This window comes from Ooceraea biroi, chromosome 2 (assembly GCF_003672135.1).
Source record: "Ooceraea biroi isolate clonal line C1 chromosome 2, Obir_v5.4, whole genome shotgun sequence".
Classification (NCBI taxonomy): Eukaryota; Metazoa; Arthropoda; class Insecta; order Hymenoptera; family Formicidae; genus Ooceraea; species Ooceraea biroi.
The window spans coordinates 7,400,881-7,472,969 of NC_039507.1; the positions used below are offsets into that span (position 1 = coordinate 7,400,881).

The 72,089-nt window shown below is 46.4% G+C and overlaps 1 protein-coding gene across 1 annotated transcript; it reads left to right on the forward strand.

Moving 5' to 3' along the window:
- The first annotated feature begins 7,408 nt into the window (after nucleotides 1–7,408).
- Nucleotides 7,409–36,112, forward strand: LOC105283369 (homeobox protein B-H2). The gene is made up of 3 exons (XM_011346062.3): nucleotides 7,409–9,387; nucleotides 20,894–21,116; nucleotides 31,965–36,112. Exons 1-3 carry the CDS (start codon nucleotides 8,943–8,945, stop codon nucleotides 32,848–32,850), a joined length of 1,554 nt encoding a protein of 517 aa, XP_011344364.1. The 5' UTR covers nucleotides 7,409–8,942; the 3' UTR covers nucleotides 32,851–36,112.
- Nucleotides 36,113–72,089: the final 35,977 nt, after the last annotated feature.

The window sequence follows — 72,089 nt, forward strand, 5'->3', positions numbered from 1 at the left end:
TTCAGGAGGGAAACTCAGGATTCCTCGATTGGCTATTCGAGCACACCGCGCCGTTCCGTATATTTTGCCCGGGCGAGGAACGACGGCGCAGGGACAAAAGGAGTTACTCGGGCAATCCGTGAAACCATAGGAAATTGTACGATTGTGCATCGCGAATTGATCGTCGAATTCAGGGAATCTACGGGGTTGTACGGTTGATCGAGATGTCAGGAGAGAGTACCTAACATTCTTCTCTCTTCACCTATGTACATACCGATATACGTACACGTATATTGATCGGCGATCGAAGAAGCTACGTATTTTCCGCCTTCCGTTTCTTCCAGTTGAACCGAGCTATTAAAGGTCAACGGCAAATCATTGTGAGCGAATGCGCCAAGTATCTGCATGGGGCTTCGAAGATTGCATAAGTTCTCGGAACGTGAAAATTCAGATCGTTGATCGTTGAAAATAATGATATTTTAATGCAAAGGTGAGCAAGCTGATCCAGCAGTGAAACGTAAAATTGTGAAGCATTGACAACGGTGCGCCCGCAAAATGTGACGAACTTATCGATGAGTTTCGGCAGTGGTATCAGCCGGATGTGCGTGTTCCATGTCCCGCGGGATCAATGGATTTGCGGCGGAAGAACAAAGAGCCGGGAACGAGTGCGAGCAGGGTAAAGGCGGACGCGAGACGGAGACAAAGAGAGCGGGGCCGAGAAACGGGAGTAGATCCGGCATGGTGATAAGTGGACTGCGGTGGTCGGGGACCCATGAAAAATAACGAAAATTTAGCCGGGAGCCGGGCGCAAAGCGATTAAGTCCATTATACAGTTTTATCAGTATGAGAAAGATCTAATAGCGGCACCTCCATCCCTACCATCGCCCATTCCCCTCGCTCGGCTTTTCGCCGGACTAATTCTCACCCCTCGAGAGAGAGAAAGAGAGAGGAGAACACCCTTGTCGTGCGTGTATGTGCATAGAAACCCCCTCGATGTGTCATGCGTGCCGCTCGTACTCGCATGTCTTTCTGTGCCGAACGTTTCGTAATGCACGAAAAAGAGGACGGAGGGGAGCGTGTGCGAATGTGTGAACAGGGCTCATTGGCGTACGATCTTGGAATTACAAATAAACATAATCTGCTTTTCGTTAATCCGAGTTACATTGTGATTTTTACATTTGTATGCGTCAAGCATGGCACTGAATATTATCTAAGTAGATTCCAAGTAGATCGAAGTACATTATTAAAGTTTTATAATCTAACAAATTATTAATGTTAGTCTGTAACATTTTAGGAGTAAATTTAATATATTAAAAACATTGATATATATTATTTTCATACAAAATACGATTAATGCATTAATTATTGGAATTTGAAATTGAAGTCGCTGAACACAATATTATTTTATAAAGTCATGGATGTCATAGTTATAGAGATGCGTATTTGATCTACGCTTATGTAAAGCCTTAACAATCAGCACGAGAGAACATGCTAGTATATGTAACGGACGAGACACACGGTATATCTAACGAGGCTTGCAACCCTCAACGATCGAAACACCTGCAGGAAATCACAACCCTCGAATGCAAATATTATCTTAATTGCTACAGAAAACTGCCGCCATTACGTGGAAACGCTTTTTTCTACCACCTACATGCCACGTACGTTCTAACGAGTACAACGGCGTACGTCGTGATTGAGGCAGGGGTGAGAAACATTACCCTCGGTCTCTCGAAGAGGCTGGACATTGACGTTTGATAGTCGCTTGATTTAATAAACGATTGAAACAGAATATGCATGTCACATTTTACTAAACTTCACAAATCACGATCGAAAATACATTCAAAATTAATTATTTTAATTTAATTAAATTCATTTAATTATTTATATATTTATTGTGTGAAATTTATCAAACATGTTCTAAACAGAATAATTGCGTTTTTTAGTAGAATTGAAATCATCCAAAGTTATACAAAGTAGCAATTTTTAGTTTTACTACATACACTGTTATATACATAAACATTTTACTTAACATATGTCAGAAGGTACTTGCACGGCGGAATTCTATGGGAGTAGGTAAAGTTTCCGTCTGCGAAACTGAAGACGTAATATCGCAAAGTGGCCTTTAGCTAGGCTTCAAGGCACTTGCTCGCTATCAATGCAAATTGCCCGTAATGGAGGCTCTTAGATGAAATCCGATCTCTTCGGGAATGGATAATTCGTAAGTGTCACCTCGCAGTAACTGTTGCAAATCGCGTCGCGACGAATTGAGAGAGATATAATCCTTGAATACCGAAGACGACCACACGCATCGCAAATACGTAGACATTCAAATAAAACGTAATAATAATAATAATAATAATAATATAATTATAATATAATAATAATATAATTAGAAAAATTTTATAGTACATTTTCTCATACAGGAAAAATTATACCCGAACCATTTCTGAATTTTTAACTTTCATTATTTCTAACTTCAAGATTATTCCCACGTGCAGAAAATTTTTATTAATTGTTATACCAAAAAGTAATCGCGTTATTGTAGCAAAAAGTCTCAATGTAGACACGATGTTAGCAAATCCGTTTCATCAACCACAATTGTCGATTTAGAAATGTGCTTTGAGCAACGTCCGCTTTGGAAGTTCTTCCTACCATCTATCGTTTCTCCACGGCACTTAATTAATTTCTCATGCACGCCGCTTCATAGAAACTCGAATGTCTTGCGTGATTCCGTGCATAATGAGCTGACGCAAAAGATATTAACAAATCGACTAGCTACGGGCCCCTTAATTGGCCGTTGACTTTCCATTCGATAGCTCGTTACTCGTTGAATTGGCAATTACGGGATGTTATATAATCACCAAGTTTACATGAGAGATTGATATCGCCAAAGATCACGGACGATTCATTAAGAAAAAGGACACATTAAACATATGCGCGTTCCCTCAGATGCTGAAAACCTGATCTGAACTACTAACTTATTTTAATTACAAAACCACGTTCACATTATACTAATTCAACCACTTAAAAGCAAACTAGCAGAGTATCTTTAACATATCACAGATCGCATACGTCTCCATCGAGCGGAAGGAGAGGGGTAAATCCGACGAGGCGAGTTGGAGCGATGGGGAACCGAGCGGGAAGCGATCGCGCGCGTAGAGAGAAGCGCGCAGCTCTGGGTGTTTCGGCCGCGACTCGCATGCGAACGCCTCCCGACTTATGGAAGTTTAGCCGTTAACTTAACCGGCGTTTACCTTAATCTAAGATCAGCGCTACGGCCCGAGCCGTGCACCGCCGTGGTATAATGTATGGCCGTATGAATATGCAACGGACACGGTATGAGGTCTGCCGCGTGCGTGTGCCGAGCGTGTACGCTTGCGAGCGCGCCTCCTCGTTGACGTGTTTGCCCACGCTCACTTTGCCGGTATACACGTTTCACACACACGTACACACATCGACGACGATACGCGCCCGTGGTATCACGCGAGATTCGTCTGTGTGCACGCGCGATTTGATGGGGTTGCAGCCGATCCGCGACTGTGTGCACCAGAGAAGCTCGATACGCGTTACGTCACATTTGCTTAAGTTCACCCCGAAACGTAATAATTGCCGACGTGTTTGTGGGCGCGAGCGGGGATGTAGATTCCGCGAGGGGAAAACAGAGAAAATATAAGGGTCGTTAATTATCAATTCAATGCAGCAGGCGGCGATAATCATGCAGTGTTAATTGAGATACGTGCTATCAGACCATTTGCATCATTCTGCATTAATCTAGTGTTTACAGGCATTGCTGGAAAGTCTCGCGCATCTGTTTCTTATTGTTGAGCAACGCGCGAAATCGCGTTCTCCCTCCTCAAAAAATCGAATTCTTTTTCATTTCGTGAATATTGCTAGGGAATATTGTCACGTCCAGTGGATACATTTTTTCTACATTTGTTTCGCTGCGCTTATTTTAAAATCTGGTTTGTCTTGAATCGATAGGATTCTCGCTGATTCGATCGTACGGTCAATTCGATGATTACTGTTTGATAAGTGAAAAGAAAAAGCGAGACGTAGTGCATGGATAGTCTGGTTCGTGTCGGTTAGCGAACGAGAGCAGGCTGCTTTGCTTTTGCGGGTGCGTGTGGGAGCAATTTGTGAGCTGAGTATCGTTCCATGCGTAGCCGACGTCGGATACGGACGTCGGAGCGAGTAGAAGGTGGATTCTTATCTGGGCGAATTTTACGAGCGTTTTAAAGGATCGTTAATTTCAGGACTTTTATCGTATTCGCTCGGAGCCACGACCGTCCGACTGTCCACTCCCAACGGCAGCTGCTAAAAGTGGATTTTAACGAAAGTTGAGCATCGATGTTGCGGCGTTTCCTTGCGTTAGCGACTCTGTAAATCATCCGAGCGAATGTAGGACTGGTCCGGTTAAAGATCGCCGATAAACAAATTTATTCGTCGTACCGGACGTCTGTTAGCTACCAGGCTGTTTAATTAATTAACACGAAAAGATAATTAACTTTGCAAGACGTCTCACTCGTATTAATGAAGACATACGCACATAAAAAGCGCATTCATAATATCTAAGGTACAACATTTCTGAAGGAACCATATATCGGAGTCTTAATTGTATCACCGGTCCGCTCTGCCACTTTAGTGGCTGAACAAGCGCTAATTACGAATATCAATTTTAAAAGCGTGCAAGTAACCAGAAAAAGCAGATAATAAATAATGACATCGGTTCTTTGAAGGTAAGATTCTCCATAGAATTCATGAAGCCTTTATATCAAAAAGGTAGCGGGCAAGATTACGGAAAATTCTTCCTGAATATGTTGAGGCTTAAGTTTATACATTGTTTCAAAGTGACTGAAAAATGTCATTACGGTCTAGCCGAGCAGTCTGGGATTTATGAGGCTTAATTGGCACGTTGATGCAGTTTTAACGCTTTTAACTTTTCACTTCGTCTTTCTGACCGGGTCGCGGGACTCAAGTCACATCCTCATGTAAATTTAATGAAGTACACGTGGATACCACTTGTGTCCAGGTATTAGCACGATACATCCATATTAATATCTTCGGGCAGCGTTTCGCGTTAAAAAGTGCCAGAGCAGCCTCGAGGAAATTTTCCTCGAGATTTCCGACACCTTCTAATAGGCGAGAGTGGCGCGCTTTAACAACATTAACTCCTCGTTTCCATTAGACGATGTTATATACCATTCCGCGTAATCTATCCTATCACACGATCATTTTTCTCAATTACAGTTACCTTATTTCATCATTAAAGCGTAATTTCACGTAATTACTGTATGTTGTCAGTGAAAGAAACATTAATATTTTTCCTTCCAATGTAGAAATATAATGTACAACATATGGTATTAAATAAAATAAATCAAATGTTTATATTAAATTTTACAAAAAGATATATTTCTTTCATTCAACTGTTACGTTAAATCAAACTTTGTTCCAAGCCCCTGAAGAATAAACATGAATTCAGCGAATCTGCATCGCGCGCGACTGCATTTCGTAATACGCGTGATTCAGGATTGCGTAGATCCGAAGGATATTGGCATTTTCGTAGATTCTTTCAATCAAGATCGTCGCTAGTCGACCTCACTTTGTGCTGTCTTATTCATAAACTCGCGGGAATGTTTAGGCTGTCGTAAGATACGACTACGGCAATATAACTGGCGTTTCCTGGTAATTAGCGGCAAATACTTCTGCAATGTGCGAGTGTGAGTTGCACCGCGACTTTCTACGGTGATTTCAGGAAGCTAATTACCGAGTGATAAGTACGCTGTTTAACGATGCTAACTTTTCATTTCGCTCCCTCCCGCTGCTGCGACACTCCCGGCTAGTTCTCATGTTTAATTAATGAGATGCGCACGTACGAACGCATCACTTTCCAGGCGTGTCGGTGCAACACGAACGACATGCCCGCTTGCCATATCCGCGAAGGGGCGATGCGTACAAAAGTGCGTGTAAAATAAAAGGTGAGCAAAATTAGACGCGCGTTTTCTTACGAGTCACCGACTTTCGTGTCGAGTCACGCCTTGACGATCGCATTACAAGCTTCGTTGGTTCCCTTCACAGAAATGCTGTTCCATAAAGCGATTTTGCAGATGCAGTTTCTTAAATTTATATTTATGCGACGAGCGGTGGGATTGAAGGGACAGACTGATCGCAAACGCGCGCGAATGAGTCCACAAACCCTCGCGATTAAGTCTACGAATCCCCGACATGTATATGCTATTATGTATTATTATTCATGTTATAATCAAACTTCGATTATACTGTGTAATTAATTGAAAAATGTACATTACAAAACCTTAAGTAGTCTGCTATTTCGACATGATTACGTCCCCATGTGCTCGCATATGGGACTGTCCAAGCACTACGTACAAGCACAGCCCTCCACGTAATTAAATGATGTGTCTCACTACCCCTAATTTCTATACTTGTATCGTTCCTGCCAACTCCACCATACTTAATTCTATTTCGATTCGGTTCTGCTAATGTCAGAATAATTGTTCGTTTCGGCGTACACCATCGTGAACCGCATGTGTCACGTTCCTCATTGCGTTTTCAAATATATTTCTACCAAGATAGTCGCGTCTAAAATTTTCGGGGACACGTAGAGACATCGTTCAGTAATCGTGTAATCCACTATTACATTATCCGTTCAGATGTACTCCAGTATTACGGTTATTCCTGATCGACCTTATCATTGCACAATTTAACGCTCAACGTCACTCTGCGACAACATCGGTAACACATCCAAGTTAATCAACGTGCTCCTTTGATATGCTTAACGAGCCTTTTCTGCAGCCCCGACGACAGGGGGATGCAAAAAGAGTTCACGCGAGCAAAAAACATCGTGCTCGTTCGCTCGCTCGCTCGCTCGTCCTCGTGAATTCGTAAATTCGCGGAGTAACTTCGCGGAGCCGGGACCACCCTTCTCCGTTCCGATGGTACTTCACCCCTTCCAGGTGGTCTCGTCGGACCCTCTCTTGCCCCGCTCGCGGCGATACGCTTCGTCGTTCCATCTCGAAGAGAGCGAGCTGGAAGTGGGAGGCCAGTATCACCGTCCGCTCCTCCCCGCTTCACCCCCTCCCTGTCCCCTCGTGCCTATGCCCCCCGCCTCTATCCCTCCCACCACGGTCGTCTTTCGCGCGAGGAGCCCAGTCATCCCCTGCCCCCACCCGGACTATAATGAAAGATATTAACTACAATTTTATATCGAATTACCGCTGAAACACATTTCAAATTACTTGGGCGTAGCCGTGCCACATAGCGGAGGCGCCGAGGTTGCCTCCGTCAGGATTGGCGGGATGCTTAACTGCGACGCGTGGGATTGGGCGAAACCGACCGGTAGTGGGGTGATTGCGGGGCGTGTCGGAATCCCGATATGGCCGCCCAGGAACGAGTGAAGGCGACCAGTGTCCTCAGTACGGGCAGACCAGTCGAGGTTACTTGATGCACACGCACGTCTCACATCACGACTACGTCTTCAGCCCCTAGGCAGGCCGTTCGGAGCGGTTTCTTTTCCTCCGGTGAACGTCAAACGCATCAGCTTCGATCACCATTCCGGGGTCGCGCAATTGTCTGATCCGCGAATTGTTTATTTGCAATCGTCGAGGAGTCCTGCATCTAAACGCCCAGATTGGATGATAAAAACGTCTGTCCATATCTGGCAGTAGCTTACCGAGTGATCCGGATAATCTAACGCGACAACGTGAACGACGAACCAGGTGACAGTGCGACTTACACGAGAATAGTGTCGATAAACTGTAACGGTATTGCATCTTGCCGGTTCGAAACCGGCTGATGGGACGCTCACCATGAAAGTGATCAATTCTGGCACATGTGACAGGCGAACGCGATAAGCTGGCTAAACATAGACTGTCGAGGAGAAGGTGATCGAGATAGACTCATCGAGTGACGGTGACCGGACCGATCGGGTTCTGATAGATGTGATCGCCCGTGGTCATTCATCCGGCACGCACAATCGTGACTTGAGAGGATAATGCGGAGGCGTGTCAACGTCTAGGAATTCCACCCCCAAAGTTCCGTCACATCCGTTTCACGGTTAAACAACCGGTCAGTGAACAGTAGGCGGTCTCGCGGAATTGTTTCTGCACTCGCAGGCGAGAAACTTGTTCTGTCGACGCGTAATCGCACAAAAGTGAGAGGAACACGCGCGCGCTAACATTGTGCTCTTATATAAAATTAATTAATAATTGAACGGCCGAGGAAAAGGAGAAAAAGGAAAGCGGAAATGGCCGGCGGCTTCGCTCTTATGCGCGGCAATTATGTTAAGTGGCCAATTAGCAATTAACCGGGGAGCCGAGCCGAGCGGCCCCTTAATTGCGCCTGGGAAGAAGGCGGTGGCGGAGGTGGAGCGACCGAGCGAACGGGAGGAAGTGCAAGGTGCATACGCATCCCGACGCGGGTATCCATCTCACGCGTCATTTACTCCAGATTTCCTGCGGGAGATCCTGGCCAATCGGTGCCCTAAATCGTCCCCGGACTCTCGTCGCGATCAGGAGATCCCGATGCCGCGGCAAGCCGAATCCCTGAACCCCTGAAGTTGAGTCATCAGCCTCATTCTACCGCTGACGTCGGGCCTCTTCATGTCCACCACGCAATCGTTTACCGCGCAAGAGGTTTCCTGACCCTTTCGCTGGAGGACCAACGCACCCTCGCAAACTTTTCGGCCTCGGAGATCAGTGGAGTCGGGAATGTTGGATTACGCGCTCACCGCACGCGCAAGAGGGGAGGAGTGATCCGGAAACCGCGTCTACCGGGACTAGTACAGTGAAGTGAAGTTGAAACAGTGAGGGCACGACTTCCTGACGCACGGCTACGTCGTCACCGTCGGCAAGATTCTGTCTCCCAGGTATCGGGCGAGTCCTGGGGTGGCGACAGAGGCACCTGCAGGTGCCCGTAGCCCGAAGGAACCACCTGCGTCTACCGTGATGACGGTCCATCATCAGCAGAACCACCACGTGGCCGCTCTCAGTGGCGTCGCCGTGGCCAATAACGGTCTGAACCTCAGCAGAATGTCCGGTCTGGAGGCGCACCGGCTGGAGAACATCGTCGACCGTAACGGCGTGGCCATGGAACGTCTCTCGAACGGATTGGACTCGCGCAACAATCTCAACAACAATAACGGTCTAGAGAGAGGTGACGCCTCGACGACGATGCCACAGAGATCGAGGTTCATGATCACCGACATTCTGGGCGGCGCGTCCAGCAAGATGCACCAGTCCGGACTGCCTAGCCAGGAACCACCCGGAAGTCCACCCTCGACACCGCGGGACCTCAGTGTCAGGCATCAGTCCAGAACGTCCTTGAACAACAGTAATCTGGACGAGGACAGCGACGCCAGCCACCACGACGGCGCTTCCGTTACGTCCAATGGTAAATGATGCTTTATTACACACTTTCAAGATTGCTCGTCGTTCGATGTAACGACGCGATGAAATTGCGGAGAAGGCGATGCCAGAGAATATTTCGCGTGATTTTTAAAGCACGTAAAATATGCGTACAAATAAATACATAATGTCGAGCGAGTTAGGCTTTTATTTGTGCAATTTAAAAAGGCAATTGTTACGAGGGAAAAGATATGTTGTGTTTTCCAATTTCGTCCGCTCGTCTCACTCACTTTCACGAAGGTGTCAAGGACACCTCGGGTCCACCTCGACCGGATATTCCAATCGGCGAACTCGCGTCAACCGTCGCCGGTTGCACGCGTAGAATGCCTCTTTCGAGAATCAGATACATGTATCTTCGGATAAAGGTCTCTCCCTTCCATGTAGTTGTTCCGCGAGTAGTTGGGCCTGTTGAACCGACAACGTTTAGGAATTCTGATGGTTCCAAATTGGAGTTCGGCACTCGAGAGCTTTAATTATGTTACCCTCATTTGTTTCATTCATCTTTCTACCTGTGTCGCTGTCCTCCGTCGTTTAATCCCTCAGGGAACAGTGCCAAGCTATCGTTGTAGCTTCTTTGATCGGACTACGTCGAATTTCGGACACTCGTCTTACGCGAAGACTCGTGATCGAGAAGAAGATTCGCGACACGCGGTGAAAGTGCAACCAGGCCGAGCCGAAACCGTTTTTCTAGCAATAATATATTCCTCTCGCATTAATAATTCTCGCACCCTCAGAAAGGATTTCTAATAACAAGACGAAAAATATTCTTGACTAATTTAATCGTATTACAAGTATAAAAAATATGAAAATAAAACAATTTTTAATTTAAATCAGTAATTTCTATTCTTCTCTCTCGAATTAAATAAGATTGTCTTACTGTCTTGAGACAAGAGTAACATGTACAAATTTATGCTTATATATTCTTGTATGTAGAATAATTTGATATTAGCGCCACTTTATAGTAGGCTTTGTCCATGTCGACGCATCATTTTCTCACAGTCGCTCATCGACTCGGCGCTTCTGCGTCCTTTATTCCGATAAAACGGCCAATATTTATGTGTTGCAATCGAAAATCGGGAAAGTGTTTCTGTTATTTACAATGCAAGAAATATTAAAAGATATGGAAATGTAAGTAAGTATATACAATATACTTACTTGAGAAATAAGATTCGAGATAAGACATTTGCATACCTTTTAATATTTCTTGTAGAGTATTGCACTTATTCATTGCAAATAACAGAAACACTTTCCCGATTTTCGATTGCAACACATAAATATTGGCCGTTTTGTGCAGATTCTACAAATTCTCTTAGAAGAATAGAATAAGATGTCTTTTAGATCTCACAATATTCTGAAATCAAGAATATTTTGAACTTGCTACAAATTTGTATCTAAATCCTTCTGAGAAAATTAATGAGATAGCACGAAGATTATTTGAATCTAGATTTTCGAATTTTCTATTCAAGATTAAAATATGCTTCTTTTCAATAACAAATATGATTGTCGCTATAGCGATCTTATTTTATGATAGATTAAAGAGTAATAGCATTAAGTCCAGAAATCTTTTCTGTGGGTGCGGATTTGCGAGGTAGATATGCAAACTGATAACTTTACGACACGCGTAAAGCGGCAGATGCGAACAAGGATGTAATACTCATTTCAGAGGTGTTATCCACTACTCAATTTCTGCTACGTGCATGCTAATCACCACGTTAGCCGCTGTAAACCACATAGTGATCGTAAATGCCGCGCGGCGTTTTCTCTAATCTCGCCCTAGGGGCTATTACGGTGACCTGTGCCGAGCGTATCGGCACCAATTCCGTTAATTCATAGCTTCTCCCGACCAATCGTCCTCCTTTTTCCCCGGGTTAGGTCGTTTTTAAATGCGACGCTTCGTGAAGCCGCTCGCTACGATGTCCAAGACCGGCGGTTTGTTCGGTAATTGGTTTATTTCCTCAGAGAAGCGTGTCATCCGCAATTACGTGGACGATGGAGGCGTGATCAGAAGCGACGACAGGTGACGAGCAACGCTAATACCGCGACGCTAAATTCGGCGTTGCTTCCTTGCGAAAACAGCGGCGGGCTATTAAGGCACCAATTTTTCTACGACATTGACTCGCCGCGCGACGGCTCGCACCTTGCACCGCTATTTATAACTCCCCTTAAGTGTTTCACGGACAAGACCAATGACCAGCCCCGGCGCGGCGTTCGGAAATCTCGAGAGTCACGTCATGGTAGTCGATAATTGTCGTTCTTGCCTCGCTACGGTGACACGAGGAAAAAGGGAGAAGCTCGGCGATAAGGGACGTATGACGCTCGCGTTCAGCCCGAATCATGCGACACGGTCGTTACGTGCTGCCGCCGTGTCGATGAAAGAAAATTGCGACATACGTAGCATTATCGAATTTCAGAAGCGAAAGAAACGTACGAGCAGGTCGGTTGGAAGATCGCTCAGCTACAATCTCCGCTTTCGTTTCGCGTTTAACATTTACATGCGCATAAGAAGCTCGCTTCACACGAACGAAGCTCCGCTGCATGTCGAGCCGTCTCGCAAAGACCTTGTAATAAAATTTACAGCGCTTCTTTCATCAGCAGCGCGGCATACAAAGTTGCGCTCTTTTTTTTAAAGCTAATAACGTGCATTAGTTATTGGCGTTATCAGTCGCGCGCGATCGTAATCGCCAATGCGTACGTGGTAATCCGCCTCGCGGGGTACGCCGTCCATGCCACGATCGCGGAATTATTAATGAAGGACAATTAGAAGGAGTAACGCCGATGTAATTGCCAGGCCGCACGCTTTCACGTAGATTGGCCCAAGTGACTTCTTGCGGGAGGGGGATGATCCCCGTTGGAACTCGCGTCCATTCCAATTTCCCGTCTACGATTGGTATTACGTTCGCCATCGCGACGGGATCCCGAGCGACCATGCCGCGGCTTGTCGCGGCGCAAATACGATCGATCTTTCACGCGGCGTTGATTAGAAAATTATTAACGTCGGACTAACTGCCTGACGTAATTGCCGGCGGATTTACGCATCGATCACGAGCCGCGCCGCGCAGGATAGCTCGTCGTTTATTTCTCGCGGGGATCGCGCGCCCCTAATTATCATCCTGGGCGTGTATAGTATTCTTACGCGACAATTACACGCGTCGGGCTGATTAGCGGGGGATTATTAAACAAGGGCGAGAGAAACCGGCAACGCCGTTCTAATCGCGCAGCGGAATCACGGGCGAGGATATTCCGCATTCAATTCAATTTACGTTTATCGTTACACGCATCTCACAACGTCACGGTGAAATTGCCTAAGAGAAAATAGAAATCGGAGTCTCTAAAGCCCTCCACTTTTGCTTTGTAAGATACCTACGTAAAATTTTCCGTTTATCTGTGCCAATTGTGTCGATCGAGTCCAGAACGCAAACACGTCTCTGTTGTCGAGGTGTAATAGATGCATTCCACTTTTCCCACTCTTTGATCCCAGCATTTCTTTTAATATGAATTTTAATGTCGATCGATGCACTCCGTTCTAGCCGGCTGACGAAGACGTGAAAAGGAGCGATCTTTCTGCGCGAATATCATTTCTTGGGCGCGTGTGCGAGTCGTTTGTAATCCGCTTACGAAGCTAACATTCGTCCCCTGGGATCACATTGTTGTCACCTCCGTATGTATCGGTTCTGCCAGCGGCCGTTTCACGCCCTTACGGGATGAGCCCGCTGACTTTTCGACGCGCAACTAATCCGAGAACCGGAAATGATTGGCAACCGTTTAGATTCCGGCACGGATTAGCAGCTCTATACGAGGGACTTTCGCGAGGCGAAAGCAATTTCGAACCCGAAGGCGCCTTTTTGCCAGCGTCCCGACGGGCCGACGGTGCCCCGGCTGTCGGACTTTTGACGACACAATCTGCACGGGATTAATTCACGATCTGAATATCGAGGCCGTGAGCGCAGATCCAACGGTACGAGTCGACAGCGCCGAGAAATGGAATGCCGCTGGAACCCGCAGCGACTGTCGGAGACAGTGAAGGCTTCGAGTGACTCGTACGATTATCCGACTACCGAAGTGAAACACGTCAATGATTCGAATTGCATACAAGATGCATATCGGATTTGCAAGTACGGAAAGAGGGGTAACCTGCAGCAACAAAAACGTATTTAAGCGCAATTCTATTCACATGGAGTGAATTAAATTCGTGCCCTTTCGAGAATACGTGAAAACTCTGAGCCGCGGAATATCCGATTCATCACGCAGACAATATCAACCACTATTTAATCTCGCATTTTGGCGTGCTTAAGATTCGGTAATGGTCATGATTTGGTGCTGAACAGGCTATCGCGATAGATCTAATCGTGGCGAGTGAGATCGCGCGATTAGCTTACAGCGTGTGGGAGGGATATCGTGTTTACAAAGCGGGTTGATCTTAGATTAAGCGCGGGTGATTAATTATTCCGTCGGAGGCAAACGTTTGCGTAGGTAACAATGCGCAGAAGCGTATTGTCTAAAGGAGAATCTTGCAGTATCTCGTAAGCGAGTCTTCGTTGAACGATCCGAGACCATTTTCGACCTTGCTATTCCTGACGACGATCTTTTTCAAGCTCGCTCCTCCTCGGCCGCTTAATTAATTAAGTGAATTAATTAAACGTATTACAACGCACCACCCCTGTAATCCGACGACTGCCTCTTCGTGCGATTTCGGTGGCGCGGCTAGTACAGACTTATCGATTTCGAGAAAGCGAGGTCAAGTCTGTCAACGCGGATATCGAGTGCTTAAGAGGATTTGCGAATCTCGTTAAGCGAACGCTGGAAACCAACCGCACGAATCCCGACAACGACGGTAAACACCTGTCGGCGGTGTACGCGAGGAAGTCTTTAGTGAGGTCCGGTCGTATAATGCGCGTGTAAGCGATTCGAGTCGCGCTCGCTCAGGAAAATAACGGGCTAATTATTGCTAACGTATACCACGGTGAATACTCTTGAGTACACGAATTGTGTTCTCCACGATGTATAATAATTGCTGGTGTTGCTTCGCTCTATAGCTTTGAAGATCAGAATCGGACAGATCTCGAGGAAATGCGAGGGATTTTAAAAAGTAGGAAACACGTGTGACGAAAAGCACGCTTTATAAAAATAATTTGTACGTTCTAATATGCATTGTATGATATATTATATTTGTCAGGGAATAAATTGAGTAGCGATGTTATATTTTTATTTGATATCTTGTATTTCTGTATATTTTAAATCGATGTGCGATAAAAACATGTTGTGATTTGATAAGTAAAGTTAGTCAAAGTGTTTTTAAAAATAGATATGAGTACACACGAGTACAGTTCTTAATCATGGGCATTATTGCGAGCTGAATCAATTTCTATGAAGCTGATAAGTTTCGCGATTATTCTGCGAACGGACGCGAGTTGACGCAATCGTTGCATTTCTATTCACCGCCTGCATGGAATGCGCTCGTGAAATGTGAGAAACACGGGCGTTACGCACTCCGCGGAAACTTTAGGCTCGTATAATATGATCCGACAGTAACACCCGATTGCATTTTTCCCTATAATGTTTCCAGGCAGCGATAGATCGTCGTGCAAAGCCGATACGCGACACCTCGCAGTTCATATTCCGCCATGAACAATTCTTAAACAAATTATAAAGCGATAGCTGTCCAAGTTGTTATGATCGTGCGCGACACCGCAGATCTTGATGCAATATTGGCGAGTAATTATTTGCATTTACGCGTGACATAATGATACCAGCAATATCTGAATCGTTATTGATTTGTGAATCTTATGTAACGTTTATTTCTATTAGTTATTGTTGTAAATATCTCATGTTTTAAATCTGATTCTATGTAATTAATCTAATAATATATTGTTTATATTAATTTATTTTTATATATATATATATATTCGTTCATACTTTCAAGTTATCTTTGTCCCGTGCATAACGCGTAAATATTAAATAGAAAATTCGAACGATGATAGAGGCATTAAATATATACGGTTTTGAAGAGTGCAATAATAAATCATGACGTATGGAACACTAATTTGGCTCTCAGTCCCATAGTTTGTTTTTGAAATTCTTGCCGACAGTTTGTCTCCCCGTGGGATTGCTGCAAATAGAGTGGGCAGGCAATAAAACGTTGGCCCTATAACATCATCCCCAGTGTTTTCTCCCCTAAAGGTGGCGACGCGGTAACACAATACAGAGAGAAGAGGGGTCAGATTCTGCCCCGTCGAGGGCCACCACCTTTGTATACGATACGTGGGGTTGTAGGTGGCAATGGTAAGAGAGCACCCCATGCGACACGGGGCCAAACGAAGAGGTGTGACTCGAATTTGTAAGAGAAATTCCGCAGCACCTTTTCTACAGTTTCTACAGAAAGAAAATATTCAGAAAGGTTTATTTCTGTTGCTAATCTCGCCAGCAAATTTGATTTTGTTATTAATTCATGTACAAAACTATTGTTCGATGTTATATTGTCAAATAAAAATGGTCTCGTTAGAAATGCATCCATTTATCGCGAACTAAATGTAGAAATATACTCTTATAGAAATGTTGAAAATATTTCTGTATACGTATAAATTTAAACTCAGGCTTTTTTTGTTGATTAAATTAGATTGCTCGTGTCTATATTTTTCGAGGTATGATGTAATTTCACGCGGTATTGTAACAAAGTGCTCGAATGAAGAAAGCGTTGCTGGAAGTTATGTCGAAGAAAGCGTTACTACACGCGTGTGCGTGATTAAAGAGACGGAAATTTGTCGGAGACCTCCGTGTTCGCATTCGCATCCACAGCACCGATTGATTCCTCTGCTTCATGTTGTTCTTTTTATTCATTAGATGATTACATGCGGTTCACATATCTCTTGCGGTTTATCTTTCTTTTTAATAATGGTTTAATAATAAATTTCATATGTAAAAATATACGTGCGCAGTCCCTCTCTCTCTCTCTCTCTCCCTTAACAACTCCGCGGGTTACTTACGCGACGCAGCCAGCGCGAAATAAAGCAATAAGCAAATAAAGTCGCAGGTACGCACACGGCACAATGGAAACCCCGGATTTTCCGTCTCCCCTTCCCCCGTTCCCTTCCCCGCGCCTTAGCAATCCTTTCACGCGCCCCACTCTCCTCCATCAAGATCATAAAGTGCGAGGCGATGCTTCGCGAAAGTTTTATTATTCGCATTTTTACGATCCGTCCGGCGGACTCTCTGCCGTGGCTGCAGCTACTAGCACCGCCTGCGCTCCCAGCATCCTGCGCATTCGTCGCGGTGTCCTGCGGTCTTTCGCATCCAGTCCTTGGCCCAGTAACAACGTCGAAGAGCACGAGCGCATCGGGAACATCCCCATATCAGTGCACTCCTACGTTTAATATCCGTGCGCTACCGTTATAAAAAAATTTACACTTGTTTGCTCTTGTGCGTGGTGCAGCCACTAACAAGAGTCGCCCTCTCGCATCCGTCAGAAATTCGTTGCTACTGGTACAAGTCTGGCCTTAGTAAAAACAAATATTTTTAATACGCGTTGTCGTTCTCATTTTTTTCCTCATCATTTCATGCTTCCTCCTTTTGTTCGCGTAAATCGCATTACTCGCAACGAGATCCACCGTAATAACGACGTGAATGATTTGACCGCAACGTGGACGACGACGACGGCAACATGCTGGCACTAATTGCAACGGCGCATAATTGCTCGATAAACATCCTGTTAATCTCACTTTTATGCGCTATACATTGTACCGCGGCAATGCTTGTAACACGCAAGTCCCCTCATTTCCTCCCTTTTTCCCTCTCACCGTCTCTCTCGCTCTTTTTCCCCCGGCTGGTTCTCTCGTTCACGTAATACGACTTGGGAACACGTCATGATTTTCACTGGCGCGTATACGCGCGGTGCATCCGTTACGAGCGCCGTGTTTGCGACGACCTCTGTAAAATACATTTCGCCGCTTGACAGTGGAAATAACGTTAACCGTCGTGACTTATGGAAAGCGAACGCTCCGCGCGCCGGGGTTGACGTTAATTTACGCGCAGCTTTTGTCGCGCGTCAAGAACAACGCTCGGAGAACGCGCGTATAAAAGATGAATTCTCGCGCGACTACGGAATCGATAATGTTACAATATCGGCGAGTGTTCATTCTTTACCGCTACGAGTGCAACAAATGTATCCCCTTATCGTTTGTCAAATAAGAATTATCAAAATAATCAAAGAATTATTTTTACATATTTGCGCTTCGTGACATCTGACGAGTAAAATCTGAACTTTTTAAAATGACTCTGGTTTCGATATGTTTGAAATTTTTGAAGACTGGCGGAAAAATAACAGACAAAGTAAAAGTTACCATGAGCACACACACACGTCCGCAGTCGTGGAAAAGCCGTTACCTTAAAATGAGTGACTACGTGCCACGGCAGCAAAAAATAAAAGAAAGATAAAGGAAAACTGTTCCAGTTCTCTCAAAAGGGAAGCAAGTGCTCGCGTCAGCGTCTAGACAAACTTTTTCGGTAACATCTTGAGAGTATTTCACAGAACTTTGCCGAAATTCGGGGGAGTCTGCCGAGCGAACTCAGACTTGTCTTACGTGAACAGATCCAGTTTAACGCTCGAGTCTAGTTCGATCATTAAAATTTGATGCGAGTGCTCTGTAAGACATATTTAATGCGCTTCGTCATGACAAGCGCGCCTCGCGCAGAAAGTTTATATTGATGAGCCCGTTCCAATGTGTAACGTTGCTGCATAATTCGATTGATGGGACCGGGTAATATCAGACGTATCGATAATTGGATGGCTTTATGGCGTAATGAATAATGCTCGGAATTTGTAATGCTCGGAATTATAGTTATGGACGAAGAAAAAATATCGATTACCTCGTACATTGAGGAGAGCCATTAGGTAACAGAACTGTGCGGTGAAATAATGTTATGCAGAATGAATTACCCGACTGAACGTCATGGCAGAATTCTTGCCGCTAACGAGGAGTATTAAATAGTCATTTCATGGCTGCGAAGCGCATTATCTCGGCGATGTTGCTCACGATACGCATTATTCGAGACGTATGATAGACACCTGTGTCACCGTTCTTCACCAATCAATCCTGATTTATTTGACACCGGTGATTCTCGTTTTAATTTCACTCGCAAAGCGTTAATACGATAATAACACGAGACGCGCGATCGTGAATATCGGGACTTGAACGGGATGACAGGGAACCACTTTGCACACTGCAAAGCCGATCGCGGTTCGTCGCCATTTTCGTGTCGAAGTGAAAACGCGGGAGTAAAGAGTGGCGCATGAACACGCTCGTAAAGACGAGGCGAACACAGATAAGCCCCGTGCCCCGGGCTACGTGCCCCGCAGACGAACGGGCACGCAGCCGGGAAAAAGAGGGATGGATGTTTCGCGACGGTTCTCGAGTTACCGCGCAAAGGGTGAGAGGACTCCCGGGAACGGGGGGACGGCGGTGGAAAGGATCGGGGAAGGAGAGTGCTGGAAAAGTTCCGGCTAACGTCTTGGAAATGTCTCAAAAGGAGAACTCCGACGTCGGTCGGGACCTCGGGCTCTAAGTGTATCACATAGTAAATTTAGTTTTCCAACCTCCGTTTCCACCGTTCCACTCTTATCTTATCCCCCGCACCCCCGACCCTCTCTCCCTGCCCCGCTCACTCTATCACTTCCCCTTCAATCCACCCCTTTCCGCCGTTTCGTGGGAATCGAGCTCGAGTCGAAGCTGCGGTGCCGATGCAGCCAGGACGACGAGGGTTCTCGCTCGAAGCATTTCCGGAGGGGGTGGATTGGACGCGCGCGCGCCACGTTAGCCACCATGGCGCAGCACAGACTCTGGACCCGTTCGAGCGAATCTGGCCGATCAAACGGGGGCTAAGAGCCGCGCTTTCGTCCGGGTTAACTCAATCCATGAGCTTTCTATCCTACGGACCTCTCCTTCCCTTCCTACTCCCCTGCGCCACCACCCTCTGTGAGCGCCGAGAGGCGCCGCGTTATTGCCGGCTTCATCCCCTCCGGTTCTCCCACCTCCTACGGGGATGCTTCCTCCCGCGCCATCCACGACCGTTCCAATCGATGAGCTCGCGACAACGGGCCTTTAGATACTTTCAGAAGCCTGTGCGAGCTTCTATTCCCTCAGGAGCTCAAGTCTCGATGGTTTTCTGATCGGAACTTCTCGGGAGGTTGCTCGATTTACTCGCGACAAGACACACCCTCCGCGCTGCGGGGGAATTCGAGGAGGGTTGGATATCCGGCGAAGCGCAAACGCTTCTTCCATATCTAGAAAGATCTGCCCTAAATGTTTACCTCAGAAAAACATTTGGATTACTTCGTTGAATCCGTGTAATAATACATTGTTATTTTATTTTATTTTTATTACATTCACGTTTGACGTTGAAATACGATGTTTCTGAGTTATATGCAATTGAACGCATTAGTACCGGAAAATTTACGATTCATCTTTTTCCCATTACAAAAGATATATTACAGAATAAGTAATATACCCATATTACTTATTTAATTAAAGCTTGATCAAAGCTAAATAACTTTGACTTTAATAAAAAGGTGACCGTATTTCGTACTCCGCTTTCCTCACCACGTTATTTCAACGTCATTCGCGCCTCTACAACAAGCCATCAATTTTCCGCCTCATCAAAATGACGCGTAAAATGGAAAATCGCTTGTCCTCTATCATCGAGCTGTCTTCCTACGACAGAAACAAGGACGATGCTGTAATGAGGTTCGAGAGGGATGAAATGGGCACGAGCGCGCGACTGTGTGCCGCATGCAAGCGTCACTCGTATCGGGTGTATAATCGGTTTCCTCGGGGAATCCCACCCTCTCTTTCTCTGTCTCTCCCCGGATACGGCGACGTATCGGGGGGATAATTTGTGGCGTCTCGGCGCGGCTGCGTGGTCCAATCCGCGATACCAGCCAATCAGCTCTCGGCTGCGCGGAGAGTCGAACTGAGAACAAAAGGATATCTCTCTCTCTCTCTCTTTCGCTGATAGAGAGGTGGCTGCAATCGCCATGCAGGCAACGGCTAAAACGACCACCGCGTATTAATCCACGCGCGCGGCATCGATTCCGCCCTCCGCGGAAACAAAAGCCGCACTCGCCACTTCGTAGTGTCCGGACCCCGATGGACAGACCAACGGTTCTTTATAGCGATCTTTTTGGCAAAATCACTGTATCGTCCCCGTGATTGATGGGCACCGTAGACACGTATATATAACATTTTAGGAAGCATAAATCTTAAACCGAACCGCAACGAAGTTTGCTTGGAACTAAGCGACGATTAAAATTCCGCCATATATTTTTCTGACGCTGGATTCCTAAAAGTGACGCTGTAATTAAGTTACAAAACTAACGCCCGTTTCAAAATCCAAAGTCGTTGCTTTCTCTCCCTCCCTTGCGTATAATTTTGTAGCCGAGTCGCGTGACGAAACGGAAGGCGGAGCAAGAAGACGTTCAGTATCAAATAGTTTTGCAATTTCAGGTGGCAAAGAGGATGATCCTAAAAGCTCGTCCTCGAGTTCCCTGAGCTCTGCGCAGAGTAAGAAGCAGCGTAAGGCGCGCACAGCTTTCACGGATCACCAGCTCCAGACGCTCGAGAAGAGCTTCGAACGGCAAAAGTACCTAAGCGTGCAGGACAGAATGGAGCTGGCGGCGAAACTGCAGCTGACGGACACGCAAGTGAAAACGTGGTATCAAAACAGAAGGTAAGCGAAAACGGAAGGCGCGTCACTAATCGTTAAACGAGATGCGGCACGACATGTGCGGACGATAATTAATTTGTCGCTCGCGAACAGGAAACGATCGCGATACAATGGCGCTTTCTGACGTCCGAAAATTCAGAATTAATCCGGAACGCTAACACATGCCTCGCGTTTAAAATGTGTTTGTTATTAAAACTGAGAAGCGTTTTATCATCTTCTTCTCATGCATGCTGTTCATTGAAAGATAATTACTGAGAGTATCTGCCTTTTTTTAGGGCGCGGTCGACCGTACGATACGAGAGTATGCGTGTAAAAACTCTGAATAGCCGTTAAAATTCTGAAACTTTAGAGAGACAATGGTGGGGCCCCATGACGATCGATCGACCTATCTGATGCTCGCGTTACATTGTTGAATATAGAAAGAATATTCTCATCACGATCCCTCCATCTCGGAAGCATGGCGGCGTGTTCCTTTGTGCCGGCGCGTGTCGAATCCGTAAATGGAAATCGCGGCGGACAACAAAGGCGTTGTTTACGTGGTTAAACGCGAGAAAGATCGTTGGCCAAAACCCGAGCAAATATCTCGAGAGTCATGCGACTTCGTTACCGGTTCTGCAGGCTACCGATTTTGAGAGGAGGATCTTATCGTCCTCGTCCCCGACAAGGATTGAAAAGTTGCAACAAAAGATTATATATTGGCCAAACGAAAATGACGTTGAAATATATATGCTATTAAAAATGATCTTTATGCTATTAAAAAGAATTATTAGAATTGGATAAATCTAGAATTTATGCAAGAGATGTCTTTCTTGTCTTCTTATCAACTTATTAAAAATTCAAATAAATCGATATTAGGAATGCAACAGTGTCCGATCCGAAAGTATCGAAATCGGAAAAATATTGGTCCACCGCAGCATTAGTCATCGATCTGTTGTCGCCACGAAAGTGAGACCAGACGGCCGGAATCGGTTCCAAAATCCGCGGCATCCTTTGTAGAGTCCCGCGGAGTCATCCAGTGGCGCCTGTGGTTTTGTGTCGATGATTTTTTCCTGGGCCATCCACCTCCTCTCGATCTAATCATCGGGCTCGTTGGCTTCCCGCTCACAAACCTCCGCGCGGACAGTTTACCGAGCAGAATTAAAATCATTGGACGGTCCTGCGGAATCATTTCGACACGCTCCGTTCCGAGTAAACGAGCGTAACGTCGGCAGAGTGTACGACGTGCTCTAACAAATGCAACGTGCCCGAGCTCTCGAGCAAAGTCTCAGCTTCGCGCGTACGCCCGCTCGATCGAACGCGGAATTTGCGCTGTATTAATCTCGCCGCACGTTAATTATCATTGCTCCCCGTTTCCCCTCCTTGTCCTGCGCTGAACTCGCAGTGATTAGCGGGGAACACCCACGAGTCATGACTTCGCGACTTCTGTTGGCCGGCCGGGCCGTTTAGTTTAGACAAGCGGCCGATCGCGCGCACAAAGAAGGCGAATCCTTAATGAGGATCCTCGTAGATCGCGATGTACGATGTACGAAAAGGCGATGCGAGAGGCGAGGCGAGCGCGCCAGACTCTGGACTGTCATTAGACTGTCAATTACCGGTGGAGCGAATGGCGTAATGACAGGCAGCGGGGCTGCCAAGCGTTGCGGCGCAACGATCGTCAAAGACTACCTGCATTTCGGTGGCCGTTCAATTTTTCAGGCGTAATTGCGTGCCGCCGAGTCGACGATTTTTCAAAGACGCTACTCGTTTCCCGTATCACGGTGGCCTCCCTCCGCTTCTCTCCTCTTCTCTCCTCGCCGTACGCATCGCCGATTGCGTACGCGCTGTGTAATCGTCACAGCTATTTATTTCTACAGTTTGCTCGCTCATTACGCCGCATCGCGTAATGGACAACAGTGATTAAGCATCGCTCTTGATACAGATGGCTCGCGCGAATTACTGTTAACATCTCGTTATTCCAGTTTGCGTTACGCCTGCTGTCATCACGCCGCTCGAGAAGTAACGCTGGCCTTTGTCTGTTTGCTTAAGCGCGTCGGATTGAAAAAGACGAACGTTTTCGGCGCGAACGGTTATTAATAATTGATCAAGCTTTCAGAAGAATTTTTATTAAAATGAAATTTTGTGGTAAATGATGCGAAGAAATATTAATAATCGCGCAGGACTAAATGCGTGCGCAAACTGAATACAATCGTGTCAAAATAATTCAAGTCGGCGCTTACGGAGCGCCCAGATTAATCGCTGCACGTTCCAAAGTGCAAAGCACACCGTGCATCGCGCGTGCATCACGTAAATTACGGCCGATCAGCATGACCGTGCGCTTCAATCTTCGCGGTTGCCTGCCGCCGCAGCTCGAGCCGTGAAATTCGCCACGAGGGTGCAGCCGGAGGCTACAACGGCGCGCCAATTAATTTTTGCCGCATTGACACCCGACCGCGCTTAATTACGACGAAAATCAGCAGAAACCGGCGAAGGGAGAGCATCACGGAGGGCACGTGTGCGTCACGGCCACGTATTGCCCTTCAGATAGAGAGAGAAAGAGAGAGACTCGAGAGAGGAGAGGAGTCGCTCGGCGGGAAAAAAAGGCAGAAACAGGAAGAAAAAAAAGCGGGAAAATTAGTGACGCTCCCGGACGGGCGGCTTCTTAAGTACCCGCTTAAAGTTTTGTTGCTCGGTGCACCGAACCCGATACCGCAGTGTGACTCGGCGCTTCTTCGCGGAGGCGCCGGCCACACCTCGGGCGCCACGACGACGGACTCTGCTCCTTTTTCCCGCGTCTCGGCTAAACGCTCGCCGAAAACGAGCGCTACCCTTCGGTGCCGACGACTAAAGGCCGCGCAACCACGTAAGCCCGAAAGCCACGAATTAATCCCGCGCGAGAACGCGCCGAAACACAGTCGCGCGCGACGGACATTAAATGGATCTCGACGTAAATTTGTGGGGACTCGAGGAACGATTTCTAATCAACTTTTACTGGAATATTGTGCATTTGCATCAAAACGGCGTCGAGATAATAAATGCACTTGCTCATTGCGCAGTTACATTGTGTGCTGATCTTCGAGCGTTGTGCTGGATTAAACAAAGAAAAAAGTGTTGTAACAGGATCGTATCGTAATGAGTAGAATATGCTCTATTAAGGATGGATAATTCATGGACGCCATGATTAACGGCAATCACGGTAATTTCCTCGGAAACGTGTGGATTTAGCTAATCACCGTTCTCGCCTGCGATTATTTCCTACACAAACGTCTTGTTTAATCGACTATCATCATCGATTGTACGCTAATTACGCTTAATGATGAATTGCCTGAGGTACACAACGTAATGCGCGGCGACTTCGTGTTTTTTTCCTCGTCGCGATATCAAACAGATCTTTAAGATGATTTGTTGCGCCGTGTAAGCGGCATGTAAGATCTGCTCGAAAAAAATTGCGCACTGCTTTAAAGATTACACGTAACGAACAGTTCGGAAACGTTACGTTAGTTCCATTTTGCTTCGCGGACGTCTCATTCATCGGGTGATCAACCAACACGCGCGCACGTAAATCGCACGTAAATTGCGCTCAACAATGAGTCATCTGGATTGCATGACACACACGGCACTCACGATCGACCGCAATGCCTTTCCGCACGAAACTTTCCGTGAAATCGACGCCGGGACGCTAAACGCGCGGAGATTGCGGCCCGCAGAGTCTGCAAAGCGCTTTTCCAGCGATAAACGATACGCTCCTTCGCTTTTCCGCGGCGCCTGCTGAGCGCTGAGTGTCGGGGCCGGTCATTTGGTTGTTTAGAAGTCATTAGGACTCGTTATTCGCGGCAAATCGTCTCTACTTGTCGGCTAATTACGCGCTCGGCCATAAGCGAGCCACGCAAGTAGCGTGCGTGCTGGCGTTAACTTATGCGCGAGCATTAACGTACGAAGCGTGCGCGCGCTCGTTCGTTCGCTCGATCTTCGATACTCGCGTTTTCCGATCTTTAAGGGGGGAGCCTGCTTTAGAACGTTGAAAATAAGGTATAATTTTACGAATTTTTTTGGAGAAACTATACAGCGGATCATTATAAAACTTTGATGCATTTATTAGTACATGTTTAAAGATAAAAAAAATTATTTTTGGATTTGAATATATCGTCTGTAGAGGTCGTCCTGGAGGCATCTTAGTGCAGCCGGCATTGTAAATTGGTGAGCATTCTCCTGCCTCCAAATTTCATCCAAACTGAAAAATTGAAATATTTTCTCGTTATTTATGAATTCCCATCGTCGATGAACCTTTAATATTCATAAAAACATTAAGTTAAACAATTATTTTTGCATGAAAAAGTTCAAAAACTTTGCCTGAAAATCGTACTTTTGTGTTCTAAGCTCCACCATTTTGGCACTTTTCAACTTTTTTCTTCTCTCTTTGGTTCATCGACGATGGGAATTCATAAATAACGAGAAGATATTTCAATTTTTCAGTTTAGACGAAATTTGGAGGCAGGAGAATGCTCAGCAATTTGCAATGCCGGCGACGCGGCTGCACTAAGATTTCTCCAGGACGACCTCTACAAGCGATATATTCAAATAAAAAAATAATTTTTTTTATCTTTAAACATGTACTAATAAATGCATCAAAGTTTTATAATGATCCGCTGTATAGTTTCTCCAAAAACAATTCGTAAAATATACCTTATTTTCAGCGTTCTAAAGCAGGCTCCCCCCTTAATACCGCCGCTGGTCCAGCTCACGGAAAGAGGATTTTAATGAAACACCGCGAGATCCGCGCGTCCTCGCGCGCATTCGTGATGCATGGTCCGATTTACGCGCGCGGAAGCGTGACTGATGCATCGATGAAGAGCGGAGAAAATCCGCTCTTCTGCTTTCACGCGAGAGAGGGACTCGAGTACTCCTGAAAATCTTCGGAGACCAGCGGTGGATAATTGAAGCGCAATGCGACTACGTACGCTGGGAAAATCTACGTGTGGACCCCGGCGGAGAGGATGCGGCGAGGTTGAATCCTTCACACGGTTTTGCGCTCGTTATGTGCCATCAAGTGTTACGCCGTAAACGCGCGCGCAGCGGTATATCTCGCAGTGCGCTATGCGCCTGGCTGGAAACGATAACTCGCGCGCGCGCGAGGAATGCAAATGCAGGATTATCTATAACGGCATAACGGCGCCAAAACGCACCGCGGAAAAATGACGGACGACCGCGCGCGTATATTCGCCGCGATAACGAACAGCCCGCGCGGGCAGCCCAAAGCTCTGGAAATAAAGAAAAATTATTCGCGCCCCGGGTGACATCCACTCGAGAGTAATAGAGATATCCGCGCGATAAATTTGACGCCACGAGCGCGCGGTTTTTCTTCCTTTCTAATACGTGCGCGATAACGAAACGCCACCGTAGTGATTTCGCGATGTCTCCAAAATATTTCAATTTGGCTTCTGGTGAATCTCGTTTACAAGAAATCAACCCTTCGCAACAGCGGAGAAAAGATCGTAAGGCAAGGGATTAAGAAAGAAATTAGAAACGGTCAGCGGCAGATCACGATGGGGTTTCTCTGGAGGCTGTCGAGACGTAGCTGCGACTCACTGGCGTCGATTTTCGCCGGTTTCGCTACCTGACGACGACATTGTGACACTGCGTCGTCACGATGTGACGACATCGCCGGCACGTTACACACGTCGTGATCGTGAGAATCTTCTCCAGGGGGGGCCTCGTCGTCTTCCATGCCGGCGCGGCGCGCCGGAAGAACAACGCGGGCTTCCCACGCCTCCGGTAAACCGCTTCATAACGGGTCGCCTTGATTTCGCGGATACTCGTGTCGAATGTGCTCGTTTCGATCGCGGCTTGCGTCACGGCGGGTCCCGCGAGTTCTCGTGCGCGACTCTCGTGCCCGGGTCGCCGCGAATTTCACGAAATAGCTAGAAAAACGGGGCTAATCGGGCGGCGCGCGATAACGCTCGTGGCATGCATGCCCGGTAACGACGCATTTGCATGTGCATTTGTCCTGCCACCCCTCCCGCCTGGACATGATCACCTGGTTAACTCTTTTTACGGATATGGGGCCTAGCCGACGCGATTAATTAACGCGTCCATCAGAGCCGCGAGCTTCTGTTCGCGATGAGGCCCTTCGTGTCTTTCGGCAATCTCGCTGAAAATACAGGCACGTCCTTCGTTTCGCGGATTTTATCAGGTTCATGTGCTGCGCAACTTACTGCTCGATCCGTTTGATATGAAGAAAGAAAGAAGGCGTTTAAACAATAGCTTATATTGAAGGACCTTGGAACGGTAGCAATAATAAATTGAATTTTACTATTTATGCATATTTATACACATATACATATATTAAAACTTAAGAGTCATTGAAAAAGAAGAATCCAGCGTTGGTAACCGCATAATAATCGTACCACGTGCTATCGTCCTGTCTTTCTCTGACTGTCAATGTGATTTCGGGCAATGTTAGCAGACAAGCTGGTACCAATTGTGAGCCATGTGTCTCGTGATCATTGAGGCGAATAATAATTTGGAAATATGTTGCCCGTGCCTCGCGATTCCCTTTCTTTCTCTCTTCCTCTCGGTCTCCGTGTCGCTATTATTATCACAAAGCGACTCAACAGCCTCGGTACATTAGTGTCGCACGGGCATGTAACCGCAAAACCAGCGAGCAGGCCCAACCACCATTATAAATGCATTAACTCTCCCCTTAGTTTCGCCCTTTCCTTCTCACCGATACGCCATTTTTTCGTCTCTGACTCTTCCAGCTGGACGTTCCTAATAACATTCGTTCCCAGCGAATCGCGTTTATCGCTCTTCAAGTCGCTAATCGTCAGGCTTTGCTCGTTGCGTGTTTGAAACATGCCGGTAAATAATCGAATGACAGTTTGAATTTAAGTTTCGGGACTGTACGTGGAAGGAGTGGAATCGAAAAGTCGAAACGACGCTCTAAAGAGTGCAGTTACCTACTCTCGTATTTGAAAAGCGTTTGTACACTTAACGAGAAGTACCTTTTATCAAACGTGTCCCCTTTGTGTTCCTACATCGTGAAATATTAAAATACGATCTAGGCTCTCGTTATGTAAAGAAAAACGTAGCAAAGGGGACAATTTGCGTCCCTCAATCACCGCGGCGGTAATTTTCGAGTCGATTGGCGTTTGTGGCGTTACAACGTCGTTGTCGAACGTTCGCTGTCGCTCGAAGGGTAGGTAGTCGTGAAACCACCCCAAGATTTTCATCGGGGCACGTCACGTTTAACGCCCAACACCGGCGACGAGCGAGGCGTCACTTGCGGAGCGAGTGCGATCGATTCCTCGAGGATGGACGGGAACTGTTTTTCTTTTCATCACGGTCACGATCCGGAGAGCTGCGCGATCATTAGGATAGAAGCGCGACGGCCGCGATCGTTACACTTTCTTCGCCGACCTTCTCTCTCGTCCTCTTTTCGTTCAAGTCGAGCGAGATCGAGTCCTCCCCTCGAGCACCTCAGAAGCGATAAATCAATGACTCCTCTTTTCTCTCTTCTTCCTTTTGCCGTCCCCGCGCAGGCTCCCCGTTACTTCCGGCCCCCTAGCTCCTAGCGGACGACTATAAAAAAAAGCCAACGGGCAATTAAGGGTGTTTTAGAGTGGCTGCACTCGAAAATCACCGGGCAACCCCAGCCGAAAGTGGGGGAATTAAAAAACATTACTCATCATATAATCGCACGAGTGGTTCTCGGTGCTGCTGTCTGTCACCGTCACTCCTCTCTCTCTCTCTCTCTCTCTCTCTCTCTCGTATTCTTTATCTCCCTTTCTTTCCCGTCCTCGCGCTCGGACACGCTCGTCCTTCTTGCCGACTCCGACATGCCGGCAGAAAAATGAGAAATGATCGTAGCTCGATTCAGAGGTGCCTGTTTAAAATTCATGAACGATTTTACTGCGACCTCCCCTATCGCAGCCCGTCACAAAAGGGCGAGCAGGGCCATATCGAGAGACGAGAGAGGGAAAAAGAGAGAGAGACCAAGAGAGAAAGGCTGTGTGGCCCACATTCGCGACTATACATCAGCAGAGAATCGCGAGAGAACAGGAAAGAGAAAGAGATAGAGAGAGAGAGAGAGAGAGAGAGAGGAACAAGGGGGAGGGCTCGCACCCCACGAAATATATTAATTGTCGAATTTTCCGTGCGAGCTGCATATCCGTTAGAGCCGCTTTGTCCCTTGCCAGGCGCGGATCTCTTGATTATTAATTACTGTGTACCAAGTGCACCCCTTTCCACCCTCCCGCGGCTGTTACTCCGTTACATTTGCGACCGCGTTTCGAACGCGTGATTTCTTTTATTGCGACCGCAGTTTTAACAAACAAAAAAAGAACGTGCAATAAATGTACATACAACGCCGGCGGCGCTCGTTAATTATCGTCCGCATTTTGTTAGCACGAATCGCTGAATTTTTATCGGAACAAAGTTCAGAGACTGTTTAACTCATAGCCGCGAAAGCGAAACTGTCAAAAACTTCAAGAGTAGTACGTATCTTGACGAGTATCCGGTTTAAAGATGTTGATATAAAAAAAATGATTAATAGCGGAAACTACTCGCTGATATTGAAGGAATCTCGCTACATTGACGCTCTCGCGATAATGCACTTGTATATCGTAATTACGGCTGAATCAGTAAGGTGCAATGCCAAGAAGAGAATATATACATGTCTTTCCTTGGAGAGTGACGCTAGCGGGGGTGGCAAAAAGTTCTTGCACTTATCGAGTAAGAACGTCGGATGTAATTCACGCCTCGCTGCCACGGAAGGGTTGTAATTTTCTTGATATTATTCATGAACCGTTATGGCAGGTTGGCTCATGTAATATAATAGCCCTTCACAGTCGTTTTCTCTTTACGTACATTTTTCTCTGTCTTATCCGCCTTATTTCGTATTAAGCCAACGCTTGACGCGGTGCTTTAATATATTTCTCTCGCGGAGGGCGAGTCTCCCTAATCGCGTGAGCGCGCGCCCTCGTATCGCGTTTATCAAAAAATTCCCAACGTTTGCGATGTTACACGAAGGTTACAAGTTCGGTAATTTATGCAACCTGAAAACTTGGTTGCTCTCGTCCCCTTTTTAACTTGTACGTTTTCTTTATTCGTTCTCCGGCTTATTGACTCTGAAGTTTGAATCAACGTCAGCTGAGAGACGCTTTTTCGTTATAAGACTTTATTATATTGAAGCATTAGTATTTCCAAATATTGAGTTGTAACAAAAGTTCGTAGCATTATTTTAATGAAATTGCAAAACAAAATTATTATAAATATATATATATATATATATATATATATTTATTCAATTACATGCGCCGTTTTATTGACATTTGCCATCTTTGTGATAGCTTTATGATTCCATTTTTTCGCAGAATCTTTCCTTGTGTTATTCTTTCTTTTCATTAAATGATATTAAAATACGTTACGAAGTTTTGTTACAACCCAATACTTTTAAAGCATTATATAAAATTTCTTTTTTAAAAATGTTAAAATTCTTTATCAAGATTGAAATAATCGTATAGATGCAATTTTCAAGAGCAATAGAGCATAGAGAAATCTCATTATCGCGATTTTATTTCAATCGCTTCCCCATGCATCATTTGATTTCCCAGTATTCAAAGTGAAGTGCACGCGCCGCGTGCACGCCACTCGAAAATTTCGTCAGGCGCAATCTTTGCCAGTGCACAGCAGCGCTGGTCGATCAAACGTAACTCACGCGGCTTGATTTCGCAGAAAGTATCGTAATTTTTGCGGTACAATTTGCAGTATTACGGGCAGTAATGTTCGGTTAATACGAAGGCCTTCGGTGGAGAGAGACCTTCTCGCCGCGTGTCCGCCTTCGTGTTCCATCGCGTTCGTTTCGTCCCCGTTATACGCCATCAACCCCCTGACCGCCGGCCGGCCTGTTGATATATCTCTGTCTCGCGCGCGTCTAAGGGCGCTTTTACAGGTTCGCAGGTGCGACCGCGCGCGGGTACACGTACGTGTACGCGCACGTAGGTGTATGCGTGCGTGCCATGATACGCGATGATTAGGCACTGAAACTCCACGGGCTATTTGTTAGTATAATAAGCTCCCGGTAGTGTGGCCAACGTAACCACTTGGCGGCACGCCACCCCGTTTTAGCGTAATTGTCCCAGATCGAGATTTACATACGTGAGGCGGCCGAAGAGGGGCACTGCGGGGCGGGAGAAGGTGGGATGGGGGCTGATCTCGGGGAGAAATTGCAGAAAGTCCGTGATTGCTTCGGGTAGTGGCCCGAGTTGATTCTTGTGCAGTAACTTTGCTCGAACGAAGGGACCAACGAATAAACGAACGAATGTACGGAATACTCGGAACGGATCTTATCGTTTGCCGTTAGAATCTGGAAAACTACCGTGGAACTATATTATGCTCACACGTGCTTCCGGCGATCAAGCTCGTATCGCAAAATCTCACGGCTCGCATGGGCCAGTCGCTTGACATTAGTAGTCCGTACGTCAGATCCATTTCCCGATATTGCGATTGTGAAAATAACGATCGCTCGACCTGTATAAATATCTTCAATAGGCAAACTTCATCACACGAATCTTGAATCATGCGAAATGCAAGTCAATCATTAAAAATTCATTGCTCCTTGGCGTAAACGCAATTCTTACTTGCGCGGACACGCGCAACGTAAATCGTTCAATGCGTATTTATTCCCACCTAATCCAAATTATCTCATACAACCACTAGTTTTAGTTTTTGTAACGTATTTTTGTAACGCAATACGAATCGTCGAGTTCGCGTGCGGAAGTCATGCGTCCCCGTCCCAAAGAAATCCCCAATCCGGCCTTCGAGCAGGAACTCGTAATCAATCATTACTCACCTGTTCGCTTCCTTTGTTACTTTCAGAACGAAATGGAAGCGACAAACGATCGTGGGTTTCGAGATAATGGCCGAAAACAATTTCGCCGTGGCCGCCTTCCAGCAGCTGTACGGCAGCGGTGCCGCGACCATACCCGCGCATCCTGCCGCAGGACGTTACTGGCAGTATCCCAGCGCGCACACGTTGCCCGCAAACGGATTCTTCTATCAGCAGGCGTCGGCTGCGGCGACCCTGCAGAAACCGCTTCCGTATCGCCTGTATCCGCCGACGATGATCCTCGCGGGACCGAGCAATCCTCTTGGCTCGCTGACGGCGAGCTCAAGCCTGTCGTCCCTCAGCAACTACTACAGGGACAACCCGGAGATGGCGGACGGTCGGGAATCCTCGCGGAAGAGGGACAGGAGCAAGAGTCCGGAGGGCACGAGGGACAGATCGCCGACGGACAGAAAGCCGGCGCGGCTGTACTCGTTGCCGATGATGCAGGCGGGTCCCAGCAATCCCCTTGGCACCCTGACTGCAGCCTCCAATCTCCCGAACGTCAACAACTACTACAGAAACAGCCCGGAGCTGGTGGAGGGACGGGAGAGCATGGACAGGTCGCGGAAGCAGGATAGGAGCAAGAGTCCGGACTCCAGGGAGAGATCACCGCTGAGGAAGGACGCCAGGGCTTATCCCCCGATGATCCAGGCGGGTCCTAGCAACCATCTGGGCGGCCTCACGCCCGGCGCGAGTCTACCGAACTTGAACAACTACTACAGAGACAGTCCGGAGATAGTGGACGGAAGAGAAGCTATGAATCGGACGCGACAGCGGGAGAGAAGCGAGAGCCAGGACGGATCGCCCATGAAGCGGGAGGACAGCCCTCGGAGCATAAGGGCTGACAGCGACGAGGAGAGCATACATGATATCTAGGGCACGGAGCTCTCTGGTATCGCTAATGGAGCATCGGGAATCTCGCACGACAGCGACGAGAACGTCAAGGCTGTCCATCGCGAGAATTAGAACGCGAGATGACGTAATTTCCTCACGGCAACGATGACGGGAGGACCAGCGATTTGCAGAAAGTAGCGTGTGGAGGAAGATCGATTCCTTTGAAGAGATCCTTGCAGCTATTGGAATCTACAAGAGCACCTGAGGGAAATGACTGGGTGTAAGAAACCATTAGAAGAAGTCGAGTGCTGAGCAGTTTCTTTCGCACCAATCAGTCACTCTTGAAAGAGATAACGAAGTCGCTCAAACTTCAGCGGCTATCGCGCTAAAATCGCGGCGAGTTGCGGCACAGAAATTGTTCAGGTCGCTTCTCGCGTGGAACACTCGTAGATCGACGATTCGGACGTTTGCGTTAATCCAGGCAAGCTATACCGTGTCCTCGGGCATCCGCATCAAGCCATCCAAATTGCGCAGCTATTACTAGTACAACCGAAGGAGCGAGCGCAACTGACGTAACGAGACTGTTACGTTCGCTGAAGTGCACACGAGCGTCGAAGAAGGTCCTTGTATCGCATGTCGTACGACGTCGTCGCGATCGCTATCGGAATCTTGGCGAAAGCGATTCGTGATTCGCGAACTCGCGAGATCCGAAACGGAGTCGCACGGGATCGGACGCGAATGGAGAACGCACACCGCGGCCGATTTCGTGAGGTAGAACAGGAAGTGACATAGCACGGGACGTCCGGGATTTTGTAGATAATGAGAACGGGCAGGAAGTATCGTGCGGTTAACCGAACTTCGTGATTTGAGCGTCCAGTGAATGGCGGGTTACCGCGAAGCGACGTATTCAGCGCCGCGATGCGATCAACGTGTAGAACGGACGAAACTAAAAACCCCGCTGTCCGAATCGCCGTCCCGTGGACAGACGCGACTGTTCGTTGCTGCTCTCGTTCGTCGTTCGTCGTTTCCGTTCTTCCGTGCGCAGTGCACGATCGGTCCGTTGCTCGGTCACTTGCTTCATGTATTTTTGCAAGAATGAAGTTATTTATGCCGACGCGTTTTATTCTGATCGCAATTGTCGTTAATTATACACTGTGATAATTATTTATTTAATTGAGCTCCGGGGAGCCGTCGACTAATTTCGCCGCGAATCTGTTCTCTTCCACGCTCGTAATCAGGTTACATCGCGATATTACTGTGCGTGCAGCGCGCTCGTTTTTCAGACGATCGATTATTGAGGGTTTCCTTGCGGAATGTTGTAAGCTAATTTGTACGAGCGAATAACGCGCGCTGTCGCGCTGAACAACTGATTTCGCTGTGCCAAAGACTCGTGTGTTTGCGTTTTATTTCCTCGATCTTGCAACAATCTTGGAACAAATTCTCCAAACTCTCGCTTCTCTGGCGCGTGTAGGGGGACACAGGTCTACAAAGAAACCAGTCAATACCCACGAGGAAAAACGAAGAACGAAATTTGTTTCTCCACATTTCTCATGTGCATTTGACGCAAGGTCGTAATCGCATTACATAGATCGACATGGTCCGTTCCTATAGCGACAAGACGAGGAAACCATACCGGTCAGAAATCCGGTTCGACGGTCGATCGTTTCGTGCCGTCGAGGACGGTTTCGGTCGCGCCAGGAAACGAGCCAATCGCGGGCGAACGCGAAACTACAATTAATATGACATTAGAGGGGACCTGGCCGCGGGGGAAGAAATCTAAAATGACACGAAATTACACGCGGTCGCCGTGAACGACAAAAAAGACCGTAAGGGGTAGAAGAGGGCGTCATCGGGGCGGCATCGAACGAAGATAGGAGCGAGGGGGACTGACTATTCAAATAACCGACGTTCTCTCGTGTCGGCGTAGCGAAACCGGCACTTTGCCCACCGTTTTTCCACGGCGGACGAACGAAAGAACGAACAAATCGGCCGGTCAATTAATATCGACGAGACAACGAGATGCGAGCGACGGGTCCGAAAATTCCACGACAGCCGCGACCAATAATTTGCGAGGAACGACAGCGTTATAGAGGCTTGCGATGTGTCTCGGAAGGAAGGATTAAAAACCGACACGGTGGAATATCGGTTGGTCTGTGGAGAATACGTGGCACGCAGGAAAAGATGCTCGTTTCACACGTCGATTGAGTCTTTGCACGAGGCTTCTTTGCAGTCTCGTTAAACGACACGATGATACGCGGTTCGCACGATAAACGACGATGACGATGCGATTGCGTGAAACGGCGATTACATGTTTCTCCACGAGACAATCGCGCGAAACGACGTTTCCGTCCTCTCTTCGGACGGGAATTATCCTGAACTTGTACTTTAGAAATTGCTAGGTTTTTCTGCGAGGAAAATCACGACGAGACTGAAATGCAACTGGCACGGGTAGATTATGTACTAACGAGCGGGGAATCTCCGAGGCACGAACTGCTCGTTAGTTTCGCGGAGATCTTCGCGAGTTGTCGATAGATCAACCGGTGGAGAGATCAGGTTCTGAAAGATCAAGATCGAAGCTCGGAAATGTTTCTCGCCGGCGAGGCCGGCAAACACATTTAATTTTGTACGAATCGAATATTCGCTCACGGAATTCTCGTAGCAGCGCGTCAGTTCAACATGAATGATCCCGCGAGTTTCGGCTCGTGGAAATAAATCGCGGCATTCTACTTGTAAATATACGCATATTCGGGAGCATGCGCGACGGAAATGCGAAGCTGTAAATATGCGACGAGAGTGACACGAACGACGAAAAACCACGAGGGTGAATGAGGGACGAGGAAGGGGAGGAGTCCATAGGACTCGAGCCAAGATACGAGATGTTTCAAAGTATTTTTCAGATTTCAGTATACGTAGCGTAACGCGAAGCACGTGCTCGAGGGATCGGACGGATCGCGTCGGGAGAATCGCGCGTGCCTTTTTCCACGCCGCGCGTAATCCTGCGCGTTCCGCTTCCGCCGGTGGACGCGCGGCGGATTTCGACGTCTCGATGACACGGACGTGGCGCGTTCGATAAGAACATACCAGTATTATGAATGTATAATATTAAAATTAGGCTGCACGATGCGCGGGCGTCGTACGCGACGCGTCGTCGGGACTCCGCCTGGAAAGTCGATCCACGGCGCGTTCGCTTAGTAGCTAAGTAACGCAGCAAGAAGTACTTAGTATGTATGAACCACGCTTTGTAAAATAATGTCTGTATAGCGAGAATTATTATATGGAAAATATATTATACTAAATTTAATGGTGTCTCTCGTGTTCTCTGTTTTCCTGCAGAACTCTTGTAGTCTCACGGTCCGCCGTTTTCGCCATGCAACTCGAATCTAGCAAATTTTATTTCTTGAATTTTTTTGTTAAAGTGCACGCTATACTGTGTGCGTGTGCGTGTGGATTGTTCAAATTTTTATGCTTCTCTGAAAGCTTAGATCTGTGAGTTTCTGAAAAATTTTCATCCCAAAATTTTCTTCTTCTCTCAATTCGAATTAAATTATGTTACGATTACGGGATCATATATTTATATTGCGTGTTTATTGCACGTTGTGTGTATTCATACTGCGATGCACTCGTTAAAAAACAATAGAAGGCAATTGAAAAACAATTCAGATTGGAGCGAGATGGAATACGTAATGATTTGTTGGGAATGTTTCGATCGTCGAGGCAGAAATTGCGCGAGTCACGAAATCGTCGAGTCTCTACATTTAACGATCGATTTGCAATCTTGTGCATAATGCAGGACGATCAGATTGGCGTTTAGACGATCTGCTCAAGGTTCTCGAAATTTTCACGCGATGATGCATATTGTAACATCTGCGATTAAGGGGGGAGCCTGCTTTAGAACGCTGAAAATAAGGTATATTTTACGAATTGTTTTTGGAGAAACTATACAGCGGATCATTATAAAACTTTGATGCATTTATTAGTACATGTTTAAAGATAAAAAAAATTATTTTTTTATTTGAATATATCGCTTGTAGAGGTCGTCCTGAAGAAATCTTAGTGCAGCCGCGTCGCCGGCATTGCAAATTGGTGAGCATTTTCCTGCCTCCAAATTGCGTCTAAACTGAAAAATTGAAATATGTTCTCGTTATTTATGAATTCCCATCGTCGATGAACCAAAGAGAGAAAAAAAAAGTTGAAAAGTGCCAAAATGGTGGAGCTTAGAACACAAAAGTACGATTTTCAGGCAAAGTTTTTGAACTTTTTCATGCAAAAATAATTGTTTAACTTAATGTTTTTATGAATATTAAAGGTTCATCGACGATGGGAATTCATAAATAACGAGAAAATATTTCAATTTTTCAGTTTGGATGAAATTTGGAGGCGGGAGAATGCTCACCAATTTACAATGCCGGCTGCACTAAGATGCCTCCAGGACGACCTCTACAGGCGATATATTCAAATAAAAAAATAATTTTTTTATTTTTAAACATGTACTAATAAATGCATCAAAGTTTTATAATGATCCGCTGTATAGTTTCTCCAAAAAAATTCGTAAAATTATACCTTATTTTCGACGTTCTAAAGCAGGCTCCCCCCTTAAGCGAATGCACGTACTCGGGACTCGTTTACTTACGACAGTAAGCGCGCGCACCGACTTGTTATATTCTGTGCGCAATATGCTACCACTGGACAGCTTTAGATTTGGCGAAGTAAAAGTAGCATGTCCTGGGAGAAACGAATTAATAGCGCAAATTGAGATTGATGTTTGGCCGCTTTTTTCAACGGTAAGTTTCTACTTGCTCATTTTTTTCTCTCGACTCGAATCGAGTAGATTCATTAAGGAATTTCAACGTTTTTTTCTGAATAAAACATCAAATATCATTATTCAACTTCTTTTTCAGAGTTCATCGTTTGTGTATCCTTTCGTGTATAGACTTATCAATTAACATGACCAATTAGACGAGTCGTACTAATTTCTCACACGCGTGTACCGATCTTTGAGTGATAACGGAACTCGAAACTGCCATTACTTGAAATATTCTTTAATAACAGCTAATTTCATTAATGACATGGTGATGGTTTTGCGCCACGAGGTAGAAACTTTGGCGTAATTAAAGCTTTACTTTCTACAGAGTTACGTGTATCTCTGCCAGGCCTCGGTGAGTTTCGCGTATCGTTTTGCCACATCGTTATCCCCGCTTTACGATTTCCGCCGTGTACGGCAGCAGGAGAGCTTATATCCTACATAATTAGACGGGCCGAGAATAAAAATCAGTGTGTGCGCGCATATAGCTACGTAGCATCAAAAATTAATTAGTCGTGCCAAATTATAAATATAACACAAAGTCAATTATTCAAAATGATACGTGCCAAACAATACGCTGGCTGTGCACAACGGATCCCGGTATTCCTCGTCATACATTATAATGATCAATATATACATACATACACACGTACATATGTATGGAGTTTACGTGCAAAAAAAGGGTAACATTGTTGAAAATACATTATCACGTTGCTATTATATTTTTATCTCACTCCCATGTGCTCACGAATTCCGCTTCAGATCTTATCATCACGCGGCACCACGTAATTCCCGAACGAGAACTTTCTAAAATATCCGCACGCAACGGATCGTTACCGATTGTTTCCCGCAGAAGCGGAACATCCGCGCGCTCACTTCCGGACGTTGTATTTCGGCGACAAGTTTCACGGAAGAACGAGAACGCATCGAGAGAGCGCGGCGTCATTACGCGACGTCGTCGCGCGTCCCATCAGCTCGGAATTTCGGCGCGGTTCAGCGACGTGTAATTTGGCGAAACCCTCGCTGTAACGTCGTCGTCATCATCGTCGTCGTCGAAGGCGAAACCCGGCAAGCGTGACAGCGTGCACGGGGCTTAATCGCGTTTGCTTATTTCCGCCGTTGGCCGGTGCAATTATGTGGCAACGCGCGCGCGCGAGCACTCTCGCCTCCCCACGTATAAGGGCTTATTTTATTCCTATTAGGGTAAAACAGGCAGCCGGGACGGACGGCGACGCGCACTACCGTACACCCACAATTACGTGAAATTAATTTGGGGCCCCATTAGCGGTCGGCCGCGCCGCTGCCGGGGCACTAACGATTTTCCCCAGCGGCGGACACGGTCGAACGAGGCGGCCCTCTCTCTCTGTCTCTCTCTCTCTTTCTCTCACCCTTTCTCATGGCGCAGCTACACGTTCGAACGCATTACGTGTGTACGTCGTACATTCTTCCGCCACAACACGTTTCCACCCGCGAAACGTGGAAAGCTGCGTGGACACGGCCTATGGAAATTCTTAATCGGCCCGGCGGCGCCGTTAAGCCACGATTTTCCAGCGCGATACTAAAATGTTGCTGCCGCGATACTCGTGCAGCCCGTCACCGCAATCGTCGACGCCGGACGCCGGAACGTGCAATTATTTCCTTTAAGAGACTATAAATTGAGCTTAACGGGCCGTAAATTGTTACTCGCCGTTTTTTTGATTAATGTAAATTTATACGGAGTGCGCAAAGAAAGAAAACTGTCTGTCGCGGATCCTCCTCACCTCGGCTTACGTGTTGTGCACATCCTGTAGGAATTGCCACGGCGCGAATTGCAATTAATCAAATCAGAGGCCAATTACGATTTGGCAAATGCTGCCCGCATCCCCTATGGAAGGAATGAAATTGATTCACGCGAAAGACTACGTCGTGGCGTGTGGGTAAACAGGCGGCGCGGCGTTATTACTTAAAAATAGTCGGCCTTCGCCACGCAAGGATCCTTAAACACTCCGATGCGATCTCGCATCGGTGTGACTTCGCGCGAGTGCCCGCGTCGCTCGCGACGATAAAACGACCGGCTGCGACGAAAAGGAGATCCGCGACCGGGATCGCCAGCAAGAAAGCGCGTGCGCTAATGATGGTTATTATATCATTTTATCATCTTGCGCGCGAGCGTTGCACGGCCGCGCACTTAGCGATGACACTAAGTGCAAAATTATAACAGTACTCTCTCTCGATACACACACGCCATAAACGAGAGGGAGAGAACGCGGAGCAGAGCGGTAGCTCGGCGCACTTTGTATAATTGCAGGTTGCAGTGACGAGCGGATGCGCTTATTAGCTGAAAGCAGTAGGAAATCACGCTTTTATTATTCCCCTCCTTTTTCGCGAGTGTGTCCGTTAAGGGGGTTCCACGCGGCTCGCTTGCCCGGGGTACGGTGCCCTGCTGGAAACCGAAGAAGAAAGGAAGAAGGGCCCGTCGAGGGAGAGGATGTGGTTAACCCGACAACAAACCGGAGCTTTTGCCGGGCTCCTGCATCCTGAAAGTGCACGCGACGAAGAAGAGAATCAACCACCGGGCAGAAGTACGCGCTGCTTCGCTCGAGTCGTCTCATTCTGTGGGCCACCGCTTTGCGATTTTGTCTCGTTGATTGTTCGATACACCCGTGCGCGGTTCGTACGTTCCAGCTCAGGGGAAGCGCGCCAGGAAGCGGACGAAGAGAACTCCTCGCGAGGCTGTTGGGCGTGCGCGTGGATCTTCACGATTTACGAAGCCGTAGATCTCGAGATTGCAGCAGTTTATGACACGGGGATGCACTTTCGCGTGCTAATACGCGAGATAAATGACTCGTTTGTTCATTTCCGAGATCGGAAAGGAGCGCGACAGCGGCTTCGTGGTGCATCGCTCGCGAATTTGGCGAAGGGCGTTTGAGTAAAATCTGTCGAAGGGTGCATCGTCGCGTTTATAATAAAGAAATTAGCGAATGTTAACAGCACCGATAAGCCCGATGATATCGCATGCTCATAAATAACGCCAGCGGACGAATATCGCAGCGCGCGCGCGCGTAATTCGTGCATGAATAAGTATGATCGATCGGATCGAGCGTGTATGTACGCACGCGTCGATCATCGGCGCGACCACACGCGATTCCAATTACGCGTATGCCCTGCTTAATATTAAAAGCCGGCTGTTCGCTCGAAAAATGACCGTGGTCCTCGGGCATGATTATCGTGGCGTTTGATAAAATGCAAACGAGGGGAGGCAGGGGCGCGAGCTCGCTAAATAAAGTTATTTGCAGATACGCGGATCGCGCGCGCAGAAAAGCGGCCGCGGAAGGACGCGCGCGCGCGCCGAAGCGGGCGAGCGGGAGAAAGAGAGAAGGAAGGAGAGCGCGAAGCGGCGAAGAAGAAAAAGGAGGATCGAGATGAGCAAGAACGTATAATGTGTCGAAAAGGCACCTGCCTCTTTCGAGCTTGTTATCTTCCCATCGTGCGCGGTCGCAAGAAAAGCAGCTAGACTCGAGTTAGCCGATCTTATCTCGCGCGCCGAGACCAGCGAACCACTTATATCGTTAATTGCTCCCACTTCCGGTCCGCCACCTCGCCTCTCCGCGCCGTGCCGTGGCCGGTGAGCAACCGGTGTGCGTGTAAAGAGCACGCATTACGCTCCGGGGCGAGCGTTCGCGAGCGAGCCGGTAGCTTTATGCCCTTTTAAGCGATCTCGCCTAAGTGGACGCCCAGGAAGAGCAAACATCGCGTTTAAACGGCCGACAGACGGTTATTGTGCTTCATTTGGGTAGCGAACGCGACGTTTTTAATTTAGCCGCGGCGCCGAGAGAGAGAGAGAGAGAGAAAGACAGAGAAGGCGAGAGGGAGAAAGAGGAGGAAGCGTGCGAAATTGCTCGCGACCGGTGATCATGGGCGGTGATCCTCGTCCTCGTTCACGCTTTTGCGGAATATCCTTCGCGCCCGTCGACGTTCGTGAAGAACAAAAATCCGGCTTGGCTCGGATCGGCGCGGCGCGGAGCGGTGCACGAATAATCAGGCCGCGTCCGTGGAACATTATTTATGTTAACAATATAACCTTGCGGTATTATATTATTAACGACACTATTATGCAGCGGATTACGCGTAATAATGTAATTACGGCTAATTATGCAGTATCACGCCGCTGACGTGAATTTTGTGTGCGAATGACATGTGACAGAATATAAAATGGATTTTATGAGTGACAAATAGCAATAACGCGCACGCGGATCATTATTACGCGATCGTGTGTATCGATCGATTCTTTATTTAAATTTAATATCCCGAAATTTTACTCTCTCTCTCTTTCTCTCTCTTAAATATTATAACAACATTGCTTCATAAGCATTCGATAAGTTTATCGATTATTGTAGCCGGTGTATGTACTCGCGAGAATCTCGTGATAGTTACACGCACGATCGCGACGATCGCATACGCAAAGCCGGTGTGCGTAAACGCACAAGTCGTGCGTTAAAATTACGCGGTAGAGGCATACCTCGCGGCATGTCGCGTGTTTCTTATTTTTCCCGCGCCGCTAGGAAGGGAGACGGAGAGCGAGAGCAAGAGATTTGTCGAAGAAGATTAAGACGAAACCAGTTCGTCGACTCGCGGAGCAGGAAAGTGAACGTGGACAAGAGAGAAGAGGAGTGAAGAGTGCCCGGTGCCACGAGCGTAATCGCGCTCTCGGCACTCGCGAACACGCAAATGCGTGAGCGCGCGTGGCCCTCGAGCGGCAAGATTCGCCTGCCGCGTGCGTTTTCTTCATACCGCGTACATGGAGTTTATCTAACTGAAACGATTATGCCACGGCAAACTCGCTGAGGAGGCTGAACGGTCCTTCGAATCGTTCTCATCTTCCTCGTTTCTCCGTTTTTCTTTTTTCGCGTTCGATCGTCACGGTTCCGTGTTAGAACAAGTTTCCCATCAATACCTTCGGCACCGTAATCGTAATCGATACTTTGTATTTTATCCTCGCGAAATTTACTGTTTACACTACATCGCATCGAGATATGTATCTCTCCAATGTATTAGGGGTGTGATTTAGTTTTGAGGGTTTTTTTGCTCAAAAACGCATGTATTTAAATATGATAATGAATGAATACCTTAATCAAAATATTTTCCTTCCTTTTCTATAACTTTTTCCCATCTTTCTGGCAAGAGATGGATTCCACCACGATAAAATCACTCTTCTTTTCAGTTCATCCATTCGTCGACGAATTTTCGCACTTCTTCCAAATTATCAAAGTGTGTATCCTCTAAAGCGTGTTGCATCCACCGGAACAAATAATAATCGCATGGAGAATACGCGGGGTGCGGTAAGACTTGCCATTCAAGCTCTAATAGTGTTTCTTTCACTGATAACGCAACGTCAGGTCGAGCGTTGTCACGAAGAAGAATCACTTTCCGTCGTTTACTCGCAATTGCTGGTCGTTTTTCGTCCAATGCTTGCAACTTGTACAATTGGTGTCGATAACGATCAGCCGTGACAGTCTCATGCGGATTTAACAGCTCATAGTGCACTATCCCACCAAATACGGAGCATTACTTTTGAACCGTGAATATTGCGTCTCGGAGTGGATGTTGATGGTTCGCCTGGATCCACCCATGATTTTCTGCGTTTCGGATTATCAAAATAGATGCACTTTTCATGCCCAGTAACAATCCGAGACAAAAGACTCTTCTTTTTTTGCCTGGCGATCAACGAAATGCAAATGTTCAACCGGTTCGCAATGGCACTTTCCGATAATTCATGTCGAACCCATTTCCCTTCTTTCTGAATTTTTCCCATTTCATGTAAATGTTTCGTAACTGTTGTACGATCAACATTTAATGCTCTGGCAAGTTCTGAAGTGGATTCTGTTGGATTTTCGTGCAATAATGCTTGCAAATCTGCATTTTCAAGCTTTCTTGGTTGTCCCGAGCGTTCTTTGTCCTTCACATCAGTATGACCACTTTTAAAGCGTCTAAACCAGTATTCACACGTCTTAATTGATGGGGCAGAATCACCACAAGTTTCCACAAGAATTCTATAACCGTCAGCGGCAGTTTTGTTTTGATTAAAAAACAAAAGCAACGCATGTGGAAAATGCTGTTTCGGAAGTTGCATTTTTACGATGATATAAACACGACTGTTATTGCATCTATTGCTATAATGCTACTAAATGTGATGGATAATGTCAAGACTGTAAGAAACAACAGTTATCGGAAACAGCTATTGGAACAAACTGACACTACAGCCATCTGTTGCAAAACCCTCAAAACTAAATCACACTCCTAATAATTTCCGTTAGGTCGTTCCTCGTGCAACGTGTCCAGCTAAAGTATGTACAGTTGCCGCATGTACACGCGCCCGACGCAGGTTGGCTGACCGCAGGTAGGAATTTCGCGGGCAGAGGCATTAAAGTGACATCGTCATCGCAATTTGTTGTTAATCGGCGATCTTATTTGCGCATCAATTTCAGTCGGGGCATTACGCAGGTGCGTTAACGAGGCCGATATAATCGGCGGTACTCCGTCATTACCGTGTATCGTATTATCGATGCTCGTCAATGTGCCACACGAGCGAGATTTGTCGCTCGCATGGCTGCCCTCGCGGCGACAAATCATCATCGACGTAACCGGATCGTTTCAATATGACCGCGCGCTAATGGCGTCATTTTAACGGCGCGTCTCTGCCCCGTAAAACTTAACAATCGATCAATCGCACGATACGCGTCTGCCTGCCCTGCGTGACAGCGTTGTCCTTAAAGAAAAAAAAAGAAGAACAAGGAAGAGACTGATACGTGTACGTGTATGTGAGGTGATCGCTTTACGGTCAATAATTTTAACGTAACGATCTCCAAATTAACTCGGATTGCGATCCCACCAAACCTCCCCTCCCAACTAATTTATCGCCCGCTTCCAGGGCGACTCGCTCCAATTATAGTTCGGCTTGGTATTAAATCTTTCAATCGATAATAAATCGATAATAAATCGATGTACGAGGCAATTAATAAAAAAAACACGACCCTGGCAAACACAAAATGCACCCTTTTTGCTACAACAGATCCACGCTGTTCGATATCCCGTTATTTTCTACCTGCAACCCACGATAGCACTCGAAGTTTTTGAATGAATGGCCCTTCTCCTTGTTGTTTTACTTGAGAGATCCTCCGAGTCCGAAGTGAGGATCCACAATCAAACGTGTCTTCGGAGAACACTCGGCTGCGATTGATCGATTCGTCTCCCGCTTCCTGCTAGAGTTTTTTCCCAAGTGTCTCCGGTCGAAGTCCCGTAAAACTGGCCGGCATAAAACCTAAAACGGACTGTGTCGTTGTCGGTACAAATGGATCTCTTAACTCGCTTGGACGATCAGAGATCATCCGGATGCCGGCACATTGTAACTCGCGCAACTGGCGCGTATCTGATGAGGCCGGGTAATGAATAATCGGCACGACCGATCACGATATCTGTCGAATGTTTAGCCAACAGTCTCTTCCGCGAGGCCCGCCGTAATTTTCGTGCGCGAACTACGCGATCACGCATCGCGAGCGCACTCGCAAGCGCAAGCGAGCGTGTCGGGCCGGCGATAACACGGCCATTCAGCGTTTGGCCGAATTGCGGCCCCGAGCACATGTCGGACAGAATTTAAATATTGTAATTAGAACGAGAGAGAGAGAGAGAGAGGGAGAGAGAGTGTAATCGCGGAGCGATCGGATGAGGCGACCTGCGAGCTTCCACCGACGTGTTTCGGTGGGCGAGCCCGGGGGCGAGCATATGGCTGGACAATTACCGGCGCGAGACTCCGAAAACACGTAGAGGGACATGGGCGAGCACGGGCTCTTATCTGCGCTCACGATCCCGGCCATTTTCGGTCGCACCATCCGTTGAAAAAGTCGTCAGGCCGAGGACACCGTGTTTGCCCTTCGTTAACGCGCTGCAACGTACCTTCCGGAACGCACCTTGAACACGTCGAACCCTGGAACTTGCAGTTCCGCATAACAAGGTCAGCGAAATACTCCTAAACGCGCTGTGTCTTCTTTTTATTTTTTCTTTCCTTTTTATTTTTTGGGAGGAGGAATAATTAAGTGTAGATGGAATAATAATTGATAATCGCGCGCGTCCGACTCACCCGAGTCGTTTTACGGTTGATGTGAAAGCAAAATTATTTAATTCGATATGCCCGGTGTGTCTGGCAGATATCACTCGCCGGTACGCGGCAAACGCGCGTTTCACGCGCGTAAAACCGCACGGTCTCCAGCGGCGGCAAATTGATAAAGTGGGTGACAAGTCATTAAATCACCTGCAGGAACGGTCATCGAGACGCGATTGCATGTGCAGTCGCACTTTCGCCTGTACGGGACAACCTGAGAGCGAGCAACAGAGAACGTGCGAGGCGCGTAAAAAATAAGAAAGATGGAATATCGTCAGACTTCCCCAGCTCTACTCAGAGAAAGATAAATGCGAAATGAAAAGATGAAACATTATGAGAAATCGTGATTGGCCGTGATTGGCATAGAAAGGAGTAATCGATGGGGGAGTTCCCCAGAACAAAATTTTATTTGTAATTTTGCCGCGTGTGGTGTGACACGTATCTTGATGATCGATCTAATTCTTTCATTTTCGTTGAAGCTGCTCTCTTTCCGCGAAAAATGATTAATTCATTTTCTCGGCACCTTTCTCGCCGTCCATCCCTTGTTCCATTCAAGGCGTGGAAAAAGAAAAGCGCCAAAGAGCCCGCGGAAAGAGAATGAATCTTTACATTTCCGAGTCCCACGTGAGAGACGTCACGTATTCCCATGAAAACAGAAATTGGGCGCTGTGAGAGCGCAGCCGAAATTGGGTGAGAACCACTGAGAATGAGGATTGTTTTACTTGGCATCCTTCCTGCGCGGATGTCACAGGTGTGGTAGTCTAAATCGTGTCTACCATATTCCAGCCTCCCCGGCACCCACAACCCACGCTAATTCTGACGCCAACCATGCGCGCACTTTCTCTTTCACCGTACGTTCGTTCTCAACGTATTCAGATCGCAATCTCCATCAGATCCACCGAACGTAGCATCGCGCGCAAAAGAAGCGGAAATTCCACCGAGATCCGGCGAAGCGATTGCGCGCGGATTAGACGCGCCAATCTTACGACAGATTTAATGCGTCAGGATCAAGCATTGCCGGCATTAATGGTGATGAGTTTTTCAATCGCGCGAGCATTCTTCACATTGCTACCAGAATGAGCGCATTTTATTTTGATATCAATTATGCTAATAACGAAAAGATATTAAATATTGGGTCATTAAGTATGAAACTTTACAAATAGAACATAAACTTTTGCATTTTTTGACACATGGACATGATTTATTTTCAATCGAAGTATGCGCCCATATTATCTACACACTTCTGCCATTTTAGTGGTAGTTGGTCTATGCCTCTACTATAGAAACCAGGAGTACGGGAATCGATGAAGTCGCGGAAGGCTGTTTCGACTGCCTATTGAGAATTGAAGAATTTTCCCACCAAGAAGTTGTCCAAATTCCGGAAGAAGTGATAGTCGGTAGGTGATAGATCTGGTGAATATGGTGGATGATGGAGAGTTTCCAATTCCAACTCCTGTAGCTTTGCCACGGTCAGTCGTGCAGTGTGCGGTCGAGCATTATCATGCAACAGGATTGGCATTAATCGATTGACCAATTTCGGTTGTTTAATAGCAAGTTGTTGCATCATTTCGTCCAGTTGCTTGCAATATACTTCAGCCGTTATCGATGTACCAGGTTTCATAAAGTTGTAGTAGATAACACCTGACCTGGACCACCAAACAGTCACCATAAGCTTCTTCTGTGTAACGTTGGGTTTCGCGTGATGTCTCGGTGGTTCATCAGCGTTCGACCACTGATGTGAGCGTTTACGATTGTCGTAGAGTATCCACTTTTCATCGCAGGTCACAATTCGATTCAAAAAGATTCATTTTTGTGACGGGAAAGCAAAGAAAGTGAAGCCTCTAGACGTTGCGCCTGCTGCGCATCGGTCAATTCGTGCGGGACCCATTTGTCCAACTTCTTTATCTTACCAATTGCAGCTAAATGAACCAATATGGTGGGTATGGAAACATTGAATATCGATGCCAATTCACGTGTACTTTGAGATGGATCGGACTCTACTACGGCTCTCAAGTGATCATTATCCACCTTCGTCTTTGGTCTTCCACGTGGCTCATTAGCGAGGCTGAAATCTCCATCTCTGAAGTTTTTGAACCAATTGCCCAACGTTGCTTTAGTAGTTGAACCTTCACCAAATACAGCGTTGATATTACGAGCCGTCTCCGACCCTGTGGTTCCACGGCGGAACTCATATTCATAAATCACACGAATTTTGGACTTTTCCATAGTTCTATAAAAAAGAATCCACCAATAAAACTAATGAAGATATTTGAACAAACAAATATGACATTTGAAGAGCGAACATACATCTGTCACACTAACCTAACCTGATACTGACGTCTGGCGCCAAATTTGAGATAACAAATGTTAAAGATGGTGCTTTTACATTTGTAAAGTTTCATACTTAATGACCCAATATGTAAGGAAAATATTTGTTTACATCTCTTTGTTCATGTAAGACTGCAAGCACAATACTTTCAGTCGTTCGCTGTTTGTAAAAAAAGTCCGATGCTAATCAATTCATTAATAATGAATGTATTCATGTAAAGAGCAGAGCTCCATTTGTTCGCGAAGAAAGGAAGAAATGTCGAAGCTTAGCAGGTGCGCGCTTCCAGAATCGCTACGAGCGTTTCACTTTTGCGCTTGTGTGCGACGTGGCGGGGAAAGAAAAGGCGCTGCTGCTACCGGGGGACTCAACGAACAATTACCGTCACTTCGACGAGATGACTACGCATCCGAATCGAGGCTCGCGGTTGCGTATCATTCATCGACTTTCGAGCTGCCGATGGTCGGCGTCTCAAAAAGACAGATGAAAAAGCAAGAAGCGATCCGGGCGAAAGTAGCGCTGCAAGGACAATCGAAATTTCACCCGGTCGTGAATTGACGCGAGGAAAATGATTTCTTCCGTCCGCGGAACAATTGCTACCATTCCCAGGTGGATGATGATGACTCGGCCCTGTCGGGATCTCGGCCGGGATCGCAACGGAGCGACGAACGGCCGAGAGCGGCGGGAAGCGGATTCTGGGAAATCGAGTGCCGAAGAGGGCCTCTCGGAGGACTCGGACCCACAATGATGGATGAAGAATCATTTAGGAAGAGAAGAGTGGTAAGGACTCGCGCGCTCGGGAAGGAACTATTAATTATGACGAAAGGGACCGCGGCATCGGGCACATAAGCGGCGGCCCCGAAAAGGGGCGAGCGATTAGTTACTTTAACCAAATTATCTCGCGGACAATGGGCCCAACAGGTGAGAAGTCTTCTTTTGCTTCGTGTTTCTGCTCCGGAAGGAGATCGTTGCCCTCTCACGGCGCGTCCACCGGCGGAAAGAAGATGCAAATCGGCCCTCGGAATCGGCCCTGCAGATCTCCCGTATCGAAATAAGCGAACTGTTTGTGGAACGTGCCGTATCGTCAAGTAATTCTATTACGAATTAAAAGTATCGACTTCTGATATATCCAATCGACGGAGAAATTGAGAATCTCTGTAGTCACATTTATACTTCAAAGTAGCTTTTCAAAAGTAGAAGTAAAGAAAAATAGGAGTAGAAATCCCATCCCCTTTGTGGCACACATAGAGATTATTATATACGCAAAAAAAATCAATTTCGACTGACTTTCGTCCCTCCCAAGTGACTCGCACAAGGTTGTTCCTCGTGTGTCGAGAAAAAATTGATTTGTCGTCGGCTCGCTTCTTCGTCGCTTCGACATCTTTTAGCGTCCGAAAATCAATTACCGTGTTTCCCGCGTCCATCGAGCGCGTCTCGCCATTTTCAGGCGGCGCGCAATTCACGCCCGACGCGCAATTACGTCAATTACACCAAACTCGGTAGCTAAATTGGATGTACGCATATACAGACACGGGCGGAGTAACGGCCGGTTATCCAATATCCAGGATGCCGTGACGACGAGCGCGATGGTTTCAGGTCGTCGTTTCCATTGTGCCCCGAGTGGACAAGATGATCGTCGCTCATTTGTTTCCTGGCGGGGCGCGTCTGGACATGCGGCAGCAACATCAGCAACCGCAGCAGCAGCAACGGTGACGGCGGCAGCAACAACGCGACGGACGGCCCGCGCGCACCAGCGGCCGACAAGACTGCCTGTAATTTCGTACGTCAGCGCCGAATATTAATTCGAATTCCTGCCTCACGGCCTCTCTGGTCTGCCGTGACCGGACCGGGCGAGCAAGAGGGCCGCGAATGAGGGAGAGAGCAAGCAGGATGGAGGGGCGGTTTTTGTCCGGTAAATGAAATATCTTCGGTAGCCGGGCGTCCCGCGGCGATCGAGTTCGCTTCCACCGGCTTTTGTAGCGGCTAAGTCGGATTCTTCGGGGACTCCCCGTAGCGGATAAGTGGAATCATTTCAACGATCGTCTACGAGCGATCGGGCCAGCCGCCAGGCCCCGCGGACAGCGTCGCTAATACGGCGCTCTCGAATCGGCCCTGAGACGCGGCGATCGCGGCTTCCTCTTGTGAACGTTCGGGATGAGTTCTTTTAGGCTCCATTTAGGTCCAAGTAGACCGGCGTAGAGATGCGGTCGTCAGAAAAACGTTTCTCTCGGACATTGACCCGGCGCGATTGTGATTTGCGGCGTTAACGTTACCGATAACGTCGCGATCGGCGTGCGATCGGTATGCAATCGGCGTGTGATCAGTCCAGGCTACAACTCGTGAATTACGCTTCTTCGCTCGTTACCGCGGGATATTGCGGTGATCGTTAGGTATTGCGACTTTCATTCACTATCGTGCACAGTCGTTTATCGAGCTGCGTGAAAGTGTGTAAAATTATTTTTTTCGATATCGCATTTGAGTCGCAGTTTAGCGTGGCCGATGGCTCCGAATTAATTCACGACTATCGATCTGCTCGCGGCGACCCACCGCTAATTGACAGAATCATTTGCGTTCTTTATGGCTTCACGAATCTTGCCATAGTGTCTTCCTTTTATGGACAAATCGGGCTCATCCGTGTTTCGTCAGCAGGAGTGCATTTGCCTGATAAGACGCGTTGCAGCAGCAGCAACGTCGTAGCAGCATAACGCGCGACGCCACTTCGGCACCTCGGAGAATGGGACGATTTTAACTTTACACGAGCGACAGTACCGGCTTAGGGATGGCCTGGAGGGTCGTTAGGAGAGAACAGGTCGATTGCGGCAGCTATCAGAAAAGTACAGGACAACAACGTCGCGCATCGGAGTGACCGCGCCAAAGGGGAAGGCGACGGCAGATAATTAAGGCGCTATGTAGTAAATGCCGGCCTGTGTGTTGGCCGTGCGTGTGCGTGTATTGTATTGCGTATATCGAGCCGAGTACATAACTCCGTGACACATATTGATGATGGTAGCTCTGCCATCTTTTAACTGATACTCTCGCCTCACCGTCTTTGTTTCCTACCGACACGCACAGTGGCGGATAAGCATTGCCGCGTGCGAAAAAACGCGGAATATGATGAGATCGAAATGGATGCCCCTTTCCGCAAATTATACATTTTCGCCGATAATTTCCCAGCGACGAATTCCAGTGACATTTGCTACGTCATTTTGACGTAATCCTTTAATTTCCTATCAGCGTTGCGCAATGATGAAAGAACACCGAGCATCGTACAAGACGAGTTATATTATCTCGAAATTAGCGAGGGATTATTATCGATCGTATCAAGTACTTGTATCTCACAATTCTGTAATTTGTATAAAATAAGTAATTGGAAACATGTATGAGATAAATATCCAATGTATACGTATGTGACGTTTGATATTTAACGTTCTCGTACGATTCACAACGCTGCAGGTATTACGAACATTCTGCGGGAAGAAGATAAATGTTGCTAAGAACTGCTAAAACGGCGAGAATCATTAAAAGCGGTGTTACAAGGAATTCTCATTAAGGCGATGTTTCGATATAACTATAATATCACGTGTCCGTTACATAATACAGAAATGAAGAGAAAGAAGCTCGTACATATAAGTCGGCGACACATATTGATGATGGTAGCACTGCCGTCTTTTAACTACCGCTCGTCTCCTCTCGTCCTCGTCTCTCTCCTCAGCGGCGGCTGCGCTGCCAAGGGGAAGATCGGACGAAGACCGGATGACGCGCGGATGAAACGGGAGGTGGGTACATTAGGGGGCTAATTTGGCAGCGTGCCGGTTGTTAATTTTAATTGCAAAAATAATACGGCAAAAACTTTTGCGCCCCCGAACCGACGCTCGGCCTGTTACAAACGAGCCTGGGTGGAACTCGGAATTGCCGATTTCTTTTTGGAGCGGAATACGCGCACGATATCGTGCGGCGTGAGACGCCAAAAATTAAAATCGAAAATGATTAAAGCGTCGCAGCGAGTATACGTATAGCGTTAATGTATGCGAGAATGCTGGCAACTTTTGGATTGTACTAAGAAACATTGAAATTCGCGCGCGACATTGAATGATAATTTATCGATTTCTTGATTAAAAGTAGTACACTATCAGAATTACATTCCGGTAATCAGCTTTTCAGAAAGGCTGAAAACTTGGAAGACTGTAGAATTTGAAATCTCCGACGTGCGCTCCTAATACACCCTCAGAAAGGATTTCTGATAACAAGACGAAAAATATTCTTGACTAATTTAATCGTATTACAAGTATAAAAAATATGAAACTAAAACAATTTTTAATTTAAATCAGTAATTTTTATTCTTCTCTCTCGAATTAAATAAGATTGTCTTACTGTCTTGAGACAAGAGTAACATGTACAAATTTATGCTTACATATTCTTGTATTTAGAATAATTTGATATTAGCGCCACTTTATAGTAGACTTTGTCGATGTCGACGCATCATTTTCTCACAGTCGCTCGTCGACTCGGCGCTTCTGCGTCCTTTATTCCGATAAAACGGCCAATATTTATGTGTTGCAATCGAAAATCGGGAAAGTGTTTCTGTTATTTACAATGCAAGAAATATTAAAAGATATGGAAATGTAAGTAAGTATATACAATATACTTACTTGAGAAATAAGATTCGAGATAAGACATTTCCATATCTTTTAATATTTCTTGTAGAGTATTGTACTTATTCATTGTAAATAACAGAAACACTTTCCCGATTTTCGATTGCAACACATAAATATTGGCCGTTTTGTGCAGATTCTACAAATTCTCTTAGAAGAATAGAATAAGATGTCTTTTAGATCTCACAATATTCTGAAATCAAGAATATTTTGAACTTGCTACAAATTTGTATCTAAATCCTTCTGAGAAAATTAATGAGATAGCACGAAGATTATTTGAATCTAGATTTTCGAATTTTCTATTCAAGATTAATATATGCTTCTTTTCAATAACAAATATGATTGTCGCTATAGCGATCTTATTTTATGATAGATTAAAGAGTAATAGCATTAAGTCCAGAAATCTTTTCTGTGGGTGTAGGAATCAAATTTGTTTTTACCCTTGAAACTGTTGCAAGCAATATCCACAGTTAATCTAGCACGATAAAGAGATAAGGACACATTCTTCACGCGATCATTTATTCTTAAGTTAACGTCTTACTTCTGCATGTAACGCGTATCACTTTCTTCAAGATATATGGTTTACGCGCGTATCCGTGTCATTATCATTATTATCAGCCAATTAGCATACGATAATTATGACGTGCAATTCGCCTTGCCGGACAAGCCGTGCTCGGCGGAACCGCTTTCCGATGCCGGCGCAATGTTCATCCTCGCGTAATGCAAAAGTCCGATCCCGTCGAGGATCTTTCGGCGATGCCCTCAGCCGGCACGTCACAGCCCGCGCAGCCTGCGACGGAATAATTTGTCAAACTTGTCAAGGAGACAGCGGCGCGACCGTGGCTTGGCCTAATGAAGCGTCACGAAATTCCTCTGCGCGAAACACGTTGACGATTTATCCGGCCCATTGCACCCCGACTAGCTTACCATGAGAACGGTCTTATTTCACGGGACGTTACGACGCCTTCGGCGCGCTCCCCGGCGCGTTTGCGAGCGCGCAACTCCGGCAAAAACCGTCCGCGCGAACGAGGAAATCGCGGGAACGCAATCCGCGCGAATCCAAGGCGAATCGCAAAACGTGCCAATCCGGACGAGCGCCGCCGATTACCCCGCGTGTGCCGATCGCGGATTGTGACGACTCCATCTCCGGTCCCTCTCCGCGTAAACGCCAAGGGGACATTGTCCCGTTTCCCCAGACTCCGACTTCGAGATGCGCGACCATCGAGTACGACAATGCAAAGCATCGTAATACTTTCGGAAGTCCCTTAATATCATCAGTATGATCATTGAGAGAGAACTATGTATGCGCGTCAAGCGACACACGAATCAGTCGCAACATATTTCATACAAACGAAAAAAATGCATGGACCTCCGAAATTTTCCCGTGATCGGTTTTCACGCCTCGGGACACTCGACGCGGACACCCGGCGTTACCGCGTGCAGCCATCGCGCCGATGCACGCCGCAGAGTGGCATCAATAAAAAAGTAGCTCGGGGTGGAGCAGCTGGCCGGCTAAGTGAAATTAATTGCTACCGATAACTTAGCATACAGATAGCTCGGATGGGCCGTGTAGCGAAGGCGAGCAGAGCGCGATGGCCCGCATCAGCCACACCGTGCTCGCGCACATGAGCTTTCGTGGCATTGTCGTCCTCTTCGTCCTCGTCGTCATCGCGTGCATTGGTGTTGCCGTAGGCGCGCGTGAGCATGTCGTTGTATGCATATCTCTCCTCGTGCACGGCCGTCTGCATAAAAGGCCGGGTCTGCACATCGCCTTTATGATGCAAAGAAGGCCTGCATTAGCCGGCAACAATGCATCGACCACGATGCCTCCACCCTGCCGACCGTGTGTGCCCCGTTCTCCCTTCGTGCCCCTCCTCGCTGGTCACCCCTCCGCCCTCTTTGCCCCTTGGCCCTGCTTGAGCCCGCGCGCGGGCTCTTCCTCTCCTCCGGTAACAGGCTTGTTAAAGTAATAACTCTAATTATACACCGTCTCCGATACACCTTCTCACCTTTTTCAATGAGCCGCGCTACGTCTTCCGCGCTCTCTTCTTCGTCCCGCGCGTCCGTCAGTACGTAGTCTTGCCTTTCTTTTCCTCTCCGTTCCCCTTAGGGTCTTCACGTTCGTCGCGCGCGAAGCACGAACCGAAAGTTCCGGTTAGGTTGCATCCGGTGCAAAATGGGGTTGAATGTAATGCACGGCTATATGCATAATTTATACCATCGCGGAGGGAAGCGAGGATAGCCTCGAGAGACCGAGCAAATTTGCGACGATTTGGGTCGCCTCTCACGCATCGTTCAGGTGGTCGGCGAATAACAGAGGTGTATAAACGACATTTTTAACTTTGCAGATGCGATTCCCCGTACAAATGTGGGATAAACGTTAAAATAATGGGCATTCGCAAATCTATCGCGATGTTAATGATGACAATGTTGTAAAATGGCTAAAAACATTGTGCGACAAAAATGTTAACAATATTAATGATTACAGCGGCATACTTATGCTTTGTGTTGTAAATATTGTAAGAGAAAATAAATTTTTATTTATTAATTCTGAAGATGATTTTTTTTTTAATTCCAAGTATAAGAAAATTTTATTTTGCAACTTCGTACCAGCTCTAATGTATTTCGTAACTAGTAGAGTTGTATGGAAAAAATATTGCCCGTCAAAAACATCAAAAACATTGTATAAAATTTATCATTTACTAAATAATTCACTTAATTGGCCGGAAATCCAGTGGAAATTTCTCTGCGTTTGTCCACTAAGAGGGTTAATACAAATCAATCGGGAAACCCTTTCATCGTGCCGAAACGAGATTCGATAACCCGATGAGCAATTGCAATGGGGAACTTGCGAACTTGCGGAAGCTTATCAGCGAAAATTGCCCGGTAAACTCGAGGCATCCTCCCTTTCTCAGCCCGGGTACGCAGCGGCAGATAGTAAAGGGAGGCAAGCGTCGCGGGTCCTCACGAGAGAGGTGGACGTGCCCCCGTAGCTGCCCCCGAACAATTCGCTCTTAAATCCAATTAACTCGAATCTCGAGTTGGTCGGTGGTCGTAACAATAACACTTTGCCCTTTACAATGCGGTGGCGCGGTTGCTTAATACCGCGTTCGCCACGCCCCCGCGCGCAAGGACCCCTCTGTCCTTGCCGCCCTCCACCGTTGTCCCCCACTATCGTCCATAGTCCACCCCCTCTCTCTAGGTTCTCTCGTGTACCGGTGCCCTTTTGTTTCGCGGTTCATTTGTCTTTCTTTCCTATCTCCCCCTGCGCCGCCCTTTCGGTCTCAGGTCTCTTCTCGCTCGTTCCCTCTCGCTTTTCTTCCGTCGATGTCGGATCGGTTCCTCTTTCTTTCTGCGTCTCGCTCCTCTCTTACTCTTTTATTCTCTCCCTCTCTCTCCTTCCTCGATCGCTTCTTCTTTTCGCTCTTTCTGTTTGCAGCGCGGTTCGGCCCACCACCGACTCGATGGGGTCCTCTGACCGCATCATGGTCGAGAGTCGCCAGCCCCCGAGCGGACCATAAAGCGATAAATTAAGCCGCACCGAGAGCCACGGCCGTGAAGGCATCATTCATGGCGCACTGCACCGTTATTGCCGATCGATGAGGATGTCACCCGCAGAGACAAGTTAGGTGGTCACTTTGGGGCGACTTCTTCCATGTTGGATGACATTCGGTGTGGATGTTAGGCGACCGCAAAGGAGGAAACCTATCACACCCGTCCCGACAAAGCTGGACGTGATTATGTGTACGATATTGCAGCCTTTTGTCTTATTTACAAGTCGTTCAATAGCGATTGGTGGCGACGCGTTTTTAACTCAACTTCTTCTTGGAAACATTGTATTCAGCTTAATTACTTGATTACTAGTCCATTCAAACCAGGAAATTGCAGGGAAGCTTATTAATCACCGTGATGTTTAATGCAAGCCGATGGAGGGAAGTGTATTAATTACCGTGCTATTTAATACGGGGAACTACGGAGAAAATTATGAGAGAAATTTTCTAACGTCAACGAAAAAAGGTCAAAGCGCAGCGCACAACACCTTTCTAACAATAAATCAGCACTTTAGCAGTAATAATGTAATAATAAAAGTCGATTAATTTAAAAATGTGCTTAATATATCATTTCTCTAAGATTTACTTCAAGAAATTATATTAATCTTACTTAATCGATTGTCAGAATTCGTTACGATTCGCTCGTTATGAGCGACCACGGATCAATCGCTAGCAGAAATAACGATTTCATGCGATCCTTTCTGGAGCTATCAAGATAATTGATAAAAGGCTAACATTTTGTCATAATAACGACGCAACTCGAGGGCATTTAATTCCCAACGATTCCACCTCCCGCTCATCCTGGTCGCATCGGTATCTGTAAGCGCGTTCCTTCGCGGCCCAATGGGCTCAATAATAAGGGCCCGATATAACAAGGGCTAGGATCCATGATTGGTCACGACCTACGATCGACCTGCCGATCAACGGCGACATCGGTTCGTTCGCGATCAGAAAGAACTTTCTTCGCGAGTCCGACTCGCCGATCGCCGGTGATTGTCTCTACCCCCTTTATCCCGGATAATGACGGAACGATCTCGAGCATTTAATTTCCAGGTCTCTCCTCTCTTTCCTCTCCTCTTTCGCGTCCCTCGTCGCGGCCGACTGCGAGGGAGGCGACTCTCTCGCCGGGCGGGGGCGAGCCCGTTCAAATGACAGTAATATCGTTGCCTTGTGGTTTTGTGTGCACCACAGCCTGATTATAGTCCACTTCCGCCGCGTAAACAACGGTCTCGGACAAACCTCTCTTAATGGCCTCCACCCCTCTGCGACGGGCAGCTGCGGGGTGCCTCGCGTCCACATTGGCACATCTATATAATATATACACCCCCTAATTTCGCGAGGGCGGCTATCGCGAATAAAAACTGAATTTATTATCTATTGCTGTAGCTCATTGTTGATTTCCTAACTCAGCTGAAATTATCGATTCCGTTTCGTCGAACGTGGGAAACTGGCGATAAAAGTGATGTACATCTAGTCGAAATCGAAAATGTAAGGAAACATACTGAAGAAATTTCACGTTTTGTTTGCGATGAACCATGCGTTTTCACTCTTTAATTGCTAATTATTGCTTCGGCGCAGGGTGGATTACGACCGCACAGCTTTGACATATATCCGCGGCAGCTGCTGCTGCTGCTGTGGCGCGCTGAAATTCTAAGGGCCAATTACATGTATTCCGACGTACCTACATAGAAGGTGGAGATCGTTGAGCGGGTCACGGGTGCATCCCGCGTGCAACGAGCTTTAAGGTACGGAACCGGGTAACGAATTGCGTTTCATTTCAGTTGCTCCGAAACGTGTAATTCCGTCTCTCCGGGCCCGCTTAATTAGGCGGAGACATCTGTGCCCAGAGGCTCTCATACGACGAGCGCGGCGCTTATGCTTGCATTTGCGCTTGCATTGTACCGAAACGGCATTGTCTCGTTAAATCATGGCGCGCGCGTACGTATAACAGCTGAAGGAATATCAGTTGGAGAGTCGAAAACGGCGACGAAGTTGGGAGCGATTAAAATCTCTCGGACACGTTCTCGCCGGGTCGAGACGCTCGTAATCGCCGGACTCGAGACGGAATCGCACGCGTAGCGAACCACGCGTGAATTGTTACGCGTATTTGCCCCGAACGTGATAATCAAACGCTTCGTAGTCGAGCATCTATCCTTTTCGTTTACGCGTTTATTGCGCGATAATGAAATGTTCCCGGTCGAATTATAAGTTATCCGCACCGCGGCAAGGTCGACGGAACCGCTTTCGAGAACCGCTCGCAAAAGGCGACCCCGAGATCTCCAGGCACGTTTCTTTCTCTCTCTCCTTCTACCCCGGCCTCTGTAATTTCGTACTAATCCCATTCGCCGCGCACAGGAAAATATTATCCCGCGTGCCGATCGCAACGTAATCTTTCTATCTAATACAGACGATTCGACTGGCGTACTCACACACACGTACAGACGTACTTGCATAGCTGTGCGAACTTTTGATCTTATCAACTCGATATTACATCATATACGGAAACGCGGACGTATCTCTTATTGAAGAAATCAGGGACTTGTAAACGTCTAATCTCAAATGCAATAAACCGCGGACTGGCCATTCTCGCGAGGTAACAATTCTCGTCGTTGTCGGTCATCATCGAAACTTCGGATTTCCACATAGCGTATTAATAAATGACAATCTGCTCCGTAATTCATAAGGCACTTTCCAGATAATGATGTATCAATAAATCATTATTAATTCTTGATGCGTATTATTAAGGAAAATACGTTATTTCGAGATATCTGTACTATAAATTTTGCATTGTGTGTGTGTCGCAGATTTGCGTTATAAATAAATGACGTGTTTGAAACGGTATCACGGAATTGTCAATTGTATTTTGACGTCATTAAGATTAGCGGCGATTCATATCCATAAATTACAAAATGCTATTTTTACGGCAATCGCACCTTTTTTATCTGATACAAGCAGATCCACCGGATCGCGTTTCTGCAAATAGGAATCACCGATCTTATCGTCGTGATGTTACGTCACAATTGAAACCGTCGAAACGTCGTTATCGCGACGACCGCGTGTCCAGTCCTGTATCCAGATCTGTATCTGCGGTTTTAAATTGCGTTTTTAAATTCAACTACAATCGCTCGTCGGGATGGACGCCGCCGGGTAGTATCGCGTAATTTGTAAACTGTTATCGACCGCGCGGATCGTAATGCGATCGTTTCGTCGATCGCCGCGAGCCCGTACCTTGCAATCGTAGAATCGCAAAGATGCACTTTCGATTTTATCGCGAAATCGCATTGCATTGCATCGCGCATCGCGCGGTACAGGTGTTGGTCATTTGAAAAGCATTATTCGTATCTCGTCCATCGATAGTGACCCGGATATGAATATTCTTTCTTAATCAATGCCAGCTGCAACCGCTCCACCCGTAAAGACGTCCGACAACCGAGACAATCTCGTTGCGGATGTTCTTTATCGAGCAGCGAACGAGGACGGCTTTAGAGACTCGGGGATTCTACCAGACGGTTACGCACGTCACAGAACGTTAACTTCATTGGATAACCGTTCTCTTTGGCAATTGCAAAATAATCGTTTTGGCCATTACCCGAGAAACAAGCGTGGCGCACTTATCCGCAACTAGTTATCTCGCCGTGATCACTGTGATTTCAGAATTGAAATTTTCAGCCGGTCCGCTCGCTCGCTCGCTGTCGAGAAACTTTCTTTTCCTGAAATCCAAACGAAAACCGTGAAACACACGCACATACGTGCGCACGTCGATTTTGCGCCGGTTAATTATCTACATGTTACTTCGTGTAAGTATTTCTAAATGAGCGTCGTAAGCCATGCGTTTCGTAACGCGACTATTTTGTGCGAGCGTAAGTTAGCGCGACACACGCGTATCGAATGATGGGAAATGTTAGTTAATGTTGTAGCAAGACCATTATGTGAGAAGCTTGTATGGATGAGATGCGTCATGCTCCTATGGCCCGTTTCTACCAATGTCGCTTAACTTTAACTGCGGTTTAACTCACTCTTCGTCTCTTTCTAGGCAGATAGTTTGAGTTAAACTACGGTTAAAGTTAAGCGGCATTAGTAGAAACGGGCCTATGCCAGATTTTACACAGATTCTGCCAGTTAACTTCGCTTTTGTTACTTGCGCATCTAAAATAGAAATACCTATGTCAGAGATCATTACTGTAAACGAATACGTTAGAGTCATTTATCCGAACTGACAATGAGTTGCGGGATTTGGTATAAACTGCGTGACAAATCTACGATCGTTAAGCGGGACAAACGCACGGACCATCCTGGTCCATTTGGATCGAAGATTTCCAATTCTTTATTTAGTCAACAAGGCCTAGGAAGGAACTTTCTTCTTTTGTAACGATACATTCCCTCCATTAGACTCCAACAGGCCTCGTCGAGTCAAATTTTGCAGCCCGTCCCCTGAGAACTCTTTCGCTTGAATTCGTTGATTTATCAACCATTCGCAACGGACGAAAGTTAACAAGAAAGGTGAATTTTGTCGAAGAAATTCTCGACATTAGTGCCTTCTGTTCCATTTAGTTCCAGACGACTAGACGTTTTAAATGTTTTTTCGTGCGCTTAAACTATTCCGAACACGCATTTTCTTCGACAGAATACATATTTCTGAACAAAATTGATTGATTCTGCCTGACGTGTATTTTTATTCATCGCTACATCAGATTATTCTTTATTGGTGTAACGCTACATCCATAATAGTAAATTGCAAAAAATGCTGATAGTGTGAAGATCGAAGGATAATCTGTAGAGACACGGTAGCCTATATTTATATCCTGCATTTAGCGCTAAATGTAGGCCGTATGATTTTCAGTTCCTGATAACGTCGCATGCAATCTCCGTATTGGACAAACGCAAAGGTAGCGATTTGTGAGTTTAACTAGTTATGAATATGTGCATGGCAGATCTAGTTGATCGATAAATTTACGAATCTTCGATATCCGGATATAGCAACCTACGTATCCATGGATCTCTATCCTCCGCCGGATCATCATCTATCACACGAAACTTATTATTCCAACTGCCATGTACGCGATCGTAATTCCATGCAAGTTTTAACAGGTGCGTAGCACATCAAACGACAGTTTGTTCCTCCGCGATAGTAACTACGCCTCAAGCATAATTCAGACATTAGCATCATACATCTTTCATCGCGCTTCAAGAAGCCGTTACATCTTTCGTTACTTGAATCATTTCTATTAGGGGTGTGATTTAGTTTTGAGGGTTTTTTTGCTCAAAAACGCATGTATTTAAATATGATAATGAATGAATACCTTAATCAAAATATTTTCCTTCCTTTTCTATAACTTTTTCCCATCTTTCTGGCAACAGATGGATTCCACCACGATAAAATCACTCTTCTTTTCAGTTGATCCATTCGTCGACGAATTTTCGCACTTCTTCCAAATTATCAAAGTGTGTATCCTCTAAAGCGTGTTGCATCCACCGGAACAAATAATAATCGCATGGAGAATACGCGGGGTGCGGTAAGACTTGCCATTCAAGCTCTAATAGTGTTTCTTTCACTGATAACGCAACGTCAGGTCGAGCGTTGTCACGAAGAAGAATCACTTTCCGTCGTTTACTCGCAATTGCTGGTCGTTTTTCGTCCAATGCTTCCTTCAACTTGTACAATTGGTGTCGATAACGATCAGCCGTGACAGTCTCATGCGGATTTAACAGCTCATAGTGCACTATCCCACCAAATACGGAGCATTACTTTTGAACCGTGAATATTGCGTCTCGGAGTGGATGTTGATGGTTCGCCTGGATCCACCCATGATTTTCTGCGTTTCGGATTATCAAAATAGATGCACTTTTCATGCCCAGTAACAATCCGAGACAAAAGACTCTTCTTTTTTTGCCTGGCGATCAACGAAATGCAAATGTTCAACCGGTTCGCAATGGCACTTTCCGATAATTCATGTCGAACCCATTTCCCTTCTTTCTGAATTTTTCCCATTTCATGTAAATGTTTCGTAACTGTTGTACGATCAACATTTAATGCTCTGGCAAAGTTCTGAAGTGGATCGTGTTGGATTTTCGTGCAATAATGCTTGCAAATCTGCATTTTCAAGCTTTCTTGGTTGTCCCGAGCGTTCTTTGTCCTTCACATCAGTATGACCACTTTTAAAGCGTCTAAACCAGTATTCACACGTCTTAATTGATGGGGCAGAATCACCACAAGTTTCCACAAGAATTCTATAACCGTCAGCGGCAGTTTTGTTTTGATTAAAAAACAAAAGCAACGCATGTGGAAAATGCTGTTTCGGAAGTTGCAAATTTTACGATGATATAAACACGACTGTTGTTGCATCTATTGCTATAATGCTACTAAATGTGATGGATAATGTCAAGACTGTAAGAAACAACAGTTATCGGAAACAGCTATTGGAACAAACTGACACCACAGTCATCTGTTGCAAAACCCTCAAAACTAAATCACACTCCTAATACGTCTTCCTCGCGATATCGAGCGCAATTACGTGGGGTGTCGCGTGTAAACGATAATTCGCGTTCGGTATCCCGCATTATGCTAATCCGCTAATCGTTCGGGACAGCTCGACATTTATCTCGTTTCTCGTGGAGACGAGCGTGCCGGTTCGTCCCGAGACGATCTCGTGTCATGATTTCACGTGTATGCACGTGTGCCCGGATCGCCAAAGTGATCGCGCTGCACCGATCGTGTTACGGTGTCTCCGTCCCTTCCAGTTCGTTCGGCCAGATTTCCTGCATGATTGCACCCGGATTCGTCCATCGCGGATATGCGGACGCCTTACACGTTGTCGCAGCGTAACGGGCAGCTTCGCGTCGTGAAATTTCTCTGGCATCAAAGCTAAAGCTCATCCGTCTCGTCACTAAATCCTTTATGTTAATACTGTGTCAATATTAATTAACATATGCTCGATAGTTTCGTAACCGAGATAACTCTATGTTATATTTAGCAATCGTGTAATACCATTTTTTTACTATGCATTTTTTCACTATTCTAATTTATTTCTTTTCCGCAATGCTTCTGATGTATAATTATTCTTATGAATCGCTGGAATGCTGTTGTCGCGCAAGGGCTTCGCTAAACTTGGATTATTTTTGACGAATTTTCTTTGGACGGGCGACTTTGCTGCGCAGAAAACAGCACGCGATGGAAGCCTCTTATGGAGTTCCATGAGCTCATCCTTTCGGAAGGGACACACTGGACCTCCCACGTTGGAAATACGATACGCGAGACCCGGGTGACGATCCCAATGGCTAATTGACCGTACCGGTCGTGTCGATGATCTTTAAAAACATCCGCCGCATCGTGAATCGGCTGAGACCCGACACGCTGTGAGGCTGATCATTAGAGGTGTAATATGTTTTCTCTGTTGGAAAATCTTCCAAGGATCGCACACGGTCATGTACCCATCATGTCCTGTAATTATGTCATCCGTCACATTTTCCCAGTGTCATTTACTCTAGCGATTATTGTATAATTGCAGCTCTCCCACATCCTTTCTCATCACAGCGAACGTTCTCCAATCGTACAAAGTCAACAATTTAACATTCTCGCCGAGGATGAAAATTAATTTTTTTTATTCAATTATCCGCTTCTCTCGGTGAACAGACTTCAACCTTCGTGAGTTACAAAAAGAAGGATTTACCTAAAAAGTTTGTATAAAAAATCTGATCGGAACGGCGCGGCGAGGGCACGGTCGATCAACCTGGGCGAAAATATGAGATATCGTAAGCGATCGAGCGGCTCCTGTGGGCCTCTGTAAACGGATGGACGATTGTTTTTCGAGGTAATCACGCGATGGCCGGCAGTACGGTAGCAAAATCGTACGGCGGCACGAATTCCGCGCAATCACGGCGAATTATCCGACTGATTGGATCGTTTATGCTGATCCTTTGATCTCGCACCCACCCCAAGGGTCCTCCTTACGCGCCTACGCGAGCGATCCGGCCGCGCCGTGGGTCCGTTAGAGTTTATCCATCGGCTAAATAAGGACGGAATAAAATAAGGAACGTTGCCCATTCGCGGATCGAGCTGCGGTCAGGGACAATCAGCCGGCGAATTACCGATATGATTGCTACTGAAATATTCCCGCCGACAAAGGTCGAAATCCCAAACGGGGATTCTGCCGCGGCCGCGTCAGGCTCCGACTCTTTGCTTTTGCACGACTAGATTGATATTTCCAAGATAGTTCCCGCGAGTACAAACTCACCGATACACGTTGCGGTTTATGTTTGCAGCATTGCTTGATCTTATATCTTATACATCCAGAATTTGTGTCTATCTAGAGATTATATTGTACTACGTGATAATGTAAACGCTGAGAAACGTAAATTCCATTTTTATAAATATAAATGAAAAAAATATATTATAATAATATTTTTATATGAAAAAACTAATTATTCAAATTATATATATATATATCATGACTATGATGATATCTGTTGGTCGAATAAGATTGAATAACGTTATTCGAGAACAGCAGCCGCGTATATCGTGCGTTCAACGTTCTGCGAATATCGTGCGGCAATTTGCGCAGGCATGACAATGGGAACGCGCATCGAAGATGACGATAAGAGTAATGGCGCAATGAAGCTCCTTCTTGCCGTCATTATAGTCGCTGCTTTATTATCGCGTCGCTGTGGTAGCCCGCTCGTTATTGCCCGCCGTTAAACGAGAGCAAAGGACTAATAACGAAGCCGGGCTGAGCTCGCTGCCGTGAATTAACGCCGGCATAAATTCCCATAGACACCTCCTTAATCGACGTGTTCCTCCGCACACACACGCACGCACGCATCCGTCCCGGTTCGGATAGTACCTCCGTGTGTCGGATTAGATCCGCACGCTCGTGCAAGAAATGGCGAGTCAGCCGACAATGCCGTCGTCGCACAATACAGTAACCGATACAGTTACTCGCTCTTAATTGTCTCGAGCGTATGAATAAAGAAATCGTTTATATGGCTGAAAACACCGGCTAATGAAGAGCGATTGCGATAACTGTATATCCCGGGTGCCTTGTAAAACGTAGTAGACGAGTGAGCACCGTACTGCCAAAATCGTGCGTAAGATCGCGCGGATCCTCGAGGAAGGCTCTGCAGACAGCAAGAGGGTATGTTGCACAATATACGCGCGCGTGATCTTGCAGATTTGTGGACGAGAATGCGCGGTGCCGCGCGTGCTGAAATCGTGGAGGACTTCGTGCCTCAAAAATGACACTTTTAGTCGCACGCAGGTACCCGTGAAGAACTTTCAGCGGCGAGGAGGTGCGAATTTGGCGTGGAGAGGAGCGCGCGAGCGTGTTCCAGGCGTGTTATATTTCCGACGCGAGCACGAGCCGCAAGCGGGAAATTAGCGCGAGTTTAAGCGCGGAAACCCCGCGGGTATATACCAGCAGATTTCTTCGAGGTGCGAGGTGGCGATGCGGTGATGGCGGCGGCGGCGGCGGTGGTAGATGGATTCGCGGCCAAGTCGGTGCGGAACGACGGCAATTAATAGCGGGTGCCTATAGAACGCCCGCGGAAGTAAAAATAAAGCGGCACGAAGCGCGCCCCTTTGGCGGCACCGTGGTCGAGTCATTAAGCAGCCCATGGGGGTGAGGCGGGCATGGGGGGCCTCTGACGATGGGGGCGAATGGGGGGAGGGCATTGTATAATGTCTCGTGCGTTACCACGCGGAGAGCGAAGCGCAGCGCGCGCGTGCACGCGCACGCTCGCGACGTGGTGGTCGAACACGGGACGAGCAACAATAAAATCTGTAATTGCCCGTAATTGCTGGTCCTACGTGTTTGTTCTCGGTCATGGTGGCGGAGGGACAGTGGCACTATACAGCCGACGATCCGACTCAATACACTCGCTAATATTACGAATTGTCGGATGAATATTCATGACGCACGAGTCAACCGCGAGTCGCTTGTAATTATGTTAGAGCATTTTTCGACAATACTTCGCCCTGTGTGTGTGGAAACGAAGCTGCACCGTTTGTGAAAAATTCAGTCAGTTACTTAATCGCGTGCACTCGAAATTACTCCCGCGATATCGATTTAACGGTTGTATCTGTAGACAGTCGGCACCGGTTCTTTGTCGCAAAGTGGATTGTGTAAGTTTATAAATGGGTATAAATGCGTGCCTCGTCCGAATTCTCCGAAAATATTTTTTTTATCCAGCTTTGGATGGAACGATGCGCAATATGAATAAAGTACGCAGATAAATGATCAACATGTCGATTGCAACCATCGAAAAGGGGGTAAGGTATCGCGCGCGAAGACGCATCCGCGCGTGTATGCAATTACACTGGTCCATTAACGTCGTTTTGACACTCGACAACCGGCGATTCGCTCGAGTAGTAGTCAGCGGGTGCATCCGCGGACAAAATGGACGATTGATCAGCCGCGATCGGACGCGCAGCCCTCGCTTAATGAAGGCAATTAAGTTTTTCTGCATCTCGAAGTCGCCACCACGTGCATGATGGATGTTTTGTCCGATCTCGTACGAAAGTGGTAGCACGCGGGGAAAGGGTGGCGAAGAGGAGGTGAGGAGGACAGGAGGGCGGCCAAATAGACCCAGAAGACGAATGAAAAATTAGCCGTTCGTGCGCGAGTGAGAGAGACGGCGAGAGCGCGCGAGCACGTTTTTGCGTCGTTCTCGCCATCCTTTCGTCTCCTCGGGCAACGATCTGATTGCCGTCTCAGATGCGATGCATCGATGCGCCTGTTACGTTATTACGCGAATTAATTTGATTTATTACAGAAACCGCACGGGAGAACGATACGAAAGTATTCTCCGGGGTTCGACGTGCCACGGGAGACCGCTGACTGAAGAGGTCAAGGGACATCAAGGGACGAACTTCGTTAATCCCCCTTATGACCGCGAGACTCTCTTTGCGCAAAAAGGAATCCGCAGAAAGTAGCCATGTACTCGCTAATCGATTTATAATGACGCACCGAGTATTTCGCCGTCCTTACAATTGTTAAATCCAGCATGATATTCCTGCGCGCGAATCGGAGGAAAAGTTTCATTTCAGATATACAAACCTTCTAACGCAATCTTACAAATCTTTCAATCTTGGGCGAATAATTATTATCTAATAAAATATAAACAGATAATTATATGTTTGCGCGCTATGTAAGAAATGTCGTTACTTCCCGAGTCGAAATTTTAGTTCTACATTGAACCTCGAATTCTTCATTTGAGGCGTTATTCAGCGTCTATTTAGCTGCTATTTTAACACTAAAATATGTCCGAAATTTCCTTTTTTGTCGCTAGAGCGTCAAAGCAGGTTACGATCAAGATTATAGCCGAATGTTGCAGGGTCAAAATAGCATCTTAACATCTGTTTGTAGGAGTTTGAGTTTCAATGTAAGAGTTCTAGGTTCTATTTTCCTAAAAGTAGGTTCGTACGACTGCTAAAAGCATTAAGGGGGGAGCCTGCTTTAGAACGCTGAAAATAAGGTATAATTTTACGAATTTTTTTGGAGAAACTATACAGCGGATCATTATAAAACTTTGATGCATTTATTAGTACATGTTTAAAGATAAAAAAAATTATTTTTGGATTTGAATATATCGTCTGTAGAGGTCGTCCTGGAGGCATCTTAGTGCAGCCGGCATTGTAAATTGGTGAGCATTCTCCTGCCTCCAAATTTCATCCAAACTGAAAAATTGAAATATTTTCTCGTTATTTATGAATTCCCATCGTCGATGAACCTTTAATATTCATAAAAACATTAAGTTAAACAATTATTTTTGCATGAAAAAGTTCAAAAACTGCCTAAAAATCGTACTTTTGTGTTCTAAGCTCCACCATTTTGGCACTTTTCAACTTTTTTCTTCTCTCTTTGGTTCATCGACGATGGGAATTCATAAATAACGAGAACATATTTCAATTTTTCAGTTTAGACGAAATTTGGAGGCAGGAGAATGCTCAGCAATTTGCAATGCCGGCGACGCGGCTGCACTAAGATTTCTCCAGGACGACCTCTACAAGCGATATATTCAAATCAAAAAATAATTTTTTTATCTTTAAACATGTACTAATAAATGCATCAAAGTTTTATAATGATCCGCTGTATAGTTTCTCCAAAAACAATTCGTAAAATATACCTTATTTTCAGCGTTCTAAAGCAGGCTCCCCCCTTAAAGTAGGCGCAAAATTTCGACTCGGGTTGTATCACATCTCTAACTAATTCCCTCAGTTTTGCATTCCTGCCACTTAACTCCGTTAAAGTGAAAATCGTATGACGCGAACGCACTGAAGGTGCGTGCTATCCCTCCAGACGAGAAATGCAAAGGCAGTCAACGAGTACAGTCCGAAGTCAAGAATCGAAGGGTCATAACGAAAAAAATAAAGAGAAAAGAGATAGGGGGCAAGAGCGAGAAAAGGAACTGCTCGATACGAAGAAGCGCGACCGCGGCGAGCAATGAGTTCTCAATTTAGCCTGCAGGTGCCTTCCAGGGAGAGATTAAAACGATTACCGAGATTGAGGGAGTAAGACGGACCAAGGGGGGCGTTGCGGGGCGAGGGGCGAGGATGCTCGTGCGGCTGAAGGAATTCTCGTTCGAGACGATTACGTCATTAGCAGGAACGACCGGGTAACAAGAGACGAGATATGCCCATATGCGATGTGTATTTACGCGTGCCCACGCCATGCAACTCCCTCCTGCATTTCCACTTTCGCGTGCACACGAACGTACCCGCAGCGGGATTGATGCGCGCATCAGCTGCGTATGTATGTATGTATGTATGCATCATACATAGATACATACTCGACGAATGCGTGCTGGCATTCGCGGGTCCGCTATCATTTTATCAATCATGCCGGGAACAGGAGTCAACCTGCGGCTGCGCTCCGTTGGAACGCCGGGAATGCGCGTCGATCGAAATAACAACAATACGACCGATTGCTGGGGTGGCTTCCACTCTTCGTGGCCGGGGAGACGCATTTGCGCGCAGCTATACAATCGGGATAACGTTCTCCAATGCGAAGCGTATGATTCTATTTTGTTCAATTTGTCTGATTCATCTTTGTTAATTGCGCGATCGCCGATGACGTCAGATTGGCAAGGGAAAAGTCGGAAAGACCTCCCCATATCCAGTTGAAGGGAAACTTTGATACGTCCGAGCGCTCTCTTCAGTTTGGAATGAGAATTTGGGAGGAGGAATCTATACGTTCGTGCTTCCGTGCACGTGAGAAAATGCTCGTGTCTGGTTAAAACGTGTCGAAAATTTCACGGCCCTTTGTAGTCAGCGTTCGTGCCGAACGTTGAACGGGAGGGCGAGGAGCGCTACAAGTGCGTGACGTGAGCAGCCTTTTTGCGCGGCGCACGTCACACTGACCTGCGTGAACATTCCGGAATAATCGGGATAATCGATGAAGCCCGATCCCGGCTGAGGGATCATAAAAATGGGCGGGGGTTTATCGGATCGGCGGATTCATCGATGAGATCGGGCAGCCGAGCCCTGCACGTGAGGGGACCGGTACAAAGGCGGAATGCGGTCTTACCGCAAGAAAGCTTACTTTGTAAGCAATCGGCCAATCGGCTCTCTCGCAAGCTTGCGCAACGTAGATCACACACGACGTTTATTCAGTCCCTTTAAGCCTCGTCCAACTGTGTGCACGAACACTGACCACACATCGCGAAATTTTAAACCACCTAATTTAGAGCCTGTTGGGTGTTATCTCTGCACGTATAAAAAATTAGCACCAAGCTTCGCGTACTTGTTCTGATGGCAATAGCGAACGATCAAGGATGATGATCGCTTCAAGACTATGAGATATCTCGTCTCTGATATTTTGATTGTTTCCGAACGCACTGCAACATTGTAACTGAAGCTAAAAGAAGCTAAAAGACTCGCAAAGTTACTCTGTTATTGATTGTTTCTTGATTTCATGTCACAAGTGTTATACGTGAGACTTTGAAATTGCGTTAAGAAGATTTGTCAAGTTGCTTTTGACGTGGAATTACGTGGAGAATATTTTAAACAAATTATCGTTTAGTTGCCTTATTAAAGTTTTGGGCCGATAATCTTTTTGCGATTTTCTCTTGTTAAATCATTATTGATGTTCATACCGAGAGAAAGAGAGAAATGGAGAGAGATTGTGCATATTTGTTAATGTAATATCTATATCGCGCGTGATATAACCGATTTTCTCTTCCTTCCTTGTTCTCTGGTCGTCAACATCGTACGTGGCCACACGTTACGGGCTTCAAACCACAGAGTCCGAGGTTCCCATATGTATCATATGTTGTATCCTACCGTGCATCGACATGCACACACACGCGTTGATTCTCACGACGGATGCACGCACGTCGTCCGCTTAAAAGTCGATCGCGAAAATACCTGCTTTGCGAAGGCATAAAAGCCTGAGAGTTTCAGACCTAATGAACACGATCTTGAGATGAGTATTAAAGTAACAAATTATTTTATAAATGATTCACTCTCGTTTAAATTGATTTATTACGTTTAAATTGAAATTTGGTTTAATATCTATAAAATCATTATGCAATTATATTTATTGTTAACTTAATTTAGAAACTTATTGCAAAATGCAGTTTCGGCACATAATACTTTTATACAAAAGCGTACTAAGTAAATAAGAAACTGCACAGCTATTTTTATACACGAAATACTCGTATATGAATGCTGACGCATTCGGTGTTCTATATTTACCTTGACAGCAGACACGATGTCTTCTAACTGCTCGGTTAAAAAGGGATTGACACTTACTAGTTTAACACGTAAGCGCACTTTGACCACGTCATCAAATATAAATATATACCTCGTGTAATTTATTTGTATAAAACTTATAATTTTATAAAATTTAATCTCGATTCAATTTATAAAAGCTCCTTTGCACAACGCAGCTTTTTATTAACTGTATATACAAAGAGACAAATTACGTCTCTGTTCAGATTTGTATGGCACATCATCAACAATGCCAACTCGCCCGAGCGAGTAACAGACAGAGGATCATATGTTTGTTTGCTTTTACTATCCGACCAATATATGTCATATAAAGATAATATAATTCTGAGAGACCGACTTTGCGTTGCAATATCTCCACTCCACACAGAGCACGTAGAGCAAAAATAAAAGCGGTTTTATTATGCAAATTGCCCTTAAGCTATTGATTAAGCCTATTACGAACTTGATCCGTTCAGCCGTTACTGAGATCTCATGATTCATGCTACGTTTAACTAGTTGTTTCGCGTAAATAGAGCCATGGGCGTCGCAGTGCGCGCTTCGCGCGTTGCATTTGGCGCGAGATACTACCGTGTCTTTTGTGTGATTTTATGTATTTAATATTTAATATAATTCATCTTTTCCGTAAACGTAATTTTTTCTTTGAAAAAGAAATAAAAGTTTTCTTACAATAAAGAGCAATTTCGAGAGATTGCTCAAAAATATAGTCAATATTTTCTAAAAAATACATAGATAATTTTATTAAAAGGAACGCAAATTTCTACGTTTCTGCTCGAGAAATATTCAAAAGACTTTGGAGCGACTGCGGAAAAATGTAAAAATACCCGGTATTGTGTAATTGACACTGCGTTTTCATGGACGCAGACGTGACAACGAGATAAAAGGAGGAGTGGTGTAAGAGCTACAGGAAACCATACCAGGATACTTGCTAACTGCTGCAGGACAGGCTGCGGTCTCCGCGGTGTTATATTCGTTTACCTTGCATTAATCATGGCGTTTTATGGTAATTCAATAGCGTTCTTTTCCCGTCGTCCCGTCGTGGTTCTTACCGTGTCTTTCGCTCTGCAATCGATCCCATAACGTCGATACGATTCGCGG

What these genes read in the sequence shown, in the direction of transcription:
- LOC105283369 (XM_011346062.3), top strand. Translation starts at nt 8,943, where the DNA reads ATGACGGTCCATCATCAGCAGAACCACCACGTGGCCGCTCTCAGTGGC. An exon ending in CGCTTCCGTTACGTCCAATG is followed by an intron (nt 9,388 to 20,893) that starts GTAAATGATGCT and finishes TTGCAATTTCAG; the next exon opens with GTGGCAAAGAGGATGATCCT. An exon ending in ACGTGGTATCAAAACAGAAG is followed by an intron (nt 21,117 to 31,964) that starts GTAAGCGAAAAC and finishes TGTTACTTTCAG; the next exon opens with AACGAAATGGAAGCGACAAA.